Source organism: Strix aluco, chromosome 4 (genome assembly GCF_031877795.1).
Source record: "Strix aluco isolate bStrAlu1 chromosome 4, bStrAlu1.hap1, whole genome shotgun sequence".
NCBI classification, from domain to species: Eukaryota; Metazoa; Chordata; class Aves; order Strigiformes; family Strigidae; genus Strix; species Strix aluco.
In genome coordinates, this window is record NC_133934.1 from 9,327,535 (window position 1) to 9,389,202 (window position 61,668).

General features: G+C 40.4%; 1 protein-coding gene across 3 annotated transcripts; it reads right to left on the reverse strand.

Annotated features, from left to right (window-relative positions):
* Positions 1–21,844: 21,844 nt before the first annotated feature.
* Positions 21,845–53,502, reverse strand: LETM1 (leucine zipper and EF-hand containing transmembrane protein 1). Of its 3 annotated transcripts, none has more exons than XM_074821932.1 (14): positions 53,304–53,502; positions 48,718–48,775; positions 45,619–46,063; positions 40,225–40,368; positions 39,054–39,191; positions 35,885–36,088; positions 35,272–35,391; positions 34,552–34,683; positions 33,774–33,953; positions 32,991–33,143; positions 30,066–30,200; positions 29,315–29,502; positions 27,186–27,324; positions 21,845–25,790 (listed from the first exon to the last, which is right to left on the reverse strand). In XM_074821932.1, the coding sequence occupies exons 1-14, from the start codon at positions 53,380–53,382 to the stop codon at positions 25,641–25,643; spliced, it is 2,265 nt and encodes a 754-aa protein (XP_074678033.1). In that variant the 5' UTR covers positions 53,383–53,502; the 3' UTR covers positions 21,845–25,640. The 3 variants fall into 3 exon arrangements, with proteins under 3 accessions (XP_074678033.1, XP_074678032.1, XP_074678034.1); XM_074821931.1 differs by having other exon boundaries at positions 27,186–27,342; XM_074821933.1 differs by lacking the exon at positions 53,304–53,502 and adding an exon at positions 52,754–53,012 and having other exon boundaries at positions 27,186–27,342.
* Positions 53,503–61,668: the final 8,166 nt, after the last annotated feature.

A 61,668-nucleotide genomic window follows, 5' to 3' on the forward strand; every position in this document is an offset into this window, starting at 1 on the left:
TGTGTCTTTCACTCATGTGGTACCACTTGGCCTCTGCCTTCTACCATATTCTTTGTTCCCACAGTCTTGTAGTCAACATGAAGACTGTAGCTTCACATGATTGTCTCTGTAGGTAAAGGTAGGGAGGAGGCAAGACAACAGTCTTACCCCTTTCTTACAGAAAGTCTACTGACTTCTTCAAAACTCCAGAGATGCAAAAAGTTGGGACGGAAAGATTTTACCCAGCCTCCATCCCAATCTCATACAGTGTTGAAACTTCTTAATGTAAAAGCGTAAAGGTTACACCTTGTAGGAGATGGCCAGAGTGCTTTTGTCTGGATTTTTTTTTGGTGGGTTTTGTTTTTCTTTTGCCTTGCCATCAATGCAATGTGAGATTTTATCAACCACAGTAGGATCTACATTTTTCTGAAGCTGCCACCAGTAGATAAAAAACAGACACTGCACTGCTGCGGGAGATGGGGAAAAGCAAAACCAAACCAAAAATGTGCAGGTGTTCAGCCCTGCAAAGAGCTGTCTGCAAACAGGGAGATGGAAAGCCACATTCACAGGCTGCTGAAGCACCCAGCATAAACTCAGTCTAGCCCCACTGCTTTGCTTATGTTCAGATCTTACCGCCCAGAGCTGTCAGAGCATTTCACACACACACTTAGTCTAGTGTATTCTTTGCATAATGTAAAGTAGGTAGCAGCTTGAATAGCTCATTATGCACATCAATTTGGATGCTGCAAACGGTACCTAAGTCCCTCTTCACTGTCATAATAAAGCAATGGCTGTAGACACATCAAGAATGAGGGAGGGTACAGCACAGACAACAGGAACTTGAACTTCTTCAGTAACATCTGGATCCAAATGGTGAAGACTTAACATCAAAATTAAAAAAAATAAATTCAAGTGGTCCCCAAAACAACACATAATGTACAATTCAGAACAGAACATTGACTAATGAAAAGAGCAGAGACCTTTGGAGCACTAAGCAAAGCAGCAGTTTACAAGTTCTGGAGTATGCCATGTTCGCATCAAAGAGATTTAATTACAGAATGAATAAATCTACCCAGACAAAATTTCCTTGGGTTCTTCAAAGACAGTCTTGACTGTTTTGTCAAAGCACTTTCCCTTTTTGCTTTCATATAAATTATTGTGTGAAAAAAAAAGTCAATTAGGAGAGACTATGAGTTATGAAATATTTCCCTGTGCATAAGCATACCGGCTTGCAAATCTCATTGAAATTCTGTTGAGTTGTATTGCCCACACAACTTGCAATCTTAGTGAAAGCCACACAAAAGGCTTTCCTCCCCATTGTTTACATGAGCATTTTGGAAACAGGGCATATATTGCTATGCAGAAAGGGAATAGAGACAGGAGTGAAATGTAGTTTGTGGAGCTAATAAAACAGCAAGCCTTCCATTTGTTTCTTTAGTCCTATAGAGCCATTTCTGTTTAAGACTTACGTGCTCCACTGTTAGCAGAGCTGGTGGCAAGCACTTTCACTGCAGATTGTTAAAGTGTGTGGGCTAGTTTCGTTTTAACTATGAGAAAGTTTCCCAGCCATTATTAATGGTAGTGGATTAATTCATTATTTAAGAGGTTGATATATAGCAACAAAGGAACAGAAAGCCCTAAAAAGACTGGCTGTGCCATCAACCTAGCTAACTAAACTCATCTAAAGACTACAGCAACCCTAAGAAAACATGAAATTAATCTGAATTCTGGGGCTTCTGATGTTTGCAATGAGCTTGGCCAAAAGCAATGTAACTATTTTCATATTCCTTTACATAAAGTTACCAGTACTGCCTAATTACATGAGTAATAACAGACAACAAAGCCTCCTTCTCACACATTCAGAACTGTGGAATCACTCTTTCATGCAGCAAGGAACGGTATATATAAAATAATTAAGACGGACATCAATGAAAGCAAGAAGGGGCATGAGCTTCAGGAAATCTGCCAAACCATTGGGGCTTCTGGCAGAACATCCTGAACGTCTGCAATCTACTCGTTTAAATATGGACGTCAAACATCTTACCAGAGACAAGCCATGCAGGTCAGTGGTCACAGGAGACCACGGGGACAGCAGCTGCCTCCTGCTGCCCATACAGGTTAGTTTGCTCACGTCGGCTCTAAGACAGCAATGGCAGAGAAACTGAAAACAGATGAGATGGCAAATATGTCTGAAAAAAGCTACAGAATTTATCAGAGATGCCCATCCTCACATCCCAGGAATTGTGGCTGCTCCAACTCCATCCTCCCATCTCTAAAAGGGCTCACAGACCATTTCTGAAGACACAGGCAAATACAGATAGGAAGAAAACCCCAGGTGTCCAAGAGTTTCTTGTTTCCCCCAACCCCCAAATATTCAGATGAAATGAATGAGGGAAAATTCAACTTTATTTTACATGTACCCTTAGACCATCATGGCTGCAGCAGCTTAATGCTGCTTCTTACATTTTCAATGCCAATACCAAACCTTTTCACCACTCTGAAACCTATTGAAAGCAAAGGATCACCTCCTGCTCAGCAGAGAGGGATGTGAACCATCGCCAAAATGCTTCTCTTGCCTCTTGGAAATCCCAGTTTATCCCCCCACTGTTGAGGAAGAAAGGGGAAAGGGATAAACACTTCAGTCTAGATCTTCAGTTGATTTCAATAGGATAGCGATCATTTACAAGAGGGGATAATGCCCCCAACAGGTGAACTAATGTTTTTCCCGATTTACACCAGACTGATGAGATTTGCCACCAGCAGGTGAACCATCAGGGTGTGGATGAGATCTCCTCCATAACCAGGTGATTTCATTGTTTTACTTAAGAACCTCTCATTTACATCAGCGTAACAGGAGAAAGTACACTCCTCTGCAAAAACTAATTTTTACATGGTTGTGTGTGCTGGGGGATTGGGTGAAGCATCCTGGAAGGTTTTCAAGAGAAGAACTGAGCAGAGATCCTTTCTACAAGAAGAAAGATCCTTTCCACAGGAACAAGGCTTTGAGCGCAGCCCCAGACAAGTGTAAAGCATGTTAAAGTCTGCAGCTGAGCTGGTGAAGGTCATCGGAGGTAACTGGGCAACTTCTTTTTGGCCGTGCAATCCCTTTCCTAAGCACTCACACACCACCGCACTCTTCCAATCCAGCCTCAGCACAAACACCTCCCATGGAGCAGTACTCAGAGCTGGGTGTTTGAATGAACACTTGTTGTTTTTTGGTTTTTTTACTCAGTCCTTGACTCAGAGTCAAACCTCCCCTCCCATGCTTTCTCCTCACACATTCACACGGCATTCCCAGCTGGTTTGGTCAACGGCAATCTCGGGTGGGTGGTCACCTCCCAGCTGTGGCAGTGGTTTGCTCCCGTGCCTGCAGCCATGGAAGTGCTTGCCTGCAGCGTGCACAGCTCCAGCAGCTCGGTGACTATCAGGGAATTTGCAAATCAGAGCAATGAACTGTAGGGACTCTCAGGAGTAAGAGCTTCTGGCACATGCACACTTATACAGCTGGAATTAAAATCAGGTTTCATTTCCCTCTCTGTGTCCAACAGAATAAATCATCATTTGCCTTGTAAGCAAGGAGCCTGGGACAGTGGCCTCCCCAGCAATAAACCTTAGCGGCAGAAATACATACCTACCAGTAGTGAAAGATCTTTGCTCACTCGCTGTGTGTTTTAACCTGGCCCTTCTTCCCCCACCCTTTCTGCTTATAACAATTAATTGCTTCATAGCTGAAGGCAGGGTTTAATCCTGCAAGCATAAATTCACACGTACAGTGAGGTTTGTGCGATTAAGTCCTTAGGTCCACCAAAAATTTTCACAGGAGCATAATTATAATCAGACATGCAGCTACATGAGTGCTTAAAGGTAAGCACACGTGCAATTGCTTGCAATTTGTTGCAGTTTTTAAAATCAGAAAAATTGTTCAGCACCAAATCAATGTGAGCTGTCTGGGCAGATATACACAGCAGGGTAGACAAATCACTTTTTGTGGATCCTCCTGTTGATTCTTTACCTAGTCCCTCCTCAAACCCCAAATCCTTTCTGAAGAGGTGATTTTCCTCCACTAGGCTTTACACTGTTGCTCCTCCTGACCTGAGTCCCTCTTGTTACCTCTGCATTAGTCCCAAACCTGAAGTTTCTGAAAGAGGTGCTGCACATCTCACTGTTTTTTCCTTGCAGTCCAAAGGACAAATATGCATAAACGTGAAGTTATAGTTTTGTTAATCATATGCTTGGTCATCTGAACCCCTCCCATTAACCCAGAAATGGGGATTTTCATGTTATCTCCACGATGACCTGCCTGGTACAGTGGTTCCTGTTGCTCAAGAAACAGCTTCTTTCCCTCTACTGAGAACATACGTCTCCCACGCTTTGTTCAGCCATGTCCTGTTCACTCTGCAGCTCAGAGGAAACCACCACCTGAGGCTGCTTGTTACTAACTGTAAGTCACAGACTGAACAACAAGCAGGCACAGCACTGGGAAATGCACCAGAGGAATTCCCACCAGCAAAATGTAACTTTTCACGCCAAGGTCATTAAGGAAACAACATATAAAAAATGCGTTCCTGAAGCAGCTCCTTTTGCAAAACCCCTTCAGTCAGACACTTTCCCTTATCACTCGCTGCATCCCCAGAAGCTGCTCTTGATCCACTCCTCAGGTCTGCCACCAAATCTATCTTTCACATCTTAAATTTCCCACATCCCTGTCACAACTCCTGCACTTACAAGAACCTAGCAGTGCCAACCCACGCTTCACCTGGCCAGCTGCCTGATACTGGTGCAATCTTCCACATGCTTTTGATCCACATTTTCAGCTGCTTTAGAGCCTTTCCAATTAAGCATTGCACTGCAGAAGCAAACTGTCCTGACTACACCCCTCAGAGGTCTGGGCTTTGGAGTGGAGCTTTCTCCAGGTGAGCTCAGTTGCAATTACTGGATGAATAAGACATTTCAGCTGGGTAGTCCCCCAGTCTCTCTGCTACCGAGAGTTGTAGTCCTGTTGAACACTATCTGAGACCTACTGGCTATTGCTCCAGCTCCACAGCAGGAATCACATCATTGGGGTTGCGCTTGCACCCTAACCTTGACTTTGGACCATCAGATGTAACCCATGGACGATGAAGCCCATGTCCTGGTTTCCTTCATGATGCCTAAAAAATGACCAGCTACACCAAATTATGCAGAGGTCTTACTAGTTGATAAGCTACTGCAAGAGGTGACTGCCAGGTAAGACAGACTGAATAAAAGGCACCACAGCTGAACCATAGACAGTGATTCTACAGCATCAGTGAGGTCTCATAAAAATACTGGGAGTGTAACTGCATCTTCCCCTTGCAGCGTCTGTGTTGGCCCCATCCTCTTTGGCTTCTGGGCTTTGAGCCATCAGGACAGAAATGCATCTCTCACACCCTGTGGAAGATTCTCCATGCCACATGTACCTGTGCACAAACTAACCTGAGCCTGTGTGTACAGCGTCCTGCTGATGGACTGAAACTATCATGGGTATAAGGAAAAACCTCACTTCAGGATACAAATTTTGCCCCCTTCTGATGGTACCAGTCATCAGCCTGTTTCATGGGCTCACAGGTAAAGTATTTAAATCACACAAGCAGCCAACTAAGTTTGTTTTTAATAGCAAGCAGTTTGCTTAATGAAACCAAGTGCCAAACAGGGAAATATTCACTCCCCTTACTAGAAGCATAATACTAATTAAAGCAAGGGTAATGAAAGAGGAAAACACATTTAATGTTTCTCCATCAGTCTGAAAATTGGACTTATTGTTCTGGACACTTTTAGAAATATTTGCTCCTTTCAGATCATGCATGATAGGTTTTGAATAAAAATGCACTGAGATAATCAGTATTTAAACCTCTACATAGAGGTTTAATTCCAAAACCACAAAAATAGCCTTAAATATTACCTCTCCAGTTATGCACTGCATAAAAATTTTGCTTTCTGAAAACTGGAATTATTGATTTCTGTACTGAGTGGCAGCTGCTTGCACAGTTGTTCCTAGTGAGAATTTATGCTTGGTCCAGGCAGAGGAAAGGAGCCTGGAATTAACCTCTTGCTCTCTGCTACTGGTAATTACCTTTGCCGCAGAGTGGAGCCTGCCAGGCTCAGAGCATCCAGGCAAGGCCCTGCCATCAGTGGCAGTGGCATAAATCAAGATGTGACAGCATGAAGGAACAAATAAATCATGGGAGGAGAGGTGATGTGGGGAAGGATAAGAGCTATAAGCATCACAATCAGATGAGTACATGGCCAACACCAACCCTGCTGAAGCTGTTTTGGTTGGCATCAGTTGAACATCTGGAGTTGAACTCGTTTTCTGGTACAACCTGTGCTTTGGAGACAGGAAAAATGAGCCACAGAGAAGTTAAACTTGAGTTTTTCAAGAGCTTCAGGGAAGAGAGGCACCCTCTCCTGGTAGAGGGTGTCGTCTAAGCAAGGTTCCCAAGGAGAGTTAGTACCAGAGCTAGAGACAGCATAAAGTCATCCCAGAGCCTCCTCTTCTGACATTGGCGTGGGGAGTTTATTTCATCTTTTACTATTCAAATATATCAGAACTACTTCTACAGGAACAATTTCTTTTTAAACTTCTGCTGTTCTTTTCAAAAAGAAAAAGAAATCTATGTTAAGATACATTACAAGTATTAATGAAGAAATGTCCTAACAGAAACTACTTTCTTGGAAAATAATATACAGAAGGAGCCTTTCCTCTTAAAACTATACATTGGAGCTGGGAAAATAAAGAGGAAATTGATCTTTTTTTGTGTTTTCTTTTCTTTGTTTTTTAGAGGAAGAGGGAATGAGCAGCAGAGAGGGATTTGGCTGTTGAGGATATGTCATGGCAAAGATGCTTCAGTGCTCCTGTGTACCATTTTGGTGAGATGTTGTGGTCGGGAGGAAAGCAAAATGAATGCAGCAGCTTCCCAGAAATTGTCTCTCAAGGTTTTATCTTTAATCTCTTTCCCTCCACATTCTGATATGAACTATATTGAGAAAACCCTGAGATCAGCAAAGCAGCCCGTGCTGATGCCAAAGCATGCAACCACGTCCCAGCCTCTCTCGGCAGAAGCGATAGCAAACGTCTCATTTCCTACAGGAGCTTGAGCAGGCTCCCAACTTTAGCTATGTCTTCATTGCCGCCAAGCCACACACACTGTGCACGGAAATACCCGCTTTGGGCTGTGGGTTCCTTCAGCGGGGAGGGTGCAAGTGCAAAGCAGGGCTATTTTAGCAGGAAACTGCCAGCCAGCTTTGTAGTTAGGGAAGAGATATCTCTTCTTTGCTGGAAAACATGAACACAGACAAATAAACTTGCTCAGCTCCTCTTCTCTTATCCCAGTGAGGGAATCAACTGGGTAGTTTTTATACCATCAAGATTTTTGTTTCTGGCTTTGTTTCTCATCATGAAGACCAGGACACACTTACATGTGGTGAACAACAAATACTAAAGATCATTGCAAGGATAGAGGCCATATAATGGCGGGGAAGAAAACACACGGCAACAACTGAGTGAAAGAAACCCTTAAACCCCTGGAGTAGAGCAGAATCAGGACCCGTTAGGAGGCCAACAGGCAGCCAACATAATGTAAACTGAAACAAAAAAAAGAACATACAGTATTTCGTGCAAGATTCTCACTTTGGTTTATGTCCCACAGCATTATTGAGGTCAATGGCTTGCAAAGTCCTAAAGAGCATCCAGTGTTTTTGTTGGTGTTAGGTCTCTGGAAGTTTTTGTTAATGAGGAATGGGTATTTTTCATTATTATTACTTTTTACATTTAAGTACTTTGAAGAACCAGCCCTGAGGAACAGAAGTCCCCCTGGAAGCTGATAGCAGCTAAGAACATAAGAGCCAAAATAATGAGGTGCTTGAGAACATTTTATACTAGCCATGAGGGACACAAATACTTGCCCTTTAGGGAATACACCAATCATTAATTATGGATAAAAGGGGCATGCAGAGATAAAGAAAGAAGTCCATGTTATAGACAAGGAAATCCACCACACTGACCTGCTACCCTGCTCCAAGAAAGCATTTCTTACACTCCCTCCAACTCGCATTTGATTTTGCAGAATCAAAATCCTGTCAGACTCCAGCTTTCTTTGCCCTTCCCCCTAGTTTTTTTGGAGAGAATTACAAAATGATGGGGTTAATAAAGTGCAGAGCAGCTGGAATCTATTTGGATTTCACTGAAGGACTTGATACTGTCTCCTGAAATCTTACGCTCCAAATTAATTCAAGTTGGGTCAGGCAGGAAAACACTGTCATGCCGACAGAAAGCTGCCTGAGAAGACTGTAAACACAGGGTAATGACACGCGACAATGCTCTCGCTGTGGGCACCATGGGGCCGGAGATCTGCCTGCTATGGTTTAACCTCATCAGCCATCCAGGGAAAAAAAGAAAGGGAATTCAAGGAGCATTGACAAAAAGTCCCAGATGCAGTCAAAATTAAAGGGGGTCACATCCATTTGAGCAGAGGGATAAAACCCAAGAGGTCGAGTGTGTTAATGAAGTTGATAAAACAAGTCAACTTTTCAGTGGGAAGGGAAGGGGAGAAGGGGCGAGCAACCCTGCGTAGCTGTGCAGAGATAGATGAGTGCATAATATTTAACAGAGGGGAAAAATTCAGGAGACGGCGCTGTTAATAGAGACCTTGCTTTCTCATTCAAAGGCAAGCATGATAATAACATTATTGGATTCATCATCTCGCAGCCACACAGCCATCCATAAAGCCAGAGGCTGCGTGTGCTGGGTGTGTTCCCACCCATGCTGCAGCAGGGATTCACGGCTTGCCGACACAAGGAACTTGACCAGAATATCTATTGCAGAATAATCTGTTCCACAATCACCGTTCTGGAACAGCTCCCTGCTCAGACCACTGTCTTCCACAATAAGAATCATTTTACGGTGGAATAATTAATGCTCTCTTCCAGAGCAAAATAACTTCTCTGGAATACCCTCCCTCAATAGGGTTCAGATGAGTAGCACCTCCAGAGCAGCTCTTGCAAAATACATCATTCTGGACAATTTTTCCTGGCAGACAAGACTGAAAATCCAAATATTCTTGATCCATAGGCAGAAAATCCATGCAGTGACCAGGGAAAGGAGTTTTGTAGCTGATGCAATCAGGAGTCTGTTACCCTTGTCGGCGTCAAAATCTTCTGAGTGCCCATCCCACTGCTCCTGAAATCTACAGGAATTTTGCTGCTTTGATAGGAGAAGATTTCATTACAGCCAGTTGCATGATTTTCAAGGGAAAAAAATGGCTTTTTATATTAAAATTTTTTAATTGCTTTCAGGTTTAGTTGGGGATGTATTTTTCCATTTAATTTCAATACAATGAAACTGTTTCAGCTTTGGAAGGGAAGGAAAATTGAATAGAAAGATAACTGAGAAGAGTTTGGGAAAATTTAGGGGAGGGGGACACATTTAAAGAAATGCAGCCAGGGAAAGATAGCTTGCATTTTCTCAAACACTGTTGATAATTGGGTTTTTTGACAACCCTGCTTCTTCACATGCACAGTTTCCAAATTCTCCAGCAGAAAATAAAACTGCAAGAACTTTCCTGGCATCTCCTGCCCAGCACTCTCCAGGCTGTGTACAAGGAGCTCACCTTTGGACTTTGTGGTATTTCAGTTTTACAGCATCCCATGTGAAACTCTTCATCCTCTTCCTCTCTGTCTTCTAGAAGAAAACCACTGCTGCTTTGGAGGAGCTGGTACCTTTTCCTGCTCCTGCTTTAAAATATTCACCCAATGCAGTGATGGGCATTTCCTGAAGCACCCAGGAGACTGGGGAAGCTGATTGTTCAAAGTGCTTTAAAAACTGGTCTGGTTGTTCAGCTGTTGGTGTTATTCCAGTAATTCAGATTTTCCACCCAGAGCTTACAAGAGCAAACTAACTCTCAGCTCCATCACCTTCTTGGGCTGCGTGTCCTGGGAGGGGTTTTGGGCACCTGGTACAGGAGACTGCTCTCATCGGTACCTCAAAGCCTGCACTCAAGCCTGATTGTATTCACTGGAGGGGTGATTCCAGTTTTTCCTTCCAAATCCAGAAGGCTTCTTCCTGTTTCTGCTGATACCAAGGTTAGGAATTTGGACGAGGCAGAGCAGGATTCAGGACAGGGTGGATCATCCCTGCACGCAACAGAATGGGGATCCTTCACAGGCAAGTCCCCTGTGCTGCACAATGCCCTGTCTCATCACTGGTATTCACCATCGCTCAGCCCTCGATACATGGACATCTCCATGGTGAAAAAAACCCCACTTTAAAAAAAGCCTGATTCGTAGTTTAATGCAGACTCCATAAACAACCAGTCGCTGGGGACATGAGATTCAGCCTTCTTCATCTCTCCCTGCCTAATGTGAAGCCAATGTCTTCTATTAATGAACTAATGGCTAATTAGTAACCACTTCATTTCTCTTCCATCAGTTTTCTTCTCTAGTTCAGGCACAGAGAGGCTAGGCTGTGTAAATAAACCAGTCCCCATAGGAATGTATTGCACATAGAGCAATTTAAAGACAGCAAGATAGAAGGTGAGCAAGACAGTGCCTCTTACCAGATGGGACAGTTGACAAGGACGTGGGACACTTCATTTGCCACTTTGCACCTCTGTTGACTTGCCAAGTTGCTTAACCCTCCTGTATTTTGGTCTCAAACCCTTGCTCATGCCTTTTCTGTTCATATCATAAACACTAAACACAGGGCATGTCTCCGATTTCAGTGCTTAGCAGAAAGGGGATGTGGTATTTCCTACCATCCTGGGAGACTGTAATAGGGCAAAACTTTATAACAGTTTCTTTTTGCTTGCTTGCAGTGGAGCAGACCTGAGTGATGTCAAGTCACAGTCAAATTCCCATCCCCAGCACAGATTCATGCAAAGACAATGTGAACAGGCTTTGAAAGGGAACAAGGGCAAAGCCAGACCTTGTGTTCTAAGCCACAAGGACGTGTGGGTTAAGCTGACATGGCATAAAACACTAAGACTTTTTTTAGCGTAATTTTATCACCAAAATCAGAATCGCATGTCTCCTTGGAGCCAGGTTCACAAAACTTAAAAAATATAGACCACTGAGGCCTTACTCCATCATCCCTATAGGACAGTGCATAGGGTATCACGACAGTAATACATGACTGACTTGGACAGCACAGTGACTGAGCACCACGTAAGTGTTCCAGACAGAGAGCAGCATCACTCCTGAAAGTGTGTCCCATCCCATGGATGGGACATGCCCTCTCTTCTTTGTTCACCCTGAATTCCCACAGGAAGCTCCAACATTTACCCCAAAAACTTTCTGTTCAAGTTGCATCACCCTGAGCTGACACAGATGCAATTCTGTGACTTCAGAACTACATGGTAAATACTCCATTCATGGTCCAGAGATGAAAAATTATTCACGGTAAACATCCTATTTTCCTGGTGGGGGTTGCAGTGTGTCTTCTACAACCATTAAAGCAAGAGGCTGCAGCGCTCTGACTTGCTTCTGGTGCAGCATCCTCATCCCTTTGCTCCAGAGATGTTCGAGCAGAAGAGGAGAGCACCCAACAGCTGGGACACACCACCTGGGACCCTTGAACTTGAGACCTCTGAATTCCAGTCCAAAATGTTACATCCCCGTTCAATCAAGAGAGATTATTTCCCTCTGGACTCTGTATTCAAAAATATGATGAAGCTTATGCATTATTTATAGAAAAGGGAAGACATTCAAATTCTGCCTGGGTCCCAGCCACCACATTGCATCTTTCTAATGGTTTCCCAATAGAGACAGATTCCTCTTCTGGCTGCCTGACTCTCCTTTCCCCTTTCCCCCTGATACTAAGGGATCTTAAAAGCTTAGAAAACTATAGCCATGCTAATTTTGTAATACACTGGAACTCTCCTTTTGCATTGTCCTAAGGGGGACTTACTCTAACTTGCTTCGTGGAAATAATTTCTCCCCTCATAAACCACCCCAAATTGTAAACCTTCCATTGAACTCCTTACATTAAGGCATTTTAAAGTTTTATTTTAGTAATCATCATAATAAACAACTCCAGTCTTTACAGAGTTTTCATCCCCAAGGATCACAGAGTGCTTTCAACCATGGTGCACTGACTACGGACAGGGATGAATTCATTGCCCTGCAAAAAGGTCCAAATCCCTGTTCCCAGGGCCAGAGCCGGCTGTGCCGAGCAGGGCTGTGCGGGAGAGGCACCAGTGCAAGCGGAGAACAGCACCTCTGCCGCTCAGCCGGTACAGTCACCCTGTTATGATGCTCAAACCTGGCCAAGCAGGAATGGTGCATGTCCTCTGCTTCTGCAGCATCACGAATTTATAGCCCAGTAAGCAGTTACCAAGAAACATGCTATTAACTGAGAGATTTATTAAGTAATAACTAACATAATTGATTGCACCATGATAGCAGAGAGGCAATGGACACAAGTTGCAACACAGGAAATTATGATTAAATATAAGGGAAAAAAATTCACTATGAAGGTGCTCAAATATCATAAATAGATTGTTCAGAGGGGTTGTGGCATCTCCACGCAGGGACTGAGTCCTTAAATTCAGCTGGACGAAGCCCTGAGCAACCTAGTCTGGTTGGGACCTGCTTTGTCCGGGACGTTGGATGAGAGATGTCCTGTGGTCCCATCCCAAATTCTTCTATGCCGTAGTCTGGTGCAATAACTTAAAGCATGAGTGGTGTTGGTTTAAATTAACACATCAACTGCTGAGTTGCAGCAGCTGTCACAGCTGTTAGCTACAGGCCTAGCAACCTCCAGCCGACACCAGAAACTGCAATGCCTCAAGTTGCGCTAGTGAGAGTTTGCAGAAACCCCACTGTTCCGGTAATTTCACTGAAAATTAAGTTGATTGCTCTCGTCTCACCCCGGCAGCTGCAGAGAACAGAGCACTGGGCCCATGCAGGAAATGTTTCTGAACTTGGGTGTTCCCTGCCTTCAGTCCCGTATTTTCTAGATTAAAGCCATGCAGTGCCGTTAACTGTTCCTCACAGCAACCAACTGCTCGTTATTCTCATTAATCTGGACCTGCTCCAGTTCATCAGTATTAGTGGTGAAGAGCAATAACCAAACCTGGCTTCAATATACTGCGCTTCAGATCTCATCGACACCCGGTGTAGCCACCTCCCTTATCTCATATACAGCTTTCCTATGAAGCTGGCCCAGAAAGCTCTTACGAGGCAGACAAACGGCGTCACGCTGTCCCACTTGGATTAGAGTCTCCCATAGCTTCCAGATGTTTCTCTGTCGTGCTGCAGCCTCACCAGCTGTTGTCTACTCTTTAGGAATTTGTGCACTGGATCACACCTTCTTGCTTACGTCTTTGCTGAAATTTGTCTTGCTGACAGCAGGTTTCTGGTTAACTCCTTCTGAAAAGTAATTTTTCCCTTCCAAGGAGCTGTGCATCCTATGCAAAGAATGACAACTAGACCTTGGTTGGAAGACAGCAAGGCAGGGAGACTCCACCACTGCCTGGGGGTTTATTTCAATAGTTAACTTCCAGCTAACTGCTTTTCAGCTCACACTCAGGAGGTTTCTGTGTGGGCAAGGCTACAGCATGATGTAAAAACTTGGTAGCTAGACAGCAGCTATAGGCAAAGTCATTGCATAAACCAAGTCTTCTGGGGCTGGGAGCCAGAGAGTGTGGAACTCAATATGGAAGATATCACTGTATTTTTTTGTTGATATCATTATATTTTACATTCTGTTTCATTGCAGTCTGAAAATACTTTTTAACCCACTGCTTTCACAGCGATCTGCAGTCACCTGATTGCCCTGTGATGCTGATCCCAAAGGAATCCTCGCCTGGATTCAGGCTCTGCCTGGACTTAGAAACAGACAGTTCAGGGCTTTAATCTGTTTTTTATAACCCTTAGATACCATAGGGAAACAAACAACTGAACAGTCCCTATGGCTGTGGAGCACTTTTTAGCAAACAGTAGCTCTGAACTATCGAGGCAGCATTTTAATCACTGCTGTAGGGCAGGGAGACCTGGGGCAAACAGCACAGATATCTATAGATCAAACAAAAACCCCGTAACCCATTGATTTTGGACAAAGGTCTAGTGAGTTCCAGCTCTGCTGCACAGCAGCTTCTAAACTGCAGTTACCAGCACTGTTAAATAAGTTGAAAAAAATCTTTACTGCTATAGTTCACATCTAGAAAACATGTAGGGCAGTAAACATGCAATTCAAAGGTGAATTGAAGAATAATTTTTTGTTTAAGGTTTTACCCCACATAGCATAAATAATGAACGGGTCATTTACAAGTTGTAAGCCCAGTACATAGAAAAATCACATAAACTTTTCAACTTACAACGTTTCACAGTGATAGGAATGCCATTATTCTCGTCATCGTAGCAACTGAACACACACCACTGCTTAACAGAAATGGGGAAAAGAAAAAACAAAACTTCCCACCAGAAGTAATGAAAAGAAAGTTAATTACAGGACTTTAAAAAAATAGTAGTTGGACATCAGCCAGAAAGTTTTCTGTTTAGACCTGGTTAAGTCTTCCTAAGGGAAGCACTATTTTTTTTGATGCAGAGGCTCAAGTCTATTTTTAGAGCACATCATAGTCAATGAGTTTAGCACTTTCACATTTGAAGCAACAGTCTATTAATATTTGTTTTCAGACCTTCTATAACACCAGATAGTAGTTTGCTCACTTAATAATAATTGTGTAAATTGTCATCAATTCCATGTCTGGCATTAAACTGGTTACTCTGAATAACGTCTTGGATTTGTCAGGTGAGACTCAACTATTCCACACTGTGCCTTAATTGTGTGACCTCCTTGTTTCCATTTCAACCCTTCTGTTTCAGTGTTGTGTTCATAGTGGTCCTTACACTGGAAGGGAGGGCTGCGTGCAGAGCTCAACAGGCTGGAGAAACTGACTGATGGGAATGTCATGAAGTGGTGTAAAGGCAAATGCAAAGCCCTGCTCCTGGGAGGAATAACCCAATGCAGCAGTACAGGGTGGTCATTGAGTAGTTGGACACCATCTTTGCAGAAAAGATCCTGGTGGAGAAGTTGACCATGAGCCCTGGCAGCAAGGAAAAGCAAGAGCATCTTGGGCTGCATTAGGAAGGACATTGCCTGCAAGTCAAGGGAGATGGTCCTTTCCCTCTGCTCAGCACTGGGTTCAGTTCTGGGCTCCTCAGCACAAGACAGACATGAACATACTGAAATGGATCTAGCAGAGGCCACCAGGATGGCCAGGGACTGGAGCACAAAGTGCAAGAGGAGAGGCTGAGCCAGCTGGGCCCACTGAGACGGGAGAAGAGAAGGTTTCAGGGGGACCTTATTGCACTCTGCCACTACCTAATGGGAAGGTGCGGAGAAGATGGAGCCAAACTCTTCCTGGGGGTGCACAGCAATAGGGCAAGAGGCAGCAGACACTGCAACATAAGACGTACCCACCAGATTTTAGGAAAAAATCATCACCCATGAAGGGCCCAGGGATTTCTGTAATCTCCATCCCTAGAGAAAAGCAAAACATGACTGGACAAGTCCAGGAGCAACCTGATCTAAATTTGGCCCAGCTCTGAGCAGAAGGTTGGATGACCCTGCGGGTCCCTTCCAGCCTGAATTATTCTGACTCTCTGATTCATACCTTTTCACCAAGCTACATTTTTTTGAAACTTGCCTGAGTCATTTGAAGCATTGCATCCAAACCGCTGAATCACATGTGCGTAACCCACTCTAACCTGACCTAGCATTTGATCCTCAAAATGCCTCATACCAAAGAAATGAGAGTGGACTTTCAGTTTTTGTTAACTATGTGTTTATAGCACTGAGTAATACATTTGTTAGGCCCTTGAGATGAGTCGAATCTGCCTTTCTTTGCACAGGAAAGCACAGCAGCACCACTGCTTTTATAGCAATGAGGAAGTGCTGGGCTCCATGGAAAGATGCAAGCAAGTATCAGCAATTTAAACCATCACAAAAGGACTGTATCTTCAGGGGTGTTTGCATGTCACCTCTAAATGTAGAGTCAGATTGAATGCTCTGCAGTCCAGCTAGGCACAAAACCCACAAGGCACATTTGAATACCTTGATCGCAGTGTCAATACTGAAGAATTAATAAGCAAACACTACACGTCACCAGCCCGGAGGGAAGAGCTCTGGGTAGGGCAGGACACAAGTCACTAACAAGAGAGTCAGGAAACTTTTGCAGGAGCTGTACAGCTCCAGAGTTACCCATGTTTATGCAACCCATAAGCAGCCCCACAAAGAAAACATTGTTGGGGGCTTCTCCACCAAGCCAAGTGAAGTCAAACGAATAGAAACCAGCATTAGACAAATTCACTAGAGACAGTTTGGCTTTTTGTTGCTTGATTTTCCAAGAGTGGTGAGTTATTTTATTTCTCTATTTTTAAAGACCTTTTCCTCTCTCCCTTCCTCCACAAGAAAACCCCCACAAACCACAGAGTGATAGCAATAAATGAGTACAAGAGCTCACCAAAGGATTGCGGTGGATTCTCTTTCACTGTCAAATCTTAAATCGTGATCAGAGCACTTCCTAGAAATGATGCTGTATTTTAAAGAGGGATTAATTTTGGGAAGTCCAGTGGCTGATTATACCAGGTCATTTGAGCGGATAGTAAAGGTTTATTCTGGCTTGCGAGCATTATTGTGTTGACAAGGAGAGAGGAGATGAAACATGGGAAGAGGGAGTATGCGAGGACGGAGCACTGAGCGGGGGGTGCAGAAACACGACCTTGCGTTAACAGCATCCTCAGTGGAAGAAAATTAAAATTTGAGCAACAACAAGCTGGGAGAAAGCCCTTGTGAGTGCAGAGCAAGAAAGTGGATATAAAGACAAGCTGGGGAAAATCAGGAACAGGATGAAATGAGAGAAGTAATGAGCTTTGCACCCGCTTGGGCCAGCGAGCGGTGGGCGGGGAGGGGACGCCATCTAGTGAGGTGCCAGTGGGCAGCCCCGGCAGGAGCCCTCCAGGGGCGGGACCTGCGGCGGCGGGTTTAGATCAGCTGGCTGCAGATGTTTGGGTGTTAGGAGTTGGGGTTTTGGGTGTTGAGCTTTTTGTTTGTTTTTTTTTTTGGGGGGGGGGGGGGGGGAGGTGGTGTTCTTGTTTTGCAGCGTGGATGTAGTTCCTGGAGTGGAAACCTCGGGGTGATGCTGGTCCCTGTGCTGGGACAGGCAAATTCACTTTCCCTCTAGTCTTCTACAAAACACAGGTGACACGTATCTGTTTTATCAGCCACTGGGTTATTGCTTAATAAAAAAAGCAGGTTTTAAAGGCTTTACCCCGCTTCCTTGAAGTGCCCGAGTTTCGCCAAGGACTTCAGTAAGAGTATCAAGCTTGGTGGTACAATATACTATATATCTCTTGACTGAGGGTATGTTCATATTCACAAAATCAAAATAAATAGTATAGTATCCTGCTCACTCAAGGGAAATTGCAGGGAAGAAGGCACAACCGAAATGCTAACACCATCAGATCTCCCCCCTCCATTTTTTTCCATTCACTGCTACAGATCCTCTATGAGCCTGGCTAGTTGAGCTATTTTCCACGTCAGATTTCTGTTGAGCATAAATGTGTTAGGAGGTACAATAAGGTTCTTCTGTTAATGCTTCCTCCCATGTCATTTATTTTGATAGGGTTTTTTGGGTTGACATCAATCAATTCTTGAATTTGCAAGTCCAAAACCTAGATACCCAAAAGGATCTTATTTTCGGAATGGGTACAAAGGATTTTCTGGGGAAAAAGATGACCCAAGTGGTTTAGGTACACCTCAAATTAAATCATACTGAGTCACTAAGGAACCACAGTGTTATTTTAATCACAGAATTTGGATGGGTAACTCTGGTTGCAGAAGGTAAGTCTAAAAACAGGGATGTGTGTGCTTTCCTCTCAATGTCACTCTTGATTTTGAAGACTCACCCTAAGAATATGTTTTCCGCTGAAATGTTGTCTTACAGAGGTGCATATGCAGTTCCCTGTGATAAGAGCACACAGGATTCAAAGGAAAGGATAAAAGCATTCTGCTCTTACAAGCATTGCATGCAGAGACTGCACAGGGACCATGGTGGAGCTGGTGTAATTATGATAGAGGAAGGTGAGAGCAGGGCTTCATGAAGGCTACTAATGACTGAGTTTATGTAGACCAAGCACTAAAAACCATCTAGTGAGAAGACGTTCATTGGAAAGATTAATGGTCTCTGTATTTCAATTCTACTTCCACCAGTGCAAAGCAAGGTACTGAAAAACTGGAGTGCAACAAGGACTCCATAAATCTTTCCTATTTAGTCCTGCATATTAAGTAAGAGCTGGAGAAATGGGAAAGGTTGGGAGATAGGAAGGATGGAGAAGAAAAACCTGCTGATTTGCTTACTTCTTTGGGATATATTACCTGATTAAATCTGGGGGAAAAAATCTTACAAGTCTGGAGTAGGCTGTAGGGATCCACGGGTTTTCTGCATAACAGTTGTTAATCCCATCTTAATTTAGCGAGACTCTTAAGACATTTTTTTTTAATTATTTTTTTTGTTGTTCATCTCCCAGTTGCCCTTCAGCTCCTTGCAGAAGCTCTCCTTTGGATGGAGTGTGAAGATCTCGCTTAACCAAGGATCTGAAAATGTGGTTAGAAAATACTAGGAAGGAACTTGGATGGCTCTCGGGCTGGAGCCAAGACAAAAGGAGGGGGAGAGAGAATCCGCAGCCGCTCCCAACATGCACGGGAGACCTGACATCTTGAACTGCTGGCTGCAGCATTCACTGAGACATAAATCAGGCCATTCATGAAGGGGTCTGCTCTGCCAATATACATAAAGAGAAATACTAGACGGAAAGAGGCAAATCTGAATTAGATCCATCTCTTGCATAGCAGAAATCCTTTACGCCAGTTAGATGAGAGAAACTGATGTTTGAAAACCACAGAAGGTTTGGCAAGGGTAAAATTTTACATGCTAATGAGCCCCCAAAGAATTTTGACCTGTGAAGGATATTTAACTACCGAGAAAGATTTATATCCAATAATACACAAAAATGGAAGTGAGCACAGAATTCGGGGAATTAGAAACATACTACAAACATCCTCCTGCTCACATCAGAGTTGAGGAATAATTCAAGAAAATACCAGAAACACTTTTCAATATATAAGCAGTGAGAAAAGTAAGATTCCTTAGCCAGGGAATCTGTATGGTATGATCTGTCACTGTCTGCATTCAGTATGTAAAAGCCTTATCACTACAGAATACTGTAATAGGTCCTTGCACAAAGAGACTGCTCTGGAGAACTTGTCATCTGGAGTTTTTATGTTACAGTGGCACAAGAGCCAAGCAATGCATTATTGAAAGAACACAGATTTCCAAAGCCTCAGGTCGATGAAACCACAAGACTATCCATCTGTTGCCCTACTGCTTTGCATATGTATTCACCCTTTAAATGACATTTCACCAAAATAGTTTGCAACAAAACTCCTATATTAATACTTTTAAGACCATGATTTGATGAAGTCAGAGGTTTTTCCAACCAGCTTTCTGCACACCTGTATTATTAGCCTGATGTAAAAGAAGCTGACGTTGTATCAATATGTTACCTATTATTTCTAATTAGTGAAGTCAGTTACCATTCCATCTGTGTATATTTGTGGACAATGCATAAATTCACATCTGCAATAATAAATTATCACTACCTGTCACAAGGGAAACATAAGAAAAAAAACTTGAGAGTGATCAAATGCTGGCAGAGGTCGCAAAGAGGTGCATCCAGAGAGGATGCAGAGAGGTGGAGGAGTCTCCATCCTTGGAGAAACTCCAACCCTGATGGGACATGGCCCTGGGAAATTGACACTGAGCATGGGGCTGGACTACATGAGCTCCACGGGTACCTTTTCTGAAGCTTGAATTTGGCCTGTCCCTACCCCCTACACATGCACCAGACCGACCAGGCACTCTGCTTAGTCATGGGCACCACTGTTTTGTTTCCCCTCTACGTCAAGTCAAGAGAGTCGAAAAACCCCCATTTTTTCTTTAGACTGTAAAAATAACTAGACATAATTCTTTTAAATGTGTAATAAATATTTTTAAAAAGAGTATCATTCCTTTTATATAACCAATTTATCTCAGCAAAGCCAACACTGGATCCAGAAGTCAGTCCTTTGGGCATCCAGGACACAGGTTACTATGACCAAGTACACTTGCCAATGTCCACATTTAACATGCAAACTCAACGCCACAATTTCTCTGCTAGTTTGTTTTACCACACTGCTGCACAACAGCCCTATTCACCCTAAATAAATCTATCTTTAAAGAAAATTTTTAAAGTAAAAGCCTAAAAGGAACAAGTTTGCTACTTTTTAAGCCATTTATTTGATATTTGGCTTTAAGCAAAAAAGGGAAAAAGCTGCAACCCAACCTACGTTATCTATTATTTTAAATGCATCTCAAGGCAGGAGGTCATTTCCAGCCATCTGTTGAAATATTTTGACACTAGAAAGTAGATCCAATGTTTGCACATTCCCAAATCCTGTTCGAAAGCAGCCAGGAGACTACTTTAGTCAAGAGGCTGGTGCAACAGGACCTCCACATCTATTGGGTCTGGATCTTCTTTGCTATGCATTTCTGTAAGCGCCAACCACAGCTGGGCCAAGACAAGCGCTGAAGCTTCCGAAAGAGCAGCAGTACAAATTATGTTTGAGCTAGATCGGTTATTTCCAAGGGACCAGAATCACAGAGCTACATAGGGATACGGTGTAGTTGGGAACTGTCAATGTTAGGTTAATGGTTGGACTGGATGATCTTCAAGGTCTTTTCCAGCCTAGACGATTCTGTGATACACCAGATCCCTCAGCGCTATGTCGACCCTACTCTTAAACACCTCCAGGGATGGGGACTCCACCACCTCCCTGGGCAGCCCATTCCAACGCCTAACGACCCGTTCTGTAAAGAAATGCTTCCTAATATCCAGTCTAAACCTTCCCTGGTGCAACTTGAGGCCATTCCCTCTTGTCCTATCACTTGTTACTTGGTTAAAGAGGCTCATCCCCAGCTCTCTGCACCCTCCTTTCAGGTAGCTGTAGAGGGCGATGAGGTCTCCCCTCAGCCTCCTCTTCTCCAGACTAAACAACCCCAGTTCCCTCAGCCGCTCCTCGTACGACATGTGCTCCAGACCCTGCACCAGCTTCGTTGCCCTTCTTTGGACCAGACACGCACAGGACACCTTGCTGGCTCAGGCTCTCTCTGCCTTCCCACCTAGGCTGCCAAGGCTTCAGGAAGAGAGGTAACAATAAATCATTTAGCACCTTTTAATTGAAAAAGCATATTGTTGGGAAATGCCCAAGACTTAGAAGTCTGCTGTATGCTGAGACGAACTTTGTGAAGAATATCTGGATTGAAGAGGAATACATACAATTTTGCAAAATCAGGGGTGAGGGGCACAGCATGGCATAAAATAATCAATCTCTGGAATCATTTCAGATGTATTTTCTCCCCTGACTTGGACAAAGCCCAAACATGGATCCTTCCTAAGGAGATTTATTTCTATTTGGAATAGATGTCAACCTTTCCATTAGTTCCTTGTAGTAAGAGTACACTCGCTATTCCCCACTTTCATACCTAGTAGTTAGAAGGAATGGTTTAGCAGTTCACTGCACCAGGCAAGCAGTCCCACACACGTCAAGAGAATTTCTGCAAGAACAAACATCCCTCAAATCCCACCCCACCCCCCAGTTTAAAGATTCATCCATCACTTGCCCTCTTCCACCCCAAACATTTCAGTTACAATACTCAGACCATCAGTGTCCAGCTCTGTGACTGGCATCTCATCTGAACAGTGACAAATTAACACTAAATAATCAAAAGCAACAGAAAAATAATGGGAGAGATTAGGTTTCAAAATGATACATTTATTATAACTAAACAAAGGACACAAGCTCCAATTAACTTAAAAATTTATACTGCATTATGGCAAACACAGGACCAGTATGCTCAGAGCACAGACAAATAATTTTTGACTTAAATTTATAATAACACGGGCTGAAATTCTTCAACTGAAAAGCAGAACTTGGAATACATACAAAGAACAGAATATGGGATTCCTCTTAATGAAATATACCCAATAATTTGATATAAACAATTTAAAAGTATTCAAATACATGCTGAAGTAGCTAAAGTTTAAATAATTAGCAAGGTACATAGATATAAAGTTACAAGAAGTATTTTGGAGTTGTATAAAAGATGTTACTTTTTCTCCCAGACAAAGCCTACGTAAGTGTAAGGTGTTATCCTGTCAAGAGAATATTCTCTACCTGCATGCAGTCCTGCTGACAAACTACCTCTTAAATCAGCGTTCTGGTACATAACTTGCAAGCAGATTTATTCTCACAGCATGCAGTCAGTGACAAAAATCTCAGTAAAAAACATCTTTTGAGCTAATGTGAAATGGTAACAAATTTTTCAATAAAATAGGTCTTTTGACCTGCTTGTTTTGAAGGGGAAAAATGACATCCTACTTTACTTCTCAACCCTACTGCTAAACTGATTTTTTTAAAGGCTTTTTATATGTTCTACACTTTTTCCTCTGAATAGTTTATAATCAAAATCTGATCTTATTTGAATCCGAAACAACTGTAACGGTCTCACCGATTACCTAACTCTGAGCTTAAAGGCTTGGCCTGTGTAAGTCACAAGGTCACCGAGATCTCACATATCCTTTAATTATTTAAACAAATATTTTACATTTCCTGATTAAATATTCATTCAGGAATAAGTCTGACTGTACACTCGGAAGTCATCCTTTCTCTGAAAGTACTGCAGCTCCTGGTTTTTTTGGTCAACACGGAAGACAACAAAGCATGTTATCTGAAGCTAGTCCGTCCGCGAGCCACCGATTTGCTGGAATTGTCTGTAGTGCCTGGACAGAGCTGCTTGGGAAGGCTCAAACATGGGTAAATGTGAATCACCGAGGGCTTCCTTATCTTTTTAAGCTTGCAGAACATGTGTTGTTCAAGTCCAGCTGTCCTGGGTTTGCTTACTTTCAACATCAGAAGGAAGGTATTTCCCATGAAAATGCTTTGCTATGGTTGACGTGTACATCCTTGAAACGCTTTACGTAACAGGGGAAAACTGCCATTTGTGATTGCCATTTAAATGTATTTTATGTAATCTGTTAAAATTTCACAATATGCCAAATTTCAAACAAGTCCAAGAGCTAAAAATGTTTAATAAATCTATTGATTATTTTAATCAGGACCTTCTTCATAAAAAAATCAACTATTTTTGGCTCCCTTATTTAATCCACAGAAAATTTAAGTGAACAGTAAACAAAGAAAAAGAACAGCAAAGTGTCTTGAACTCCCCAATACTACAATCAGATAATTTACTGTAAGGACAGTTAAAGCTCTGTAAAACTTTAATCAACAAATCTCTGAAAACAGCTTTTTCTGCTACTTCCATTTTAAAATCACATGCATTCAAGTGCATACAATTCTTAGGTTTTGATATTCCATAGAAGGTGGCTGACAATTTTAGAGTATCTTTATCATGTTTCAGGAATGTCAAGTAAGACTGTTATACACTCCTTTCAATTTGAAGATATGCAATTGTAAAACGTATCATACTTCAAAGCCCATTAATTCTAATTGTAAATTACACAATGTAAAAACAAGTTTTTAAATTGAGTTTTTTTGAAATTAGTTTCACTCTTGCATTTTCATCCAAGATAAGTTTTGGACTAAAAAAGGACCTAGTGAAGTCTTATCTTCAAAATCTACAAACTGACTTTCATGCTGAAATCTCCAAGTTAATTTCAATTTACAAGGAAGAGAACAGCCCCCTTTGTTTAGGGACTTATTAACTACAAAGATCATACTGATTTGAAATTTCAGCTTTGTCACAGCAATTTTACACTTCAGATACAATTACAGTAATTCTCAGGAGGATCTTACTGTAAGCAGCTTTCTTTGCAAACTGTACAGAATATGAACTCAATACTTGAATTACGCACTGACCCTTTTTCTAGAATTGTACTGTACATCTTACTGTACATCTTGCTTTGGAAACAACTAAATACAATGGTCCATCATGCAAGCCATGAGATTGTCAAAACTTCTTTTGTTCCACTAACTTCAGATAAGTTTTTACAAATAATTTAGTCAATCTAGATAAATACTGAACATGGAATTATGTTGAAATATGCTTGGGAGTCAACATTTTCTACAAAAATATGCAACTATGACTAAAAAGCATTAAGTACTAACTGCCCACCTCAATATCACTGTGTACAGCGCCATTGTAAGATGTGCCCCCTATAGTGTACATAAAATCAAGAACGTTCATATATTTTAGAATACTGGGTGCAAAATAAAATTAAAATAGAAAAACAAACCACAACCCTGCTGGTTCAAGTCACACTTCATAACAGATTTTAAGAGTGGAAAATTCAGGCTACCAGGAATTATGGAACATCCCAGCATTGGTATTTTAGTTTTCAAACTTAAAAAATTACTATTAAGGACAGACACTAATGAGTAAACCGTGGCCTACTGTCAGTATTTAATCACACAGTTAAAGACAGTAACTATAAGCAATTAATTAGAAAGCCAATGATGTAATCAAAGCACTGGCAATACCAGACATGACTTGACTGCACAGTAAGCAAGGCTATGAGATGAAAGTATTTATGTACTTTGACTATACCTGGTTAGTGATTTTATACCTGAGATGAAAATTGAGAGGTAAGAGAACTAGTTATGGTGTAAATAATTATCAGATGAAACAAACATGCAAAAATAATTGCATTTGTAAAAAATCTATGCAAAAAGATCACAATTGATGTTTTCCCCTTACAATTACTTTCATTTTGCTATTTAGACGAACACTTTAACTTACTTTACTGTGTGACAGATTGTGTTCTGAAACTATTTTAAAGGCTCTTGTGATTCCAATGCTTTAGTAATTCATGGAATTTTGAGTAGAAGCAACATCCTCTACTCCTTAGTCTTAAGAAATTTAAGGCACCCATAAGAAGCAAACTTCATGGCAAGTTTCCATTCTAGGGGAAAAAAAAAATCTGATTTCCCCTTCAACAGAAAAAAATAATAATCATGAATTCATAAAAGTGATTAGAATGCCACATTCTCTGTCAGTGAGGCAACAGCTTAGTGATACTTAGGTTAAATAAAACTCAATTTAAAGAGCTACTACTGAAGCCACAGAATCTTCACGTTACAAAATGTGTAATATTGTGACAGAAGGGAAAATTTGTATTAAATTCTGAAGAAGCTAAAAGGTAGAGGCAGAGCAAGGCTGGGCCTCACATAATGATGAAAGAAAATAAATGAGAAACATTTTTCCATGATAGATACACTTAATTTATACAGCAAACTTGCAAGTTTAATGGATCACTGTACCACAACAACGAGTGCAAATACATGATTTTGTGGGCAGGAGCACCGCTAAAGAAGCATATTTTGTTTTCATCTGTATGGAATGACAGTAAATTACTTCTCTGATGAACAGAAATTTCATTCCATATTGTCAGAAAACATATCTACGATTTATTACTAGAATCAGCTCAAAACACTTCCCATAATCACAAAGCTCAAGTAATATGTAGCTATTAGACACAGAGAGATATACAAGGTTTTGGTTACAATTCGGATTAGCTTCAGATTCTGAAGCTTAATTCTTTACTTCCACAGCTTCTTTATCATGCTTTTCCTTTGCTTTCTCTTTTTCTTCCAGTTTTTCTTCTTTTTGAAGCAGTGCCATAATCTCAGCAACCTGACTGGTGCCAATATCAATATCTTCTTTGTCAATCAGTTCTACTACCTACATAAAATGAAATTGAGACAGCATTTACTTTTTACACGATTCAGGCATTTTCATATCATAAATTTTGTTAAGACAAAAAAAAGTTCTCTCATGTTTAAGAAAAACAGCATTTCTTCTTATACAAAACACAAGTTCAAAGCACAACTAGGGCCTAAAACATATCCAGATTATTAAAAAAAATAGCTAAAACTTAAAGCAAATGATCTAGAACTTTTGAACTCAGCACAAAGATTCACATTTTAAAACGTTAGTAAAACACACCCGTTTATTATATCTGTTCTGATGGAAAGCTCAGATTCAGTACTTGTTGAAATAGTATTTAAGACAATACTTAATTTGTAGGTTTAATTTTATCAAAAAGACCTACTGTACTAAATAGGCACAAATTTACAAAAACTGAAGAGTAGAAGAGGCGGGGAGGCCTTTCAGAAAGCAAAATTAAAAAATAATTTAGCAGGTGATTCCAAATTCCTTTATATAGCTTTTTGTACAAATATATTCTTGGCATAGTTCCTCAAGTTCCTAGAATTATTCTGCATTATATGCAGAATTCAGAGGTACATTTGACCTGTGTTGCTAAATGTACAATGGCTGTTTAGAGCAACAGGGAAGGCAATCACCACTGGGACAACTTCAGTAGAGAGGAAATGTGTTTCAAAAGGCTGATACTGTATTTTCAGCCATAGTTTAAGTGCTATTTCTGTACTGAGTAGGAAAATTACTTGCAAGGAAGTAAGTTTCAGGACATCTCTAAATTTACCAAGTAAAAAAGAAACAAGAAAATGAAGGAGCAATGCTGGGAAAACCTGAAAATGTTCTGCAAAATGAGAAAACAGGACAAATTAGGCCACGAACACAGGTCATTTACAATGGACCTAAGGGACAACTGATTGTCTGATGTCTTTCAAGCATAGGAAATACAGGTCTCAGTTAAATATCTAAGGTATGCAAGTAGACAAGAGAAGCCATTATCTTGTGTTAACATAAAGTGTATCTATACACATTATGTCAAGACTTTGGCTAATAGTGGTATTCCTAAAGTACTTGTTCTAACGCTCCTTCCCATGCTCCCTCCCATTCATAAGCAGCACAATGAAATTACCATATTTTACAAAACTTGACATAGGCATACAGGAAAACCTACAACTTTAAAAGGTAACATGGGTAACAGACACAGGATAAAGATTTTTTATCCCCCCCATCAAAAACAGCCATACAAATTCTGAAGATGCTAATATGTATTATAAGATCTATTTACAATACATTACCAAAAACCTCACTGGCTTCAAGTAAAGACTCTTGCAAAAGACAGAAATATGAATTTAAGTTGAAACAGGTACAATGTTTGAGGGATGGCTAGCCTTATTTTCTTTAAGTAGTCTACAGACTTACCTTAACAACATTATCTATATCAATTTTGCCATCTTTGTTTTCATCTAGTGCCTCTGCAATCCTAGTTAGCTTCTCCTCTGGAATCTTCTGAATTTGTTTCATCGCATTAATTAGCTCAGCAATACTGATGAGATTCTCCCTGAAGAGGAAGCACAATCTGTGCATGGCAAGCAGTTACTCCAAAGGAGTAAAGTTGACAAAATATAGTACTGAAAGTCACTACATTGCAGGTCATTTGTAAAAGCATTAAAAACTATTTATTTATAATCCTGAACAGAATGCAAAAAGCAGAAATGAGTTATTGATCAGCAAGCAGATTTCAAATGAATCTTTATCTTACCATTGAATATCACGCTTTTGGTTTTCATGTGCTTTATTTCACAAATACAGGTATCCAGTAGCATTTGAAATAAATTTTAACACAGTTTCTGTGCTTCCCAGACTGTGTATCTAATGCCCTTTGCCCCCCGGCCCAATTTGCCAAAGATGCAGTGCCATGCACCTGTCATCCTTTCAGATTTAGAGAGGCTGGCCTACACAAAATTAATGAAAGTCACAGGAAAACAAAAGCTGGGAACTAATCGCTTTAGCAATTTAGCTGTTTTGTTAAAACAGGCTTCACTGTGCGTATCAAGGAAGAGACTTTGTAGAAGAAAGGACTAAACTTGACATTGTGACTAGCAGATTTCAGATGTTTCCACTGTCTGCTTACTGATCTCACAAAGCTGAAGTTGTCTGTCTTTTGCAGCCTAAAGCCTCTGCTTGCCTATGTAGTTTTATTAGTTTGAAGAACCATCTTCCAGCACAGGTCAAGCTGAAATGCAGGAGACAGTGAATTCAACAAATATTAAACAGAAGGGCTTTACCAGTGTAGTCCCAGCTCCACACCTGGCCCTAACCTCTGGGCAGACTGACTTTTATTCAAGGAGCATTTCTCAAGCTGCCACTACACGTCCTGGACTTGTGTCATTTCTATGACTCTTGATGGACCAACTTGAAGGTTAAAAAACAAGCCTTTGACAATTAAGCAATATTTAAACTAGTAATTTTCAGTCATACGTAATCACCCACAAAATTATCCACAAAACCATCCATTGCATAAAGCATAATTACATTCAGTACAAGCAGATTCTATATTGTATTTTTAATTTAGAAATCCGGATGGCTTTGATCAACAATTCTCTATAGCACCATTTATATGGCCACCTTAATCTTATTACACAAAATTTGAAACAAATGACTGTTTGCCCTAGGGGCTGGAAAAAACAAAGTTCAGAAGCAACAAAAGCAGAATCTTTATTTCTGTTTAGGTTATGCTCTATGGGAGCTGGGAAGTTCTCTTAATGAATCACACAAAATGGTGCAAGCATAAACTAGATTAAAACAGCATTCATAACCAGAAACTGTGAGAACTACAGTCACAGTTTTTAGGTATTTCAGTGCCTGTAATATGCAACATATGACAGTTCAACATATGATTGCCTGAAAGACTCTCCAGCAACATTAAGACCTGGAGAAGTGTTGATAAATGAATTTGCAATGAAACTATGAAGGAAGATCTTTCTTTGAAAATCTGCAAGTGTCTTAAAGTTGAAGAGAAGCAAATTTTCTGCAAGGGACCATGTAAAATTATCTCCTTACTTCCATTAGACCATTTCTCTCCAGAGACAGAATAGACGTTATTGCAATTTTTTTCCTCACTGACATCTTCACTACTAAAGAACAAGCACGGATATGCTTACCATGCTGTTGCGCACCTTTTCAATCAATGACACGGGGCAAACCTACTGCGTGAGGAGCATGACTAAAGGCCATGATTTCACCTGCACCACCGTTAGTGCTAGAGGAGTGAACAAGATGGTAAGATACTGCTTTGACTTTCAGAACCCCACCAGGACTCCTCAGCATATGGGGAATTATATCTGCTTTTTTCCTTCCTCGTTTCAACCATATTTAACACACCTTAGAAGGGAGAAAGTCTACAGCACAATTCTGTCAATTTTTAAAATAAATTATCTTAACATTCTAAACAACAACTTATTTGCTAATTCTTTTCTAATCACGCATCAGACAAAACAAGACTGATGATGAACAGTCAGAGACACATTCAATGATCTCAAGTCACTTACCCAGCAGGACTATCACCACCATCCAGCTTTATATCCACCACCTTTTGATTTGTCTCTAATTCATTAATAATTTTGTCTATCCGACCAATCATTCGGTTCACCCTCTTGGTCAATCGCTTGCTTGCCTTTGACTCTTCCACTGACTCTTCCTGGCCGGTTTTAGAGAGCTCTTTTATCTCTTGCAAATCCTAAAAGAAAAGGTCAAGAGAGAGAAAAGCTTTTGTCAGTGTGAATGCTCAACAACAGATAGTACTGATCTTGACTAGCATTTGAAGACAGGAACCATTAGCAAATGAAATGCAAATGTATAAACATATAAAGCCAAACTGGAATTAGAACAATAAATTCTAACACTGCTGCCTTTTTCATGCACCCCTTAAATGTGATTTTCTACACCTTTCATAAGATTGGTAAGATTCATTTGACTTAACTTGGAAGTATTTGCAATACTGACATCTACGCTTGGTAAGAATGAACTGCAGCATGCAGCAGTTAGCACCTGTTAGTCTAGTCACCCTGGGAATAAGAGCAGGAACAGGATTCACATCTGGTGGGAACTACTCCAATGATTTTAACTAGGCTTTATAAACACGTTACACAAATGAGGCTCTGCATTGTCCCGTACAAAATTCATTCACCCAACTACAGGCTAACAGACATCCAAGCAAGATAGTATTTAAATTTGTGGATCATCTGCTAAAATGAAACACGAACAGAAATAAAAAAAGAACTTCCATGCCCCATTCTTCACCTCACTATACTCCTGGATATCACCCTTCAATTCCTCGAGCTCCTCCTTTTCCTTTGTTAGAGATTTTTTCTGTTCCTGCAGCTTGGTGCAAGCATCACTCAGCATGTCAATCTCCTCCTTAGTGATTTCCTCACCCTGTAACAGAAAATATATAGAAATTAGTAAGACACATTTGTGATTTTCCTCAACAATTTCGTGTCTTTTACCAGACAAGACAGACTCAATATTGTTTTTCCATGTTCAGAGTTAATAATTGTCATAGCCATTTTGAGTCTGATGCAAAGATCTGAAATGCTAAGGCAATTAGTTTGCTATGGTACGTATTTTTTAAGTCCGCTAGTACAGCTAACGTGATTCATTATGCAGATTTTGGCTATTTGAAATTCTGTACTTTATTGTCTCATTGAAGAATGTTTTACTTCCTTCTTTCCTGGGTGAAAAATCCAAACAACTGAGAAACGATTCACTATGTACAGGAAAGATAAAAATGCAGAGCAAATTTCAGGAAGTTGAGCTGGAGCAAAGTTATCTTCAACAACCTTTGTGAGAATGAAGACGAACATCCACAGTTTGTGAAGTTTACCTGTCTCTTGAAAAGCTGAGCCTGAAAATCTAACCTCCAACTGAATACTTAAAGACTTCAAGATGGTTCACTAAAAATTCTGAAATCCCTTAATACTAGCTACAGTTAGTATATTAATCTTACCCAGACACCAGCTTTTATTCTGAATGGCTAAACTCTGAACAGCCACGTAAGTATAGTATAGAAAGACATGTGGAAACAAGGCTGCCAGAAACACAGAGCAGAACGATGATATACTTTGAAGAAACGACTACAGAACAGTTCACAAACTAGGCATCCAGCCCCTTCACCGACTCTGAAAGAGTTTCAGAGTACTGTTAACATCTAGGCATCAACCTCACTTCTGATTTTAATACAGTATCTATAGTTCACCTTAGGAAAAAAAAAAAAAAGCAACTCAGTTTTAAAATAAATTCCTCTGCGTCAAATAAAATCAGTCTTCTTCAAGAAACTGGCAGTCTTACATTTCTCCTCTAAGGGGCAAGAACGTATTCCACGGTGTTTAAAATCTTTGGAAGCATCTTTAGGGGACAGGCCACACTGTAACCTCAGTTAAGAAATGTCACGCTATCTTTACTTCCTGTTTTCTCCTATCAGTAAGGGCTGTTGAAGAAGTCCTACTTGTGGCATGTTGTCATACATTCTCACGGTGCTGGTGGCATGGCAGGCCGCAATGTAAATGCTGTGCCACATGTGGCCACGTAAGCCAGCTGCGACATCACACATCCTTGGTGTTGCCAAATGAGATCATCCCAGCCTTGCCTGCCTCCCCCCCACGGCATTCCTCATGGCTGCACTATCATGCACCCAGTTACACAGTCAGCCAAGTCAGGTAACTCATCACACAACAACGCATTTCAACGTGGATTAGTTGCATTTTGTTATTACCATTAAAACCTTCTTGGCAGCATTCTAAAGTAAACAGTGTTATAATAGTGGCAGGTAGATAATGATGCTGTCCAGGAAAATTGAAAAATTTTTTCTACTTAAAACATCCATTTAAAATTATTGTTGTTATTCTGCAAAGTAACACTGGGACTGAGAAAAATCCTGACATCAAATTTCATGAATAAAGTGCTCATCTACAAAAAAAACCCTCAAGGTACAACTGAAACATGAAAAAGAATCACACAAGAGATGGAAGCAGGGACAGGTGACCCAGGAAGAATACAGAGACACTGTCCCAGCAGGCACTGATGGGTTCAGGAAAGCCAAAGCCCACCTGGAGTTAAATCTGGTGAAGGATGTGAAGGGCAACAAGAAGGGCTTCTACGAGTATACCAGGAGCAAAAGGAAGACAAGAGAAAACGCGGGCCTGCTACTGAATGGGACAAGGAATCTGGTGGAAAAGGACATGGAAAAGGCAGAGGTGGTCAATGTCTTCCTCAATCTTTACTGATAAGACCGGCCTTCAGGAATCCCAGGTCTTTGAGACCAAGGGAGAAGTCTGGAGCAAGGAAGATCTACCATGAATGGAGGAGGATCAGGTTAGAGAACACTTAAACAAACTGAACACACACAGTCCATGAGACCTAATGGGATACAACCACAAGTGCTGAGGGAGTTGTTTAATGTCATTGAGAGGACACTCTCCATTATCTTTGAAAGGACATGGTCATCAGGGAAGATTCCTGAGGACTGGAAAAAAGCAGATGTCACTCCTATCTTCAATAAGGGCAAGGAGGAGAATCCAGAAGCTACAGGCCAGCCGGGTAGCAAATTAAAAACAGCACGCTCTGACTGTAACAAAGCATGCTCCAATAATAACAAAGCACGCTAATCCTAGAAATTAACCTATTACTTTAACGGTGGTATAAAGTACATTCAACAACATACTGGAGAAATAGTGCAAGACACTAAAAAGTTTTTATAGTGTACATACACTGCCCATATCACTTTAGAAGTAGTCAATACAAATCTAGTACAGTCTAGTCCAAAGCTAGTTCCTTACTTAAGCCTTTGGTCTTAGCTACACCCCTCAAAAGAAGGGAACACTCATCTTTACTCACTCATGCCTTCTCCCACCTCATGTGTTAATTATACACAGATTAAACATGCACAGATCCATTATGTCTACAGCCAGTGCAAATGCCCACTCAAAAATAGGCATGTTGGTTTCAATAACACAGAGAGCTAAAGGAGATACTCAGAGATGTGTTGTGCTGATTTCAATGTCTTCATTGGTGCTTAAGAATTTGCAATCTACTAATTAGCTGGTTTTAACTTACAGAATGTGGTGAGAGAGTTAAAACTGAAGGACAGCCAGGCGACTTATCACTCTTACATGAATGTTTTGAATCTTTACATTAAGAAGTCTAAAAATGTACAGTTATGCAGATTACCTTAATGCCTTCCAATACTGGTGCTGTATCTTTCAGTGTCTCCGAGTGAATTTCCATATCTGCCCTTGCCAGTTCTTGTTCAGTATCCATAGCCACCTGACTTTTTTTAACTTGCAGAGCAGCTGCTTCAAGATCTACTGCTGATTCCACCTCCTAAATTTGAAAGGCCGATGAAGTTTTAATTAAAACAAAGATAACATTATCTGTATTAGCATTAGTGAAGAATGGCAACTGTTTCTATTTTGAGAAGTCAAAGTAGACACAGACATTTTAATGAGAAGATAACATTAAAAAACTGCAACATATTGAGTGGTTTCACATAAAAAGCCCACTTGCACTTAATGAACTATGCCCATAAGCTCCTGTGGCTTAATTCACCAGTAAAGCAGGTCAGCAGCTTTTATAGTCAAGTACTATACAATGACATTATCAGGTTAATGACAAATAGAAAGAGCCAAAGATAAGAACATTTAAAGTATGGGGTTGGGGAAATCAAAAAACAAATAAAACCACCACCTTTGCTAGAGGAATAAAAAGCTTCTCTTATTACTCTAATTAAGAGGAAAGAGAAATCAAAGATATATAAGACTGAGACAATCTTTTATGTTTCACACTTGAGCCCTTCTGTGTTGCAGTCTATTTTAATATTCTTCCACATCTTCCACGTGTGGATTTAAAGTCCAGTTTCTTACAGGCAACACCCAGAGCAGAGGCAGTAACCCACAACATGCTAGTTTTTACATCAATGACATTTATTTCTCAATAGTTGAGAGCAGAATTTACCATGGCTGCAACTTGAAGGGTTTCTTTGGCTTTCTCTGCAGCTTCAGACAATCTTTCCATCTCTTTTTCTTCATTTTCTTTTCTGATGGCTTCCTCTTCCTGAAGTGTTGCTTCCAGTCGTGCTTTGTTATCTACTTTTTCACCTTCAACTTCTGCCACTTTGACTTGAGCCTCTTTGGCCTAAAAATAATGTAAGAAGTCTATTAAGGTCTACATATGTGTATATAGATATATCTATGTCCACATAACGTACGAAGTTTATATATCCTTATTGAGATAGGTAGTACAGGTATGCTAATTAATATAGTTAAAACCCCCTAAAGTTACCCTATTTTTGCATTTCTCAGAAAGAGATGATCGTCTTTCTTTTAAAGTGAGAACTTTGCACCCTGAAATCATATATGTTCTTCATGCTCTTTCTCTCAAAACCACCAATAATCTACTCAGATTATTTCTCTCTCTACACAACATCAACATTTTCACGTATTAATGTTTTTATATTGTCCGGAGCATAGATTGTTTTATGTAAGTAAAAAGTGTATTCCAAGTCTTCTTATGCTATTACTGTCTACCATCATGCAATGAAATATTGCCTTTTATTTGCTTAATTCTCAGACGCCTCCACATGTTAGCCAATTTCTGTGTTTGAAGGTCACTTAAACCTATCCATGGTTTAGCTTTTCAAGGAAAGAAAGGAACCATGAAGAACATCTACTTCTCTGAACAGATTTTCAGTGATACTGAAAGCTGGTTACAGACTATGGATATCAATACTTACAACACTCTCTGGTAGTGTCTGAAGTGTTGTTTTGAGCTGATCAGCTGGAGAAAGGGTATCTGGAAGGTACATGGCTCTGGATAAAATAAGCAATGAAGTAGGGATTTCCTGGTTCAGGTGCAGATCTAACCACTATAAAATGCAATACATAAAACAAATTTTCAACTTTTGGATTTTTTTTCAAGTCAAGCATACACAAAAAAGTACATACTAATTTTTTTACCACTACTTATCAGTCAATATTGTAGCACAGGAACTACAGGCTATAAGCAGCTAAGAATTTCTTATATTTCAATGCAACTGCTGTAAAAGTATTTTGTTTGAAGAAGTATTTCAAGAAGTATTGAATGGATATTTGAAAAAGTGTTGTTTAACGTGCACCTTCCTCTAAACCAGGCAACATCAAAAGACGAACTGATCTACTTGCAGAAAAGTTCTTTTCAGAGTAATACAAATAATTAACAAGACCAACTGCCAAAATCGCAAACATATTTTGGATATGTTTAAGTCTAAGTATCTATTTGCATCATCAGAACATCATGCCCAGTCAAAAGCCGGAAACCCACTGCTACTACATATTTTAAAAAGCTTGTTAAGGAGAAGACTGTTTTAGCCAAGCCTTTAATGAGAACAGAATCAAAATTACTTCTCAGAATCATAACAAAAATCAGAGCTAGCAACTGAAGTTAGCTCTCTGTATTCAGCCTTGCAAAAACATACCTGTTTAAGCTGTTCCTTGAGACGCTCTTCTGTCACACCAAGAGCTCTCATACCTCTGGCACGACAAGCTGCCTGCAGTTCTTTAACAGTCAGGCTATCAACTCCTTCTTCAGCGATCAGCTGCACAAAGCATAAAATAAACTTTAATATGTAACAGCTCAAAACTGAAGAACCATCATCAATGCATACCCAAAGTCCTTATTTTTACAACGGCCACTAGAGGCTGCTGTGATAACACAAAACAGACTTTGCTTTTTAAACAGTGAACATTATACTGTAGTCTGAACAGTTTCATAATGGTAATGTCAATCTCTCTCTAAATTAATATTTCTATCACCTCCCTTATAAATTGCAGTTTCATAGAAATGCTTTTCTTTGCAACATAATTACTTTCATTGCAATTAATGTAGATAAAAAAAGGTCAGCTTTTCTTTACAAATAAGGACATTTCTGATTTTAAGCTCTTCAAGCCTTTTCTTTCTAAGTTAGCTCAAAAATAAGACAATTAAGACAAAAAAGGAAAATGCCTAGAAAGACATATATATATCTCCACACACACTCATTACTCTTACATGTCAAAATTATTAACCAGTGCATATTTAGAATGACTCACTTTGTCATCTGCTTTTATGCTTCTCAACCTCATAGTCAGCTGGAAGCGGAGAAAGTTATTTGTCCCAATTGACTGAAGTTCCAACAATTTACAAAGTGCCACCAACTGAGGCCTGGTTAGATTGTCCAGAGTCAACTCATCTTCAAACAGTTTAGAGAACCTTAAGATCTCCTCATTACTGGGTCTTTCACCAGTTTCCCTTATCTGTAAGAAAAAACAAACACACACAAAGCTTTGCAAGGCAAATGTTATGACTGGGTGTTATTTTGAATAAAAATATTCTCCTGATTTATCAAGTACTTTGCATCAATTCTGGGATAGGAACTAGGCCAAAAGGAAGATATGAAAGAAATTTTTAAAAAGACAAGTTATTCACTATAAAAGGCAAACGAATTGATGGTGTTGATAGTTTCCAACATCATTACATAATATACTTAAGATTGAACTAACAAAACCAGAAGTTAGACCTGCTCATTAGTACACAGATGCATCTGAGTTGGCACTGCCATGAGACACCTCAAAAAAAAAAAAAAAATACCAGAGTAAATAAATAGTTGCTACAGAAGTCACACCGGCAAGTATTCTTTCTGGTACCATACTTACTAAACACAAAATCACATCAAAAGCATCACCCTGTGAAGATAAAGTGAGAAGTATGCCCAATGACAAAAATTTTACAACACTGGTGTCCCTATGAAACACAGATTTGGACATTTACCTACCTACATTCTTTCCACAACCACATTTGTTACAATAACGTTTTGCTTCCAGTTCCTAGCTGTTCTGTGGCACCTCAATGCAAATGCACTTATACTTGAAGCTATTACAAAGCATGAACCACTATTTGGGAAAGGACTCTGCATGCTCCTTGATGGAAGGTTTTACGTAACTGCTTTTACAATGCAAAGTTAAGCTTTTAAGTAATGTGTTGCCAAATGGCACTTTATAGTAATTAAATCCAAATACTGGAAGCAGAAATAGCAGTTCAAAGTAGAAAAAAAATCATTCCCTAGTCTCATCAGGTCATAGTAAAACATCACCTGTATAAATGTTGATTTTTCTATTTTAAGTATATCATCGTGCTTATTAGTGATATTACTGACTCCAAAACCTGCAGAACTTAACAATGAAGTACTCCCAGTCACTTAACACCTTCAGTCTAAACAGTTAAGTACATAGATATCCAAAAAACACTTCTAACTCCTCCACATTTTTTTAAGCCTTGTAAAGAAAACAAAGTGACATGAAGTACAGTCTGAAAACCTAACATTACCTATACAGCCTGATTTATTATGCCTACCTGTTTTACTTGCCAACTCAAATCTTTTAGTGAACAGCTACTACATACAGGAAAAGATAAAAATTTGGAAGACAAGACGGTCTTGAGCCCATTAACCTCCAGGATACTTGGTTTCTTTGCAACACAACCCAGAGAAATAAAGTTCAAAGGCCTTATTGTTCCACTTCACCAGCTCCTTCACTACAGGACCCAAACCAGAACTTTAAAAATACAGAAAGTATTTTCTTCCTTGTTTAAAGCTGAATTTTGGCAGAGCCAAGCATATGTTTCTTGAGGGTACAAGCTGAAACTTTCTAGTACATCACTAACTACAAAGCAACATAGATAAACTCTGGAATTTCTCAGCAAACATCTTAAGCCTATAATCAATGGTTCTTGCCGCATCATACTTCACGCAGAAGCAGCTATAAAAGAACAGCAAAAAGGTGGGAAATATTTAAACTGCTTCTTCCTCTGACATTTGTTATCTAGCACAGTGTCTCCATGGCACAAATGAGAAATATATAGCTGTAAAAAGCACACCCACACATAAGAAATGTCGGGCTTGAAACTTTTTAGTCATCAAAAGAACTTGGGACTTCCTCCAGCAAATGTGGAGTGATACGTCATTTGTTTCCACAGAAATTAACCGCCAATTGTAAATTCTCAGCAGCAGTTCTTTCAGAAGAAAATTAAATGTTCCAAACATGAAGCATGGCAGTGGCATGCTCCCAGAGTCTGCAGCATCAGTGCTTCCGCTACTAACTGCTCTAACTAACCATTGAAAATATTCTGCAGATGAAAAAGAACAGAAACAGATGATTGCATAGAAGCTTCAAAGTACACGGACTTTGCAAGCAGATACCAACTGGCAAAACTTGCAATATCATTATCTGAGGTAACCTACGCGGCACTATCAACATGATCTTATTACCCCACCCTTTAAAACTTTATTCTCAGCTCTGACAAGCAGAAAAAGGTCAAGCTAGCTGACAGGACTTGTAGAGTCCGGGTCTGAAATCCCCAGGCTTACGTGCCTTTTTCTGTGCAAATACATACTCTCCCCAAAGGAGGGTACTACACTCTTACTTTCAACAAAGCACCTGGGGCTGATAGCTTAATCTCTTATTCAACAGTCCCACAATTAAGAGAAATCACAAATGTGAGCAGCCTGAGATAAATCCTATCCCGAGAAGATTTAAGAAGGTATTTTCCATCCCTCCACAGAATACCTTACCTTTACCTACAACTTGGTGAAAGGAAACACTGTCAAACCTAAAGGCCATCAGCATAGGAGGCAGATATATGACATTTAGTCTCTATGTCAGCAACTGCTTTTGAATAGAAAAATTTTGCACCAAACACAGCACTCCCATTCTAGCAAAGCCCCAGATTATACCACATTCAAGTCAGCATCCAAAAGGATTTCAGCAGTAAACCAACTGTGCATTTAAAAACTGTTTTTATAAGCAGAATTAAATCTGAAAAAAAATTTTTACTTTTCCCCCATGTTAGTCAATTAGGACAGAACTTCTTTCTCCCATTTTTTATACCCAATGTTCAAAAAAAAAGAGTTTGAAAACTACATGAATAATTGCTGAACACATAATCTGTTAGAATTAATTTATTAACAAAATCAGGGAACAAGAAGTGAATGAGCAGAAATATACTGCTTCTAGAATCTGAGTGAAAGTACCAGCTAGAATACTAAAGCTAAGAACAGTAAAACTTCAGCACACTGAAGTATTACTCACAAAAAATAAATTTATCCTAAAAAAACTATTACATCCTGCTTCTTCAAATCCAACAGAAAAGGTATCTGATGATTACCATAGACCAAACAAAATAAGCTATTTTTTTGGTAGAAAGAATATTTTTTTAAATTTTTACCTTTTGAAAGAATGTTGAAAAATCTTTTGTAACATTTCCTTTGGCTGCTTTATTTTTTAAGGCCATCTCCTCAATTGTGTCTTGAAGGAATTTAGCCAATTCAAGCTTTACTCTCAATTCTTTCTTCAATCTTTCCTCCTGTTAAAAAAAAAATATTTGGTTTTAAAAGTTCTTTCCAGGAATATGCATGCTAAATACCACTTCTGCCCTCAGTCAAGTTACGTGGAGTACTTCTGAACTTCTGCTGTAACACACACATCGCAAGAGACATTCACTCTTACCAAAGATCCCTGAATCACACTGAAAAATAGGTTGATCGTCTCAAAGCTCCATGAAGCATGAGATGCAATGGCAACAGAGTGAAGTGCAGCATGAGTGGCCTCACCTGCCAAAACTAACATGCACCCTCTGAATTAGTAAAAAAAAAAAAAAAAAAAAAAAACGAAACCAATCGGTTTGGGTAATGCCCAACTCCTGTATCCAGCACAGAAATCTTTACACTACATCTCATCCAAACAAAGAGGAATTTATCACGGAATTGGAAATTAATGGTTACTTAGATCCAAGTATACAGTCATGATTGGTTACATCTGTAACTGACTGGGAGCTCACCACGTACAAACCTCATGTAAAACTTTTGTGCTCTAAAAGTGAAAACTTGGGGGGCTTTTTGGTGTGTCTTTATAAAGCTCTAAATAATTCCAAGAAAATTTAACTAAAAGAAAAAGTTTAAACAAAACAATGCATAATAAGCTATTTTAAATATTAAGTATACATACAAAAAAACCTTGCATCAAGAGTAAGAACTACAAATGTTAAAACAAAGTGTGCCTATTTTAACAAACTGGAAAAATAAAGTTTCATAGCTTTCATTTCTGCTTTGTAAAAGTCATGGAAAATGGAGATGAAGATAGCAAAAAAGACAAGAGAAGCTTATAGCCCTCATAGCTAAAGCACCTCAACAACGTAAAGAAGAAAACCAGGATGGCACTGGTTCATTATTATATGTTAACAGTAAGATCATCAAAACAACACAAAGAAAGTAAAAGCATTCCCCTAATACTAAAACAATAATTACGATTTTTAGAATTTTTCTAATTTCTTTCTTTACCAAGGAAAGTTCTAATTTTTTCAAAGCATATTATTGGATTATAAATTCAGATCTGCTTACCTTTTTAGACTTTGTCTCAAATGTAGAGGGAAGCATATTAGGGAACAACTTAAGAGCTACTGGAAGCAAAAATTCCATAAATGGGACAACAAGAAAAACTAGGAAAGGGACCAAGCGGAAAAGATCAGCACATATTCGAAGAAACTGGAAGGAAAAAAGAAAATATTGATAAGCAAATTTTTTAGTATTTATTTAAAAAATACTTGATACGATCATCCACATTATCACTTAAGCTCACATATATATATTTGCTACAAAGGAAATTTAAAGTAACACAGAAAAGGATGTGACAAAGTCAGGTTTTAGTATCTTTTTCTTCAAGTTGCTATATACTACACAGTGCCAGAGTTTCACCAGTTTTCAACACTATAGAAAGTATTTCAAAAGCCTCACTGTGTCTCAATAGGATTATTCAACAAGTATCTCATTTAAACCTCTTAAAAGCACCTGAAAACAGGAGGTGGTCATTTGTTGTAGTTAAAGCTGCTTAACTTCTTTTATTCATCTTTATTTGTGCTCCACCACTTCTTACATGCATGAGCTACTATGGACTAAGTAATCAAGAATAAAATGGAAGATCCCTCCCCCTCTGCCTTATAACAATTGTAATGTACATTTAAATCCAGGGTAATGAGCCCAGCTTGGTAGATTCTCTTTTTTTAAAATCACCGCTTTTCTAGAGCAGTAATCCTCTGAAGCAGGCCAACGCATTAGTTACCAAACCTTGAACTGCATAAAATAAATATTGTCCTTCTGATTTCTGTACACCCACAAATGTATATATTAGGCTGTACAGTCTACAGTCAAATCCTTCAGTACTTGTCGGAAGCTTAATAATTTGGTTTATATTGGGGAATGCAGATCTTGCTTGACTCTACTTCATTTTACAAAGCAAATAACTAGTTATTGGGAATACTGTCAGTTCCTAAACCAGGACTGAAGGTCAGACATACACTAGGACTGCTTTGCTAGAATACAAAATGAGTAAAAGTTCAACCATAATTTTCTTCGCATAAAACCAGCCAAAATCTTAAATACTGTTTGAGGAATGCACAAACTACACAGATCCAAAGTTTGACATTTTTCTTTGTATATAAAAAATTCAGTTTCCCAGAAGGTATGCTTTGGTCCATTGTTTACAGACTCAAAGATATTTCCATTCATTCCAACAATAGAAGATAAATGACTACCAGGGAGTTCAAAAAGATGTAAGAAAGTTTGTAAGAAAATTTTAAAAATCAGAAGAACAAGTACATTTTCCCTAAAAAAACCCTCAAGAATTTCTATGGAGTGCAGTACAGAGTTCCTACCCAGGGTCTATTTTTAGACAGCACATGCAAATATTTGTACAAGGCAAAATCCATATCTAAGGAAGCAGTTTCACAACTGGATTAAGCTAACCTAATGCTAACCTGAGATAATGTATAAAGAGTCATGAACCTGCACAAGCAGTAATAATGGGAAGGTATACCTCTGATCCAGCTAAAACTAACCCATAAATACACATATAGACGAGCAAAAAAGGCTCAATAACAAACCAAATGGGCGGGGGGGAGGTGTTGGAAAACTTAAGCACCATGCAGGACTGGCCTTTTCTGCAGCAGCACTGTCCTGAATCAGTTTACATAAATCACGAAACTGCACCCTCCACTAACTTGAGGAAAACAGCTTTGCACAGGAACCTAATACAATGGTGCATGATTACACACATATTATTTGGCAGCACAGCATGAAAAACTTGTGACTACTCTGTATGTGTTGCTGCAGTTCATGTATCCCACTCCTCCCTCCTCTGCAGGGCCAGAGTTCGCAAAGCTGATACACTTGCCCCAAACTCTATAGTGTTTGCCATCTCACTTTCATGTCCTGAACTATCCTGCTGTAGGAGGCAGCACTAGAGCAGTTAGTTTTTAACAGCCAGTATCGTATGTTCGCATGTTGCACTTCTTCCTGCCTTCTCTCCTAAATGTAGATTATGTGATCCTGTTGAATCCAACCCCTACCAGCAATTGTACAAGCAGAATTTTGGAACTGACTTTTGGTTTACATAAGCAATAGTTCCCTTGCATTAGCCATGCTGCAATTGCTTGTTAATGTGGTTAGATTACTTGGATATCTTTCCATTATTGCCTCCAAAGAGGAAGGAAAGGGCAGGCAGAAATAACTCATTTGTCAGTCTGCGTGAAGATAAGATTTCTCTAGGACTGTCAGTTCATATGCAGTTTAATACATTTAAAGCAGTATGTACTTCATTTTTTTTTTTTTTAAAGTTCAGAAGCAATTTTTGCAAAATTGTAGTTAATCTGGCATCAAAGTTTTAAGACTTCTTTAAATCAGTTCAGTATACTAGAATTTAAGGCTGAACTGAAGTTAACCATGCTGAAACAAATTTAAAGTAAGGTTTAAAAAAAGCACATGTAAAGGGTTTTCTCCAGCTGTAGGCTGGGTTGCTTTCCACTGAGCCTGGGTTCTAAACCTACCATGACTCCATTCAAGAGACAAGACATCCCCTACCTCCATATAAAAAAACCACAAAACCTAGATTGAGAAAATAACATTAAATAGTTCTTAAAACTATTTTCTCTACATCTTCTACATGCATACAGACACACACCCTCCCATTAGGTAAGAGACAGGGTAGATCAATGTAAACGCTAATTTATACCTGCACAATAAACTTCTATTTTATTTAAAATAAGGGAATTGATACTGAAATCACACATCTGCACCAAAAAAAAAAAGGATTCAGGAAGGCCAAATGCCAGACCACTAAGTAAATATGAGAAAGACATCTCTGTCATCACTAGATGACGAAACTAAAGAGCAATCAAATGAATAGCAGTGTGCCCAGGTGGCCAAGAAGGCCAACTGTATCCTGGCTTGCATCAGGAATAGCGTGGCCAGCAGGGACAGGGAAGGGATCTTACCCCTGTACTCGGCGCTGGTGAGGCCGCACCTCGATTACTGTGTTCAGTTTTGGGCCCCTCACTACAAAAAGGACACTGAATTACTCGAGCATGTCCAGAGAAGGGCAACGGAGCTGGTGCAGGGTCTGGAGCACATGTCGTACGAGGAGCGGCTGAGGGAACTGGGGTTGTTTAGTCTGGAGAAGAGGAGGCTGAGGGGAGACCTCATCGCCCTCTACAACTACCTGAAAAGGAGGGTGCAGAGAGCTGGGGATGAGTCTCTTTAATCAAGTAACAAGCGATAGGACAAGAGGGAATGGCCTCAAGTTGCACCAGGGAAGGTTTAGACTGGATATTACAAAGCATTTCTTTACAGAACGGGTTGCCAGGCGTTGGAATGGGCTGCCCAGGAAGGTGGTGGAGTCCCCATCCCTGGAGGTGTTTAAGAGTAGGGTCGACATAGCACTGAGGGATATGGTGTAGTTGGGAACTGTTAATGTTGGTTGATGGTTGGACTGGATGATCTTCAAGGTCTTTTCCAACCTAGACAATTCTGTGATTCTGTGAATAAATCCATCTATTGATGGAGTAACGCATGTGTGTCCAAAGATAACATATTATTTCTAAAGGTTCATGCCTTCTAGAATAGAGTCCTGATCTTTCAGCAGAAATATTTCCACAATATCCCTATTTTCCTGTTGGTTGTAATTTCTCAGAAGTATGGCTCAGTGAACATGAAACAGGCAGGAAAACCAATGGTTCCAATCTTGCCCTCCAGAGAATTTCTGATTCCGTTTTAAACCATGAATTAATTTGTCTCACTTGGTTTTCCAAGTTTCCCAAAGCTCTCAATAAACTAGCCCAAGCCAGAACCGCTACTTCAAGAAGTCCTGCCGTCCTCATTCCCCCCTATCCTCAGTTACTCTTTCTTGGCACTACATAATCCCCTCTCTTGCGTCAGCATGGGCTGTTATATTTATTGCTGAGCAATGTCTCAGCTGGATCAGCTGCCAAACATACTCTTGTACCAGCATAAGGAAAAGGGCAAAGAAGTAGCATGAAGATGCTGAGACCAAATATCATCAACCAGTGCTGTTGTAGAAAGATACTAAACGTAATCGCAGACAAAAACTGCTACACGTGCCTTTAACAATTTTCATTATTTGTCTAACCTTGCATATACAGGAAAAAAACTCTTGCACACTGCATTAAGATATTTTTTAGTTACACATGAAAATGTTCGACTATGTACCTAATTGTATCAGGAAATGATTAAAGCAATGAGGAAATATTCATATTTTTCATCATTTAACAAAATTTTTGAAGGCAGAGATGTGAACCTAACAAATCATGTGTACAGTGTACAAACTGCAGAGAACTGGACCATGATCACAAGCAGCACTACTCACTCCTGCTGCCAGACTACACACACTTTTCACTCTCCAACATTTCTTCCAGCATTTTTTTCAGCAACAGTTGAAATGCCTTTTTTTAAAAGAGACAGACTTGAATATTTTATCTGTATAAAATGCTTAAACATCTTGTCTTTAGAAACAGTAAAATCAGAACTATTAAATCAGCATGTTTGATATATTGCTAATGAACTGAAGTTGAATACCAACGCATTCTTTCAAAATAAAATTGTTTAAACTACACTAGTTTTAAACAACTTATTATTTTGCAGTCTTTCCATATAGAAAGGCTCACATCAAAAGCTTTTAAATATCCATATCTTTTAATTCCACTTGAATGAGCATATTTACTTCATCCACAAACTGAAATTACTTCTGAATGCATGTACGTTATCCTAATTTAAAAGCACTCTCATTTTGCACTCCAGATTTCATCTCCATCCTCTATTCCCTTTTCTTTAAAATTATCAGTTGCATTTTTACAGTTTCACAAATGTAAGCTACACGCCATAAAGAAAAACAGAAGTATAAACCAAAAACTTTCCTCAAATTATCTTCTTTGGACTAAAGTTATCTCACAAATATATTTATAACTGAGATAGTACTAATATTGGATTATGAATCATGCTTTTCAGCCTGCAGCTTTTCTTCTGTTTAAAAAAAAACCCAACAAAACCAACACAACAGAATTGGCACAAATCCAACCTTTACTAGAAGTGTCTTCCTTCTATTTATCCAGCTGGAATGAAAAAGCAGAGAAAGTGACTGTGTACACACATGTGGCACATGGATATGAACTTGAGAACAAACCACAACTGCTGTCCACATGACAAAACAGAAGAGTCCTCTGCTGCTCCAACTAGAAAATATCAAATTTATCTTCAATTATGGGGAACAAGACTAAAATGTTTTGGAGTCATATCCAAAATGTTTAATGTCCACATAGGGAGGAAGAGGGAAATATACCTAGCAATTTTAATTCTAGGAACAGAAGACAACAGAAAGAACCAACTCAGTTCAAATAAAATGAAGCAATTGCTAAGGATACTCAAACAACATTGGCATTTACTCAGTACCTGTCTCCGTTCTCGACGAGACAAAGTATTTCCATGAAGTATTCGCCAGAGCATCCTTGCAGCTATTTTGGTGTCAATCCACAGTAATCGAAAACCATGGTAATAGTGCTTCAGTTCATCCACAATCCTCTGTCCAATAGATTTTTTCACAACTTCCACTTCTGTTGGACTATATACAGGACCTCCTTCTTCCAACTTCTTGTTTTTGTCCTTTAAGGACTTCAGTGACTTCTCAACTATGGAGTCATCACGAAGGGGACGTGAAGAATGCCACCATCTAACTGGAAGATACGTGGGACCTAAAACACCCATGGTTGCTGGTGGCGTCCATGAGCCAGAAGTGAAGTGTATTTGTTCAGATCCTTTAGTCCAACAACAGTAGCGATCTTTTTTGGAGTATGCGCAAACAGGAGGGACACTAGTGCAATATCTAAAGTGTACAGTCCTTCAAAAGAAAAAAGCATTCAAGAATTAGCAATAGATCATAAGCTATTTGTATAATATATATTTGTATAGTTATATGAATTTATGTATTCATAAAATGCATCATTTGATAAATATCTATCACATATTTAAGAAAAAAAAAAAAAAATCAAACTTGTGACTCTCAAGATCAATGCCTATACCTGAAAAGAATGCTTGGCTTTATTTCATGACAAAGAAAAAACCTCCAGGGAATTTTCCATTAAACAGCTTTGAAAGGTAGCTTATTTTACTCCAGTTAAATGAAGAGTAGCAACCAGAAGTACTTTCCATTTAGAAGGCTACATTTGAAAAATAAATCTGCAAATCCTAAGTAACAAAGCCCCTTCTATTACTTCTCCTGTTTGAACAAAACACTTGAGAAAAAAATAGAAGTTGTAGACTTGGGTTAGGCGCTGAGTTAGAGGAAGAGAATTCGTATCAGAGAAATCCAATTTCATTACAGTTCCTCTTTTCCTATCTCTAGTTTTCCTTTTTCAGCAGAACCTTTTGCACAAAATTCCATCATGGTACTGACTTGGGAGACACAGAACCAACACTCTTCTACGTTATTCAGAATTTTTTTTCTTTAATTAAACGTAAACTGAAGTTAGAAGGAAAGTCTTGCTCAAACACACCAAACATTCATTATACGCATAGAAGAACTACTCATTATACGCAAGTAGGATTGTACACACTTCTATGAAAGGATATGGCAAACTTAAAATAGTAGATAAAGTATTTTATATAAATGAGGTCCATTAGGTGTCCCTCAAACTGAAATGCCAGCATTAAGTCATCTACAGGACAAAAGTGACTGGGATGCTTCTTCACTGAGCCCTTGCACTACCAAAACAAAAATCAGAATGTGTATTTGTATTCAGTCAATGGACAGAAAATAGATGCAAGCGGCTCTACAGCTGTGAGTAATGCTTTAAGGAGAAAAGTTTATTGAACACATAAAGCATTAGCCTCACTAAATTTTCAGCCAGAAGTACTTCTTAAACTTAAATCACATGTATCCTATGAATTTTAAACTACTTTAATAGTTTTATCTATTTAATGTTATTCAAATAGAGCTTTGTACCAAAAAAAGACTAAATTATTACTTTTTAAAGACACATTATTATTTTCTAGCTTAAACTAAAATTATATGCATCTGACCATTCAATGGTCATACGACTGCCGAAACATACAGAGCTACCCAAAACATTTCCTTCATTAGCTAGAAAGCTACACACTTGCACAGATACTAATGAGAAATACTGTTCTTTTAAGAAAGTAAAGCACATATTCAAAACTAGATTAAAACATTTGGCATAAATCAATCCATCCTAAGTCATTTCCCAAAGGCAGAGCTCCAGGCCTAGAGACCAAGTTCCACCTACATACATCTACATGCTTCTGTATGCAAAGAAGGGAGCGCTGCCTGCAGAACTGGTTCTGACTCTTCAGGGAAAAAAAATTTCACAAGAAATGTGCTTCTGATCACACTTTCACTAGCAGTATGTCAGACACATAACTTCTATCCCAAGCTGTCCTCAGTACTTGTATCACTAGAATCCCTTGCTTTTGGATCTGGGTCTTGTGGCATGTGGACACTAGTTTGTTTTTTTTTAAGCAGTAACATTACATTAACAGCAGCTTTTGGTAAAAAAAAATAATTCTCAAAATAATAACAAGAATTTCTGTCCCAATATTCTGCTGCTCATATAACAGAATTAAAACTGTAAATTTCCAATTTTCCAAGAGAGGTCCCTTATAATAATCTACTAAAAAGTAAACAGAGATTTGAAAATGCTTTATGTATTAAAAAAACCTCTCATAACTAATTATACAGTAAGTGATATAGAACTAACATGACTAACAAAGAAAGGAATTACTTTGTTTTGTATTAGAGGGTTATGTCTAGAGACACATCCTTATGTTAAAATGGAACCTTAGGATATGGAAGAATAGTCACTCTTTCCTGAGCAGTTAGACTGTAAATAAACTAGAGAATATGTGTTTTAACATTCCAAGGAAAGGCGTTAGGAAACTCATATCCACAAGTATGCCTTGTGAGCCAAGTCAGGAATGGCGAATGGATTCCAGCAACATCCAACTCTAAGTGCCATAAGAGCACACAGCAGCTGGATTCGTTATTAGAAGAGGACACCATCTCCTTGGAGAGTCTCACCCAAGGTTGTAACATACAGTAAACTACTTTGGTTTAATAAAGATACAACTCAAATGATCTACATTCCTAACTGTCTACTACGTTTTCCAAACTAGCTGTGACTGAATGTTTACTCCATGGAATTACACAGAGAAAGTATACAAGAAGCCCATAATATCCCGTGAGGTCACCTGGAATCACTCAACAACAAGATTAATACTTTATTGCTTTCACATCTTAAGTGAAACAAAAAGGGAGGAAGTTGGTAAAAAATAGAAGATCTCACTCTCTTTCTCCCACATATAACCAAGCAGGTGAAGAGAGTAATACTCAGACCTCCTTTAATCTGTCAGTAACATAAGCTGAAGCTAATATTTTCACACTTTGTCTAGAGGATTTAAACCTACAGTCTACGATAGTATACTAACTGACAGTTTTGCACAATTTTGAGTTTAGGAAAAAAGTACATATTTACTCACATTTTGTTTGCCAGCCTCAAGGATGTACAGCTAAGACATGCTCGATCTCCCAAGTTACCTAGAAAAAATACCAGTAATTAACATTAATTCTGAAATTGAGGAAGACATTTATCCATGTAGTGAATTGTACACAAATTCGTGATTTAAAAGACCAACCTTTACTTAGGAATCACTATTACTAAAAGAACAAAAAAAGATGCTGCTTAACAGCAACTTCCTTATGGTGTGCTGTTTTTAAGCACATTCACACTTTGGATGACTGTGCGCCATAAACAGCCAAGACTGAATTTTTTTTTTTTTTACTTTAACAATAACCATGTGAAGTACTGAAGCTCAAATTCCTCATCCTATTCCAACACAAATCAAAGCACATGCCTTGATGCTCTTTTTTCTCTCAATCTGTAATCCCAATTTATAGGATAAAAAAAGAGAAAACAGGTGGGAAGCAATTCTGTAACACAGCTGACATCTCCATAAGCGTTCAAAGCAAACTGTCCGCGTATACAGTCGAACTCTGTGGACGTGCCAGGTGCCGCTTGCACTTGTTCAGTTGCCGGAGGACAGGTTTCCAAGTCCTGAGACAAGCAACTACACTGCAGAAAAAGTTCGCTGAAAGCAAATGTAATTTTTGAATGGCTCCATGACCACACAGTACTAGATGATACAAATGGAGCACTTGCCAAGTGTCTGGGATGAAAATGTTTTTCTTGTTTTAAGCAGGACGACAAATAAAACGTGAACCTAAACACACTTCACTGGAGAGGTAGAACCACAATACCATTTCATTATTTGCTGTCCATTTTGATTAGCACCTGGTAAAAATAGCTCTACCCCTGGATCTCTCTGCAAAGGATATAAATTGTCTTGAAGAGCAAGAGACTGATCCAAAGAATATGAAAGGTGAGCTTTCCAGTAAATGCTGTGTTCCGCAAAATGAATTTTATTTGAAAGGCTAACTCAGAATCAGTCCTGATAATAACTAATAAAGTCCACAAGGAGGACTGACACCTATATATGGGCATCCTCTATCCAGGTACAGAGACAAGCAGCATCCATTCTGGAAATAAACTGAGGAGACCATCAAATGATGAATTATCTAAGTCAGTTCATAGGCTTCAACAAAGGGCCATGCCTAAAAGGCTTGCAACCATCCAACACCACAGAAGCACCATCAGCTACATAAAATGCTACCTGGTGGCTGTATGCAGTCTACAGTCACTGAAAATTCATCCCTGAGCCCGCTAGAAAATAATCAACCTCCCTAAAGCAACTTTAAAAATAAAAAAAAAAAATATCTTGCCTCAATACCTAGCTGCAATCATGCAATAGCTAGCCAATACCAAGTGCAAAAAGACTCCTGGACAAAACAAAGGAAGATCACAGAAGCAAGACTCCAAATGCCTCTACCCTCTTTGGCTAATCTTTTCAGAATTACTGTAACCAAAACAAAAATGGAAGGTTAGATGGAGTAGGCATGCTGTGGTTTGTTTCTCCCATCTGGAACCTACTATTGCTGGTCAATCCTAAGAGACAGCAGGATAGAATGGTTATTTTAGAGGTTAGTGGTCAACTTTTCCAGCATCAAAGCTAAGATACAACCTACGACAGAATCTGAAGTAGACAACTGTATCTGAGAAAACACAGCACCCAACACTGATCACCAAAAGTCGTCTCCACAAAATATCCTAATTATTAGAGGAAAAGAGATAGCTCCACAATCAGGTGGGGCTATAAGAAGGTATGGAAAGGGGAAAGGAGGGGGGGAGATAAGTTAACTTATCCAAAAAAAATCTCAATAGTCAAGGGATGTCCCATGCTAAGTGGGCTTTGATGTCATTACAGAAAAAGCTGTGGCATTATCAAGTCGAAGGAACAGGATTTACTCCTCTCAAGTTATATCAAACTCTAACAGGTACTCACTGCCACTGCAAATAGAGCCAGGGGAAAAACTGTCTCTTTTGGGCTCCAAAATCAAGCCCTGAGAATCCGTGAAGGCATTCTGATAGTCTCCAACATTTACAGAAAGATCAGTAGCTGAATTTCTTGACCCAAGAGGCTAGCCATCTCAGAAGGATGTCCCTGACTTGAAGAAACAGCTGAGCAAAGCAGAGAAGTACTCAAAGTCTTGAGAAATAAGTCACAGCACAGTAGTCCGTTTCTCTCACCTGAGTGCCAGGAAGCACACAAAGCCTTTGTGCCAAAAATGAGAGTCCTACTAGTAGAGGACATTACGAGCTACAGACAGGTGTCCCTAGAACAAAGAGGGATGATCTAGAGATCAAAATTGGCTTGAAGTTTCTTAGATAAAACCTCATAACAGCAAGACACTTTCACTTTGCTCATCTTTGTTTCTTTTTCAACCAGACTCATTAATGCTAAGGAAGGGGCCAAAGAACAAAATTCCAAGGTTACCGTAAGAAAACAAGCTGACTCAAAACACTTATTGCCATACAGCCATTTGGACTGTGAATAGGTACACAGAAACATCATTTAACCAAAAGATTCTGCAGAATAACTGTTAATTTCAACTTTGCCAGTTCCAACAAGAGCTCTTTATGTTTTGCAGTGTCTGTTGTAACCATGTACCTAAGAGCAAGCCGGCCTTGAAATAAAATACATACTTGCTTCAAAAGGAGCAAAGTCCATACTCCTTGCTTCTAGGATAATAGAGACACCCAGAAGCATCTGAACAAGGTGAATGTAGCTTACTGTACTCAACCCTTAAATTAAGAAACATGCATTAGGATTACTTGGTTTGAAAGCAACAAAGGTGGTAGTGCCAGGAAAACTGTATGTTAACATATTCCTCATGGAAAAGAAGTCATGAGAACTTTTATTTTTAAATGTAATGAAACATCAAATCCAAAGTTTTAAATTAGAATAGCCATGTACCGTTATAAAGTTTTAAATTAGAATAGCCATGTACTGTTAATATGGTTAGAGTTTTTAAAAAGAAAAAGCTAACTTCGTGAAGTAAGTCCCTACAGAAGCTTGCAGTACTTAACAAGCTGATCTTTATGGGAAGAACATTTAGGATTCTTAGAAGCACTTAGCTTTAACTTAATCTTAAGACTACTTACACGAGCTAAGTAAAACAAAACACTATACAAAAGATTACACCATACAATAATGTATTAATATTAGATTAACCCTCCAAATAAAAGCACTGGTTGCATAGTAAGCACAGTGCATCACAGTACAGAAATGATCTGATTCTATCACAGTATTTCAACCAATGAGAATTTTCACATGGGTAAGATTTATAACACGCAAAAGTGTAGCGATCATTAGCATTTCTTTTTATGCTATGGTATGCCACAAGAGGAATCAAAGCTCCCATCTAATTTGAAGGTACATGGCTATGTTTCCTCCCTGATTTAAATAAACTGGATGGTTAAGATATGCCAGGTTTTTGTTCAGGTCACTGTACAAGTTCAAACTAAATAAATGTCTTTTACAACAGTAACTAAAAAAACATCAACTAAAAGAAGCTACCATACTTGAGCAGTTACCAGTAATCAAGACACCTCGTTTATCAAAATGAACAAGCATCCATATGGTTGATCAGGTTTGCCAGAATCTGAACGTGCAGGTACCCTGTCCTCACTGACAGCATTTCAGTGACAAGTCAGGGCTCAAACCAGTGCCTGTTAAGCTTTCACTCATTCCTCGCTAAACCCCCGCCATTCCATCTCATGGGACGTAAAAAGCAACCACAGGCCTCATGTACGTCACAAGTTATCAGCTGTTTCATGTCATTAAACTTCACCGCCCAAAGATATTTAAACTGCCAAATTATCTTATTAATGGAAACAGTATCATGCACTGCCTTCCCCCTTTTGTTTTCCCAAGCTTTCAAAGCCACTTGGAAAAAGGCAAATTCACACTTCCTTCCTAATATATGCTAAGAAAACGACCTCTTGTACTTTCTGAAAGGATACTGAGAAGCATAGAACTACTGACAACACCCCTTCACAGCCAAGCTATACCGAGAACAAGGCAGGCAGGACTGAAACGTCGGAACGTGCTCCTGTACCTTAATAAAAACCACATGGTTTTTCCTTTCTCAGCCAGCTGGCACTTCAGAGAGCATGTGTCCTAACTGCCGTTATGGGAAAGCATCCCCTCAAACCACCCTGGCCGGGAAGCAAAGGCGAGGAGACCAGCTGCCCGTGCCCGGCCACAGCAGCCAGGGAGCGAGGGCCACGCTGCCGAGCCGACAGCAGCTCCCCGCCGGGCGGGGCGGCGGCCCAGAGCGGCAGGGGTGAAGCGCCGTGCCCAGCCCCGGCTCGCTGACGCCGGCTGCGGAGGACGGAGCGACGGGGATTCTCCTTCCCTCCCGCAACGACCTCTCCGCCCACACCGGGAGCCCCCAGACGTCGTCGCCGCCTCCGCCCTCCCTCCCTTCCCCCTCCCACCCCCCCCGCCCCGGGCCTTCAGCGCCGCCGACAGCACAGGCCTCGCGGGCCGGGCGGCAGCGCGGCCGCACCGCACCCCAGGGCCGGGCCGGGCCGGGCCGGGCAACGGAGCGGCTGCGCTTCCCTCCCCGCCGCCGGAGCCGCCTGACGGCCCGCGGGGAGCCTCACCCAGCTGGGGCCGGCGGCGCAGCGCTCGGGGCAGGCGGCAGGCCCGCCGGCCGCAGGTCTGTAGCAGCATGGACGCCATCTTGGCGCTCGCGCGCGGCTGGGCGACGGCAGCGGGCTAGCGGCGGCGGCGGGCTGCCGGCCTGCTCATGTCCCGCCGCCCGCGCTCCGCGCCGCGATCGCCACCCGCCCAGGAGCGCCGAGCCGCGACCGCCGGCCGCATTTGCATCGCGCCGCCCCGTCGAGCCGGGCACGCCGGGAAGTGTAGTCCGCGGGGGCGCAGGGTAAGCCGCCCGCGGGCGCGGGGCGCGCGGCATGCCGGGAGCTGTAGTCCGAGGCGGTGTAGCATGACGGTGGCCGCGGGGTGTTGCGGTGCATGCCGGGAGCTGTAGTCCGCCCGCCGCCACGGCGCCCGCGGGAGCTGCTGCCGCCTCCGGTAGCTGAAGGAAGAGAGCGGCGGGCAGCCGAGCTGTCCGCCACCCGGCACCAGCGGTTGGGGCTGCACAAGGCCGTGTGAGCCGTTCCGCGGGCAGCGCGGGGTTTGTTTACCTGAGGGGACTGTGGAAGCGGCGTGCGGCGGGGCCGTGGCTTGCCGCCCGCCGTGCCGGGGAGGTCCGGCAGGCGGTGTGCGCTGAGGGGTGGCCGCCGGGGGGGAGGGCGCTGCTGCCTCTCGAAGCCGTCCTGAGGCGCTGAGGCCAGTGTGGCCAACGAGCACATCACCGTAGCCCTAAGTACAGTACAGCGATGCCACAGGGTGTGTGCAACGACGGTCCCTCGCGTTTGGGGCCAAAAATCTGGCATTTGTGTTGGTGTTAAGTACTGCTTAGCAGCAGCCGTTTCACCGCATGCACGTGTATTGCTTGTGGATCTCGGGATGTGACAGAAAAAATTACCTTTCTTGTGGAGCTCAGATACTTCTGATATAAAATAGTACATAAATTAATCAACAGATGTGCTTCGGTAGTGCTGGTTAATAGTTTGGTTACATGTAGCCCGTTATTCTTCAAATATCAGTCTACTGACCAGCATTAGAATCTTGTATTAAATAGTTAAGTGCTCAGTTAATACGCTATGGAATAGTACCATTAATTTTACTTAAGTTTTTAACTGTGCAGTCAGATTCAGGGAACATCCAGAATCAAACTGCAGAAATAATAATTTAAGAATTGTGAAATTTTAAAAGCTACATATATGTGGTTTGGGTGTTAATGCCTTCCTTGTTCTAAAAAATGGGGGAAAAGCTGCTGGAACTGTTTTTCAACAAGATGGCTGACACACCCTGTCAACAAGATGGCTGCCTCAAGGACAGGGCTCAAAAGTGACAAGGATACTGTGGTTTCAGACCTCTTATATTTCACAGGTTATTCATAATGCCAGGCATTTGTTCACCTGTACACCCACCTAAGCCCCAAAGAAAACAGGTGCTATTTACCTATATGTAAAGGGTGGCAGAAGCTTCAGGTTTGACCCAAAACATGACTGAAACAGCATCTCATAGCAGCGAAAAGCAAATGTTTCTGCAGTCGTCCTTTCATGCTTGAGACTTGGCAAATGCAGGAAATTAATTAGTAATATTTTAAAGATTTTTATGTATTTAAATCCCCAGGGTTTCTCCTATGAAAAATGATGATTAAATTTATACTTATATGTTTAATTCAAAAGAATATGTGAAGACAGAATATTCAGTTGATCAAATCTTAAAAAAAATATCAAGACACCCTTGTCTCACATCTTTTGACTGTATTGACTACGGAGACAGTAGTGTTGTTTAAATTTAGTGATTATTAAAATATTCATGTTATTATTTATGTACTTATTATTAGAGCTACTTTTAAAATGTTAGGCTCCCAAATGCACTGCAAGATTTTTAGCCAGCTGTGTTTGCTTTATGACTAATTAAATATGTAGTGCATTTAAATGGTTAAAATTATTTAAAATGTGCAACTTAACAACAGTGCTTTATATTAATATGGCAATTAAAAAACCCCCAAACAACAACAAAAACCCCATCTTCCCAATCTACACATTTTTCTCACTAGACTGGGTTTATAGCCTTCTCTTGTTATTCTTTTTTCTTTCTGGTTGGCTGATAACAAAACCAAATGAAATGGGGCAACTAATGGCAGTTCCTCTAACAAAGCTGCTTAATTATGTAGAAACATTATATGAAGCCTATACAAGAAGAATAATATGCTCTGAAGTCATTAAACTATTGACAAGAGATTTCAGACAGCAAACAGATGATTACAGAGGTCTCAATACATTTATGTAGACAAGTAACCAGTCTTTCAATAGTTTCATTAAATTCATTAGTATTCAGGGTGGCAGACAATGTAGATGCATGAGCCTTTTCAGAGCTGAATCCGTTATGTTTTTGTACAGTCTTTTGTCCCAGATTTGTTTATACCTGGAAGTTACATGGTTTTCTACTGTATACGAAAAGGAATGATAATACATTCTCTGAAAATTTCCAAAACTGATACAGTTTCAAAATACTAATTGATTTTGTGCATTTACCAAGCATTGTGAAATAACGCTTAAGAAAAGACAAAAGTATTAATAATTTTCAAGTAGTTGTATGAATTGCTCCCCCATGAAAAGGCCTAGTGCCTGTAGGTGATACATGGGCCTACTGTGCAAGTCAGTTTGTTTTAAAGAAAAGCATCTTTTACTCCATCCAGACCAACAGGCTATGAGTTCACAAAGAAAACACCCATCCCCAGAAGAAAACGCGATACACGTAGTTACTAGGGGCTTATTTTAAAAAAAAACTTAAGCTGCTGCAGCCATTTTAGACCTGGTTCTTAAAGCAACCATGTTGTTTGAAAAAGTTGTCAGCCATCTTGTTGAAAAATGTGTTTTCTAGCAGGAATAGAGTGAGCGCCTGAAAGGAAGAAATAAAAACCCCTTCTTTCTAGATGAATTTAATAAGGATCTGAGAATGATTAAAATAAGTGCAATAGTTAAAATTATTTAATATTAAACATCAAAAATTTTCCCCCTGTTAAATAGAAGCAAAAGCAACGTGAGAGTTGTCTAAACAATTACAAAACAAACTTCAAATAACAGGAACTTGTGATGCCTGTTATAGGCTGTGGGAGTATCAAAACATGTATTTTACTGATATGTGAGCACAGCCCAGTGATATGAAAAAAGCAAGTGTTTTACTTGTCTAAAAGACATATGTGCATAAGACCTATAAAAACACAAGAATATGCCTGCGCATCTGCATTACTTGCATAGACATGAAAAAGGAGCAGATGAACCTATAATTCTTGTTGAGGAAGTTTAGAGATATATCTAGAAATTTGGGGGGCAAATGTCAATATGAACAGGGAGCAAAACTTTAGGGTAACTAGCAACATATGCAGTATTCTCTTTCAGAAAATCTTACTTCACAGCGCAACAGATTTCCCATAGTAAATAGATATATTCTTATCTGCTCTTGTCCCTTACTCCTTCCCTCTTCACCATCTAACGGGCTCTCATGGGTGGTGGGCAGATGCGAATAGGGAGCAGGATTCCTTTGCGGCCTGCCAAAAATACCTGCGCAGTTGGAAGCAGCACCCCTCCATGCCCACCACGGTTGTCACCCCTTCCCTGAGGACATGGCCCCGGAAGCACCTCCTAGATCCTGTTGATTCTTTGGGAGGATGGATAATGAGATCCCCCACTTCCAACTTCAGACACGTGGTCAGTTGCCCTATAGCTTGTGAAACCAGCTGTGTGTAACAACACCAAGTCTACGACGCTCCTGCCAGAACCACGGCATTCCTTACACAGGCGCGGCCTGTGCTCCACGTTACACCCAGAGGACAAGCTGAGCTGGCAGCAGAGGCAGCAAGGGACTGGGGAGATAAAATGCAGTGGTGGAGGGGAAGGAGGTGCTGTGCTTGATGCTCTGGGCTGTAAACGGGAGGAGGTGGGAGCATAATTAGCATTCGATAAGACGGGAGACAGGTTTGCCATTTCTCTGCTGCAACATCATGTTTGTGTTCACAGTGTGATTCTATAAGCTATGTAGTGGTACAGGTCCATATACAGTACTTAATAGTAGGATTACGCTTTTAGTCTGTAGAATCTGTTTCCATGGCAATCCCCAGGTTGTCTCCTTGAATAGGTTTAACAATATGGGATTAACCTCATCTTTATTCACCACTGTTCAGCATAAATCTGAAGAAAGGGGAAAAAAAAAAGACATTACTGTGTAGCAAGTTGCATTAAGTTTCCACTTGAGGGAGAAAACCAACAGATTATTATTAGTTCTTTAAAAAATACTCCCATTCATTGTCACAGATTTTTAGGAGAGACTTGCAGGATACTGAGGCTTGTTGCTCTGTAAATGTTAGAGCCCAGAGGTAAAAGTTCAAGTGGTCTGTGGATTACAGACTTCTCTGTATGTACGTCCAGGTCACAAGTTCACTCCTGTCTGTCATGTGCCAAAAGCAAGCGGCAGTGGCTGCACATTAGCAGCAGCACAGAAACAATCTGCCTTGGGTGCCTTTTCAAACAATGCAGCGAAAAACTACTCAGAGATTTCCTTGACAGTAATAACGTGCTGTAAACAGTCACTCCAGATCCAAGGATAATTACCTGCTCAAATCCTAGTCAAAAAGCGGTATTTTAAAAGACTGCATAGGCTTGACCCAAATTAGCAATACAAAATAACATATTAGGTTGTCATTAATTAAATTTGACATGCAGGCAGACGAGGAGAACACAGCTGGGAGAGTACAAACAGATAATTTTGAAAATCTTTTCACATTGAGGAAGAAGTAGCATTTGCAGTTCATAGTGAAAATCAAACAAATTCTCGTTTTAACCAGCAGATGGAGCTTATGTGAAACAAACAAGCGGAAAGGATGCCTAATCATTGCACAAAGCAGTGTTTTGGGGCGCTGCTGTCTACAGGACTGGAGGAGGACATAGGAAAAAGCTAGAAGGTTCTGGCCGAGACAGGATCAAGCAGAGGCAGGAGGGCAGGCAGTGTTCAGGCTATACGTGTAGCAAAAAGGGAGGAACGTAGCTATAATGAGTAAACTGATTTAGACCTTGAGAAATATGGAGGGGAAAAAAAAGGACAAAAGGAGTCTCCAGTGTTAAGAATGCACCTGTTAGTTCCAGCTGATATGAGAAGGTCTGGGATTTTGCTGCAAATTTACCAATCCTGTATTTAAGATAGCCTGTTATGCCTCTAAATGTGTCAGTTTGATTTTATGAATGACATACTTTAAAAATATGTATTTAGAGTTATTCTTTGCCTCCAGATTTTTTTTTTCCAGTCTGTAAGATTTGCAAGTTCCTATCTGCAATTAGAAACACAGAAAGACGACAATCTTATGCCATCATTTGCCTCTCAGACTTAGGCCTTTAAGGAAATACCAAATGTTGTGTTACTGTCAATAAAAGCTCTCAATCTGCCACCTCAGCTTTTATAAACCCATCAAGAAGCAAGACAAGAAGCGCATGCGACCAGGGAAGCCCTCCCCCATCCTGGATTTTGTAGACCTGAACCTGCACTCCTGATATATCTCCAAATTCCTGGTGAAGTCAGCCAGTATTATAGGAGTGCTGGAAAAATAGGAGGTCCCTACAAACCAGAGATACCTTTCAGTTTGTGTCCATTAAAGAAACAGCAGAAGGTCAGCACACCATTTTAGGAGAATTTTTACCTTTGTGTTCTACAAAGGAGAAAAATGGGCTACTTCCAAGGGCAGTTTTGGTGGCAGTAACATAACTTTCTTTAGCAATTTGGCAAGGCTGATGCTGCTTGTGCTAAGCGTGGGTTTAGAGGGGAGAGGATTACAGCCAGCACATGCACACAGCTGTATGACTTGGTAGCAGGCAAAATGCTATGTAGTCCCATTGTCCCTCAGGCATATTCGGGCTTTGTCTGCCTCTAAGGAGGGAAGCAGAACTAAGCATTTCTGTTAAAAGAACAACTAAGAAAGATATTGAAGATGGATAGGTTGATTTGCTGAAGCCTGATGCTTAAAATTCCTGTGCAGAATTTAGCCCTCTTGGGCCTCAGCTGTTGTTACCTCTTTCTTGCTGGTTTTGCTGATGATCTTATCAGTCCTGGCCCATATTTTTCCCTAACAATCAGCCTGAATGACCCTACCAGAATCTGTCTTTCCAACCCTTGAATTGCTCTCTCTTGTTTACCTTTCAGCTTTAAACTTTCTACCTTACATAATCCAGACCAAGCCTGTAACACAGATCTCACACTTTTTTATCCTGTTCTCCTTGACCTGACTAACACTCCCATCTTCGGTGCTGCCGTACAATGACCTCCCCATTCCAGCATGCAAGCCCACAGCCCCTCCTTTATTCAAGTCAAAGAGCTGCTTTTCTCAAGAGGCCTCCCCACAGAGATAATGAAAAGCAGATTAAGAGATTTAAAAAAGGAGTTGGTTCCTTTGGAATGGTCAGTGCGCTTTCCCTTTCTACAACCATCCTCTCTACTGTAAATTTTCTAAATCAGTGTTTGTCTGGATGTCTGTGCCTTGACCTCAGCAGGACCTAAGCTGTTGGGCCCCAATCCTACACATGCATATGCATGCCATGCCCCTTTGCTATCACTGACATACACAGAGTGGTAGAGGAACAAGCACAGTTATCCATTTGTAAAATCAAATCCTGGTGCTTGCCAGATAATATCATAAAAGTGTTGGTAATGGCTAAAAATTAACATTTTTATCTTTGTTATTGTGACACAGAAAGAATGGCAACCTCCAAGGCAAGTGAAGCGGCAGCTCTGTTGACAACCCTTGGTTTGGACTGATTTGTAGGTATATGAGAATCTTGAGGAGAAAGACCTGGTAAAATGTGATGTGAAGCTATAGAAAAATAACAAAGAGCCATCAGCACTAGTACATCCCAGTAGTGCTTTGCCAGTATCCTGTCTTTTTCTTATGCGGCTGAATTTCAGGCATCAGAAACAGAAGACGCTTTGTCTGGGCTTTCCCATGTAATCAGCAACCTCTCTCCTGCCTGTCTTAGGCCGCTATTCACTTTATTACTATTATAGTATCCCCTAGAGACAGACTCAGGAGGCATTCACCCCCAAACGTCCTGTTACCTTAAAATGATTAGTTATTTTCCCAGTAATGCATTACATGCTTTAATCCTGCTTACGTGAGTGTATGAAGCGTGGCTAGCAAGTTATATGCAGATAGAGCGAGAGGAACTCGTTGGGACTAATCTGAGCAACAGGTAAAAGTAAGCCATCCAGACTGCTCATCAGTCAGGGTGACAAGACTCACGCTCATTCCAGTATGACACGTATCGATGATTTTCTTTTTTACTCACTAATCCAACAGCTGAAAGAGGAAATACACCCAACATATCTCAACAAAAAGAATCCATTCCCCTTTGGCTCAGCCAGCAGTGCTTTCCTGTCGTGCCAAGGGAACAACCTCCTCCCCTTTCTGAGGCCTCTCCTCCCAAGGAACAGACATCTAACTCTCCCTGAGCGGGAAGCCTCTTTCAGCGTGCCAGCTGGGAATCAGGGCCCTGGGCTCAATCCCAGCACCTGTGCCTAGTTTTCTTACAGAGCGCAGCCAGCTGCTCTTCCAGGTCTGCAAATGTCCTGTATACCCTCTTTCTTTTCCTTTCTGTGCGTTGCTTTGGATAGGCAATGCAAATGTGTTGCTTATATTTGGATTTTTGCAAATACTCTATTTTACATTTACCTTTACCTGGTTTGTGTTAAGGATCATAGCAGGGTACTGACAAATGGAGCCATGCCATGTTTTCAGTAATCCTTAAACCAGGGTTGTTGAACCAGTAGTGCCCAGAACCCCTGTACTATTTTTGAGGAAATTTGAAGGTGAGCAGCATATAACTGTAAGCTGCTTTGGAAACTGGTGACATGGAGGGGAGGAAAAGCATTTTTGATGGCTGGTGTTTGTTAGTGAACTTTTCTGGCATTACACATGGTAGCAGAGAGTACAATTGACCCATGGGTTCACAGGCATTAGATAATTGCTTTGGCTCTGACTTAGTTCATAGCACGTTAGACTAGTCATTTCTATCTGTGACACCGAACTATCAACTGCAAACTTCCTGTGTGGAAATAATTATGCATCTTTTCTGAGTTTGCATTATGTTCTTATTTATCCAACAGTTCTTAGGCAGAGAGGCAAGGTTAGAGTTAAGAGAAGACTGTTGTCACTGTTAATAGCTTGTCTCTGAAAAGCCTTCATATCATTCAAAAATCCTAGTATAAACAGGAGCCAGGCTGGGGCTTGCATTCTGTACTGCAACGGGAAGGGGATACATAGAGGTCTGGAAAATAATGAAGGTGGGAGGAAGGTGAATAGAAAATGGTTATTATCACTGCTCATAATACCATATTAATTCAACC

Excerpts from the sequence above, each read along its gene's own strand:
- LETM1 (XM_074821931.1), bottom strand. The coding sequence starts at position 53,382 with ATGGCGTCCATGCTGCTACAGACCTGCGGCCGGCGGGCCTGCCGCCTG. Across the intron at positions 34,684-35,271 it reads TCAAGGAACAGCTTAAACAG|TGGTTAGATCTGCACCTGAA; the intron begins GTATGTTTTTGC and ends TGCATTTTATAG. Across the intron at positions 29,503-30,065 it reads ATATCCAGGAGTATAGTGAG|GATTTGCAAGAGATAAAAGA; the intron begins GTGAAGAATGGG and ends CTTTTCTTTTAG.